Below are 72,089 nucleotides of genomic sequence, written 5' to 3' on the forward strand. Positions count from 1 at the left end.
ATTGTATTGGCAAAACATCTCTCTACAGAAGCCATGCACCTTGAGCCAGAATTTCTCAAACTTAAAGAAGGTAGTATTTGATGCTGATGTGTCTCCTTGGAGGAACATGGGGCAGTGGTCGGAGCACATAGTGGGACGGGCTTGAAGGTACGCTGCCGGGAACAACATCTGCCAATCGTTAGAACAAAAGACATGATCAATCTTCGTTTGGGTATTCAAGGTGAAGGATTTTGCTGCTCGTTTGACCATGTGAAATAATGCATGAAAGTTAAGAAAGAAAGAAAGAAAGAGATAATGCATTGTTAGTTCCTATTTCATGGACATGTGCATATATATATATATATATATATATATATATATATATATATATATATATATATATATATATATATATATATATATATATACATACTTCGCAGAAAAAAGTGGGTATTCAATTGAATAAACATGACTTAAAGTGGGGTTGCCCCTGTCCCGACCCTTGCATGCGTGTGATCAGAAGTGGGGGTTTGGAGAGACGCGGTTCATATCTGGCCTCGTGCGATCAACCTCTATGATCAGGGCTACACCAGAGGATGGATAAGTGGCTATGCGGTATGCCCGAACCGGGCTGGGACCTGGAGAATGAGATATTGAGCTACTGGACTGTATATTATGAGGAGAGAAAGAACAAGAGGCGGTGGGTGGGCTACTGCTTGTTTTGGGATGCATGGTCGTGTATTAGTTTCATTTTTCCTGAACATGTACTTGTAGACGCTAGGTATACATAGTTTTTGACAAAAAATAATGAATACCTATGACTTGTAGTGGGTTCACTCCTGATTGGACCAATATATCGACCCTGCTAGAGTTGCTCTAACATGGAGGAAAATTTATAACCCGGTATAAGTTTATACTGCCAACTGTTTACACCAACCTGGCTGAGAAGAAATGACTTTTCCTCACCGCCCAACACTAATCTATTTATGCACTTGACGGGCTACTTTGGATCCTACGGATGAGGGTCTAGTGCATGAGCTTATTCTCCTTGTTCGTGAACCTCTGGCCGCCGTAGCCCTGGCCTTGTCGAGCGCAGGCGGTGCCGGTGGCCGGCCGATAGCAGGGCGGCAGCCATATGTACCAGGCTACCAGCAACATGCACGGCGGAAAGTTTGCTGGCGCAAAAGTCTGTACGTGATGTTTCCTACTGCCCCATCCTAAAATATGAGACGTTTTTAGCAGTTTAAATAAACTACAAAAATGTTTTATATATTTGGACGGAGGTAGTAAATAAGGCGACATATGAAGAGATTTGTTAGACCTAACCATGAGTCAACAACAGTTCTGACATAGTCTTTGGTTTCAGAAATATTTGTGACACCACTAAACAAATGGGATTATAATTTCCAATTTAGCCGGATGACCAGAACTTTTGACTTAAATCCAACATCAATTTAAGACAAAACAAAAGTTTGAAACTGGCTCAAATTTTTTGACCAAAATGCAAAATTACCTTTTACAAGATCAAAAATTTGGTATTGAAATTAATGTCAGAAGTGAAACCAATTACCCGCTCAAACATAATGTTTGGAAATAATTTACATCAAAATTAATTGTCACTATTAATAGTCAAATCACCTCTTAAGGGCAACACAACAAAGCTTGACGCTCCAGGCTTCCTCCTTATGGATGAATCAGAAATCAATTTCTCAACCTTGTAGCTAATGTGCTCCCACAACTTCGTGTTTCCGTCTTCGATAAACATCTCTTCTAGCCCATGGCATTCTCGGCAAAGAATTTTATCAGCTTGGCACCAAGACAATTCGCCGCCCCAAGCCGAAACTGCAAGGCCACTCTCGCCAAAGAGCTCCCTAAGCAGTCGAACGAGTGCTGGCTCAAGCCAGGGATCTCGGAGACCTCATCGTAGTTGGCGGCGTCATTTCCTTTGGGTGACATCGTCGTCGGCTTCGAGTTTCGATGGCGGGTTAGAAGATCGATGGACTTTTCACGGTCAGCACTGAACTTCCTTTCTAGGAAGCGGTTTTCATCATCGTGCTCGTGCCAGTAGTGTAGGTAGTGATGGTCCGCGGTGAGGTTGATCCGGAGGTCATGGAGCATGGGGCAGCAGTGGAGCAGGTTTGCGATCGCCACTGCCGCCGTCTTACCTTTGGGCCTGTGCACTCCGTGCAGTTCAAGGCGCTGGAGAATGGAGAAGGTAGGCAGGAGCTCAGCCCTCCTCTCCTCGCTGAGCACAGCCATGTCCTAGGTTTCTCTCGTCGGTTTGCTTGTGGCGGCGCAGAATTTTGTTCACTCTTTCAATGCGGGCGGGCGGCACAAAATGCAGGTCGGCATGTGCCAAGTCCGGCGGCGGCGGGCTCAGTGAGAACGGCCGGAGAACCCCCTTATACCTGAAGCGACGTAGCCTCGGTGCGTCGATCTCTGCCGGGACAACGCCGGCCTTGTCCACTATGTAGTGTCGCAGCGAGCCATCGTTGTTCTTCCAGTTGCACCTCTCTAGGGCGAGCACGGTGGCCGCAGGGAGCCGGAGCAGGGCTTCTGCCGGCGGCAGAAGGGAAGTGTTAACGAAGTCCCACTGGTGGTAGATCGGCGAACCAGAGTCCGGCTCCCTGTCTGTTGGTGGTAAGATGATGACGGACTCAAAGTGGACGGTGGCGAGTGCAGGCGCGGCGTCGATGAGGCTCTGGAGGGCGTCGAGCCGCACGGTGCCATGGTGCAGCCGCAGCGACGAAAGGCGCGGGAACACAACCGCGGAGGCCGGCGGAAGCGGAACGAGGTCGCTGCAGTTGGTGAGGTTGAGCACGCGGAGGTTCTCCGACGGCACGAAGCCTAGGTTGAACACGTAGACGCCGAGTGAGCTGAGGTTGATCTCGTCGTCCGAGTAGGCGTCCCAGCAGGCGCCGTACGTGCGGCGGTCAGACTCAGAGTCGTCGGCTTCGAGCGGAGCTCCTCGACGCGGCTCACCGCACGGTGGGAGAGCAGCTTGGCGAGCGCGCCGTGCTACCGCGACGACGACGACGGAGGCAACTTCACATCCCTGCGGCTGTTCAGGAATACGTCGATAGACTTGCCGGTGACACGAAGGGCGAGCCTCTTGACGGGGACGTCTGCGGCGTCGAGCGCCGCCTCGGCCGCGGCCACAAAGGCGCCGCGCCGGGAGGAGGAGAGGTCGTCGTCCCAGCTACAGTCCTCGACGTCCGTCTCCAGGTTTACGGCGCCTGAGGACCGCCAGAGCGGCGAGCGCCATCGCCGCGAGAGCGCGGTCGTGGCGGCGGCCTGCTTGCCTGGGACGAAGTGGAGGACGCGCAGGAGGAGCTCGTCGGGGAGGTCGGACAGGCGGTCAATGCCGCCGGCCATCGTCTACGTCGGCGGCAACAGCGGCGAGTGCGATCGCGATCGCGGTCACGATGCGTGTTGGGTCTCTTTTTACGGGACGGATTCGTACATGTGTCGGTTTGGGTTTGGAGGCGAGGGGATACACGTGAAACGTTCGCGTCATCCTCTCTCGCGAGCGCTTTTGGGCCGGGCCTATGCGTGCTGCTCTTTTTTTTCTCTAGGACAAAAAATGTTCCGGAATGTAAAAAGTGTTCAGTAATTTTACAAATGCTCTGAATTTAAAACGATCGAGAATTTCCAAATATGTTCATGAATTAAAAATATGTTTTAAATTTAAAAAATCACAAATAGAAAAAATATTCACAGCTTTTAGAAAAATCACAAATTTTAAAAATTCAGTGAATTGAAATATTGTTTGCAAATTTAAAAAAAAAGACACAAATTTCAACAAAAGTTTGTAAATACAAAAGAATCACGGAACTCACAAACCAAAAATTAAAGAAATGTCACGAATTTTAAAAGATGTTCGTGACTTGAAAAAAATGTTCCTGAATTAGAAAAATATTTGTGAATTTTAAGAAAGATTCATGAATTCATAAACTATTCGTGAAATCAAGAAATGTCCAAAAATTGTGAGACTGCAAAAACATTCATGAATTTTAAAAAGTAAAATTAAAATAGAAAAATGAAAAAGGAAAGGAAAGGGAAAAGAAAAAGGAAATAGACAAAAACCGAGAAAACTAAAAAAAAAAGTTGATGAAAAATACTTGTGAATATCTAAAACCTTCCCAAAACCGATGGAAGAAAGGCTCTCTAAACCCCGAATATGGGTCAGCCCATATGTCGCGCGAGCGTTCCCGGGGGGGTCCGTGTTACCTGGCTACTCCCCGACCTATATGGGAAATAGGAACCGTAAAAGGCAAGTGGACGACATCCACACCTATACACACTAAGATGTGTATTAACTAGACCTTAATCGTGTTAGGGCTCACTGCACATGGGCTTCAACACAAGGAAGCTCATAACTTGGCTCGCCGACCACATTCACCAGCATTGCCCTCACCACTATTGGAGCGTCCATGTAGACATCAGTAAACCTCAGCCACTTGAAGTGCGGCACACAAGTGTGCACAAAGACACCAAACTACATCTGCTATTTCAAAGCAGAATGTCCTTATAACTAGTGAAATATCAGGATGCCCAATGCTATACTAACAAGGACAGGTCAAATAGCCGAGTATCTTTCTAATTGGACAAAAACACGACGAAGGGGAGTTTGTTAGTGGGGCAAAGCTTTAGCTTGTGCCCATTGGTCAGGGACCAAACCATACCCTTCATGTTTCTAGAAAACCATTTCACCATAGTCCCGACTAACCCCGGTTTCTCATCCCATTGATGCGTACAATATTATCCCTAAATGTGAAACGTTCGTCGGATATATTTTTGATTGAGGAATATAAAGCCATGTGGTCAGATCTGTCAGCCAGGCATTCAATGTCCCAAGACAGTTGATGAGCGTATGTAGATGAGTTGAGTTCCATATGCCTCGGCAATTGGGTCCATCATGTATGCTATGATATGCACAAGACGCTGGGTGTCGTGAGGTCGATGGGCAGCCGTGCCGTTGCGGAGCCTTCCACGGTGCCATTCGTGTCGGGCGTGAAGGAGATACGGTATTCATGGCTAGCAGTATACTACGGTTAAACTAAATCGGCTGGCTGCGGTGGGCAGAGTCCCCTTTAGTGAAGCCGGACATACTTTAGTGAAACGCTAGAATGGGTTGTCCGACGGCCCAGTTTACCACAGCCGACGTTTTGGCCTATGCAACAGCAGTCCATAGAACAGCAGGGCCAGGATTTGACAGATGGTTGTACACAGAAGATCCAACGGTTAGAAACGTCTGTATTTGTGAACCGATGGCTAGAAACGCAAAACGCTTAGAGGGCTCGCTTTAGGCTAAGTTTTACTGTCCTAAACTAGTAAGATGCCCATGCGTTGCATGGAACACCGAAATACATTTATCTAGGAGTTGTTTATTTGACAAAGTATGTGGGGGTCATCTCATGTGTAACAAATATCTATAGGTTTCTTCGGATATATATTCATTCTTCTGTAGAGTTCACAAGCATCTGGTGTTGGGGAACGTAGTAATTTCAAAAAAATTCCTACGCACACGCAAGATCATGGTGATGCATAGCAACGAGAGGGGAGAGTGTTGTCCACGTACCCTCGTAGACCGACAGCGGAAGCGTTATCACAACGCGGTTGATGTAGTCGTACGTCTTCACGATCCGACCGATCAAGTACCGAACGCACGGCACCTCCGAGTTCTACACACGTTCAGCTCGATGACGTCCCTCGAACTCCGATCCAGCCGAGTGTTGAGGGAGAGTTTCGTCAGCACGACGGCGTGGTGACGATGATGATGTTCCACCGACGCAGGGCTTCGCCTAAGCTCCGCAACGGTATATTATCGAGGTGTAATATGGTGGAGGGGGGCACCGCACACGGCTAAGAGATCTCAAGGATCAATTGTTGTGTCTATGGGGTGCCCCCCTGCCCCCGTATATAAAGGAGCAAGGAGGAGGCAGCCGGCCAAGGGAAGAGGCGCGCCAAAGGGGGGAGTCCTACTCCCACCGGGAGTAGGACTCCTCCTTTCCTTGTGGGAGTAGGAGAAGGGATGGGGGAAGGAGAAAGAAGGAAGGGGGCGCCCCCCTTCCCTAGTCCAATTCGGACCAGACCATGGGGAGGGGTGCGGCCACCTTTTGAGGCCTTTCTCTCCTTTCCCGTATGGCCCATTAAGGCCCAATACGAATTCCCGTAACTCCCCGGTACTCCGAAAAATACCCGAATCACTCGGAACCTTTCCGAAGTCCGAATATAGTCGTCCAATATATCGATCTTTACGTCTCGACCATTTAGAGACTCCTCGTCATATCCCCGATCTCATCCGGGACTCCGAACTCCTTCGGTACATCAAAACTCAATAAAACTGTCATCGTAACGTTAAGCGTGCGGACGCTACGGGTTCGAGAACTATGTAGACATGACCGAGACACGTCTCCGGTCAATAACCAATAGCGGGACCTGGATGCCCATATTGGCTCCCACATATTCTACGAAGATCTTTATCGGTCAGACCGCATAACAACATACGTTGTTCCCTTTGTCACCGGTATGTTACTTGCCCGAGATTTGATCGTCGGTATCTCGATACCTAGTTCAATCTCGTTACCGGCAAGTCTCTTTACTCGTTCCGTAACACATCATCCCGCAACTAACTCATTAGTCACAATGCTTGCAAGGCTTATAGTGATGTGCATTACCGAGTGGGCCCAGAGATACCTCTCCGACAATTGGAGTGACAAATCCTAATCTCGAAATACGCCAACCCAACAAGTACCTTTGGAGACACATGTAGAGCACCTTTATAATCACCCATTTACGTTGTGACGTTTGGTAGCACACAAAGTGTTCCTCCGGTAAACGGGAGTTGCATAATCTCATAGTCATAGGAACATGTATAAGTCATGAAGAAAGCAATAACAACATACTAACCGATCGAGTGCTAAGCTAACGGAATGGGTCAAGTCAATCACGTCATTCTCCTAATGAGGTGATCTCGTTAATCAAATGACAACTCATGTCTATGGCTAGGAAACATAACCATCTTTGATTAACGAGCTAGTCAAGTAGAGGCATACTAGTGACACTCTGTTTATCTATGTATTCACACATGTATTATGTTTCCGGTTAATACAATTCTAGCATGAATAATAAACATTTATCATGATATAAGGAAATAAATAATACTTTATTATTGCCTCTAGGGCATATTTCCTTCAGTCTCCCACTTGCACTAGAGTCAATAATCTAGTTCACATCACCATGTGATTTAACATCAATAATTCACATCACCATGTGATTAACACCCATAGTTCACATCTCTATGTGACCAACACTCAAAGGGTTTACTAGAGTCAATAATCTAGTTCACATCGCTATGCGATTAACACCCGAAGAGTACTTAGGTGTGATCATGTTTTGATTGTGAGATAATTTTAGTCAACGGGTCTGCCACATTTAGATCCATAAGTATTTTGCAAATTTCTATGTCTACAATGCTCTGCACGGAGCTACTCTAGCTAATTGCTCCCACTTTCAATATGTATCTAGTCCGAGACTTAGAGTCATCTAGATTAGTGTCAAAACTTGCATTGACGTAACCCTTTACGACGAACCTTTTGTCACTTCCATAATCGAGAAACATTTCCTTATTCCACTAAGGATAATTTTGACCGCTGTCCAGTGATCTACTCCTAGATCACTATTGTACTCCCTTGCCAAAATCACTGTAGGGTATACAATAGATTTGGTACACAGCATGGCATACTTTATAGAACCTATGGCCAAGGCATAGGGAATGACTTTCATTCTCGTTCTATCTTCTACCGTGGTCGGGCTTTGAGTCTTACTCAATTTCATACCTTGTAACACAGGCAAGAACTCTTTCTTTGACTGTTGTATTTTGAACTACTTCAAAATCTTGTTAAGCTATGTACTCATTGAAAAAACTTATCAAGCGTCTTGATCTATCTCTATAGATCTTGATGCTCAATATGTAAGCAGCTTCACCGAGGTCTTTCTTTGAAAAACTCCTTTCAAACACTCATTTATGCTTTGCAGAATAATTCTACATTATTTCCGATCAACAATATGTCATTCACATATACTTATTAGAAATGTTGTAGTGCTCCCACTCACTTTCTTGTAAATACAGGCTTCACCGCAAGTCTGTATAAAACTATATCCTTTGATCAACTTATCAAAGTGTATATTCCAACTCCGAGATGCTTGCACCAGTCCATAGATGGATCGCTGGAGCTTGCATATTTTGTGAGCACCTTTAGGATTGACAAAACCTTCTGGTTGCATCATATACAACTCTTCTTTAATAAATCCATTAAGGAATGCAGTTTTGTTTATCCATTTGCCAGATTTCATAAAATGCGGCAATTGCTAACATGATTCGGACAGACTTTAAGCATAGATACGAGTGAGAAACTCTCATCGTAGTCAACACCTTGAACTTGTCGAAAACCTTTTTGCGACAATTCTAGCTTTGTAGACAGTAACACTACTATCACTGTCTGTCTTCCTCTTGAAGATCCATTTAATCTCAATGGCTCGCCGATCATTGGGCAAGTCAACCAAAGTCCATACTTTGTTCTCATACATGGATCCCATCTCAGATTTCATGGCCTCAAGCCATTTCCCGGAATCTGGGCTCATCATCGCTTCCTCATAGTTCGTAGGTTCGTCATGGTCAAATAACATGACCTCCTGAACAGGATTACCATACCACTCTGGTGTGGATCTCACTCTGGTTTACCTACAAGGTTTGGTAGTAACTTGATCTGAAGTTACATGATCATCATCATTAACTTCCTCACTAATTGGTGTAGGAGTCACAGGAACAGATTTCTGTGATGAACTACTTTCCAATAAGGGAGCAGGTACAGTTACCTCATCAAGTTCTACTTTCCTCCCACTCACTTCTTTCGAGAGAAACTCCTTCTCTAGAAAGGATCCATACTAAGCAACGAATGTCTTGCCTTCGGATCTGTGATAGAAGGTGTACCCAACTGTCTCCTTTGGGTATCCTATGAAGACACATTTCTCCGATTTGGGTTTGAGCTTATCAGGATGAAACTTTTTCACATAAGCATCACAACCCCAAACTTTAAGAAACGACAACTTTGGTTTCTTGCCAAACCACAGTTCATAAGGCGTCGTCTCAACGGATTTTGATGGTGCCCTATTTAACGTGAATGTAGCTGTCTCTAATGCATAACCCCAAAACGATAGTGGTAAATTGGTAAGAGAGATCATAGATTGCACTATATCCAATATAGTACGGTTATGACATTCGGACACACCATTATGTTGTGGTGTTCCGGGTGGCGTGAGTTGCGAAACTATTCCGCATTGTTTCAAATGTAGTCCAAACTCGTAACTCAAATATTCTCCTCCACGATCAGATCGTAGGAATTTTATTTTCTTGTTACGATGATTTTCAACTTCACTCTGAAATTCTTTGAACTTTTCAAATGTTTCAGACTTATGTTTCATTAAGTAGATATACCCATATCTGCTCAAATTATCTGTGAAGGTGAGAAAATAATGATATCCGCCACGAGCCTCAATATTCATCGGACCACACACATTTGTATGTATGATTTCCAACAAATCTGTTGCTCTCTCCATAGTTCCGGAGAACGGCGTTTTAGTCATCTTGCCCATGAGGCACGGTTCACAAGCATCAAGTGATTCATAATCAAGTGATTCCAAAATCCCATCAGTATGGAGTTTCTTCATGCGCTTTACACCAATATGACCTAAACGGCAGTGCCACAAATAAGTTGCACTATCATTATTAACTTTGCATCTTTTGGCTTCATTATTATGAATATGTGTATCACTACGATCGAGATCCAACAAACCATTTTCGTTGGTGTGTATGACCATAGAAGGTTTTTTTATTCATGTAAACAGAACAACAATTGTTCTCTAACTTAAATGAATAACCGTATTGCAATAAACATGATCAAATCATATTCATGCTCAACGCAAACACCAAATAACACTTATTTAGTTTCAACACTAATCCCGAAAGTATAGGGAGTGTGCGATGATGATCATATCAATCTTGGAACTACTTCCAACACACATCGTCACCTCGCCTTTTACTAGTCTCTGTTTATTCTGCAACTCCCGTTTTCGAGTTACTACTCTTTAGCAACTGAACCAGTATCAAATACTGAGGGGTTGCTATAAACATTAGTAAGTACACATCAATAACATGTATATCCAATATACCTTTGTTCACTTTGCCATCCTTCTTATCCACCAAATACTTGGGGCAGTTCCGCCTCTAGTGACCAGTCCCTTTGCAGTAGAAGCACTTAGTCTCAGGCTTAGGTACAGACTTGGGCTTCTTCACTTGAGTAGCAACTTGCTTGCCATTCTTTTTGAAGTTCCCCTTCTTCCCTTTGCCCTTTTCTTGAAACTAGTGGTCTCGTCAACCATCAACACTTGATGTTTTTCTTGATTTCTACCTTCGTCGATTTCAGCATCACGAAGAGCTCGGGAATTACTTTCGTCATCCCTTGCATACTATAGTTCATCACGAAGTTCTATTAACTTGGTGATGGTGACTAGAGAATTCTGTCAATCACTATTTTATCTGGAAGATAAACTCCCACTTGATTCAAGCGATTGTAGTACCCAGACAATCTGAGTACATGCTCACTAGTTGAGCGATTCTCCTCCATCTTTTTGCTATAGAACTTGTTGGAGATTTCATATCTCTCAACTCGGGTATTTGCTTGAAATATTAACTTCAACTCCTGGAACATCTTATATGTTCCATGACGTTCAAAACGTCTTTGAAGTCCCGATTCTAAGCTGTTAAGCATGGTGCACTAAACTATCAAGTAGTCATCATATTGAGCTAGCCAAACGTTCATAACGTCTGCATCTGCTCCTGCAATAGGTCTGTCACCTAGCGGTGCATCAAGGACATAATTTTTCTGTGCAGCAATGAGGATAATCCTCAGATCACGGATCCAATCCGCATCATTGCTACTAACATCTTTCAACATAATTTTTCTCTAGGAACATATCAAAAATAAACAGGGAAGCAACAACGCGAGCTATTGATCTACAACATAATTTGCAAAATACTATCAGGACTAAGTTCATGATAAATTTAAGTTCAATTAATCATATTACTTAAGAACTCCCACTTAGATAGACATCTCTCTAATCATCTAAGTGATTACGTGATCCAAAGCAACTAAACCATGTCCGATTAACACGTGAGATGGAGTAGTTTCAATGGTGAACATCACTATGTTGATCATATCTACTATATGATTCACGCTCGACCTTTCGGTCTCTGTGTTCCGAGGCCATATCTGTATATGCTAGGCTCGTCAAGTTTAACCTGAGTATTCCGCGTGTGCAACTGTTTTGCACCCGTTGTATTTGAACGTAGAGCCTATCACACCCGATTAACACGTGGTGTCTCAGCACGAAGAACTTTTGCAATGGTGCATACTCAGGGAGAACACTTTTATCTTGAAATTTTAGTGAGAGATCATCTTATAATGCTACCGTCAATCAAAGCAAGATAAGATGCATGAAGGATTAACATCACATGCAATCAATATAAGTGATATGATATGGCCATCATCATCTTGTGCTTGTGATCTCCATCTCCGAAGCACCGTGCTTGTGATCTCCATCTCCGAAGCACCGTCATGATCACCATCGTCACCGGCGCGACACCTTGATCTCCATCGTAGCATCGTTGTCGTCTCGCCAACTTATTGCTTTTACGACTATCGCTACCGCTTAGTGATAAAGTAAAACTATTACATGGCGATTGCATCTCATACAATAAAGCGACAACCATATGGCTCCTGCCAGTTGCCGATAACTCGGTTACAAAACATGATCATCTCATACAACACATTATATCACATCATGTCTTGACCATATCACATCACAACATGCCCTGCAAAAACAAGTTAGACGTCCTCTACTTTGTTGTTGCATATTTTACGTGGCTGCTACGGGCTTAGCAAGAACCGTTCTTACCTACGCATCAAAACTACAACGATAGTTTGTCAAGTTGGTGCTGTTTTAACCTTCGCAAGGACCGGGCGTAGCCACACTCGGTTCAACTAAAGTGAGAGGGACAGACACCCGCCGGTCACCTTTAAGCAACGAGTGCTCGCAACGGTGAAACCAGTCTCACGTAAGCGTACGCGTAATGTCGGTCCGGGCCGCTTCATCTCACAATACCGCTGAACCAAAGTATGACATGCTGGTAAGCAGTATGACTTATATCGCCCACAACTCACTTGTGTTCTACTCGTGCATAGCATTAACGCATAAAACCAGGCTCAGATGCCACTGTTGGGGAACGTAGTAATTTCAAAAAAATTCCTACGCACACGCAAGATCATGGTGATGCATAGCAACGAGAGGGGAGAGTGTTGTCCACGTACCCTCGTAGACCGACAGCGGAAGCGTTATCACAACGCGGTTGATGTAGTCGTACGTCTTCACGATCCGACCGATCAAGTACCGAACGCACGGCACCTCCGAGTTCTACACACGTTCAGCTCGATGACGTCCCTCGAACTCCGATCCAGCCGAGTGTTGAGGGAGAGTTTCGTCAGCACGACGGCGTGGTGACGATGATGATGTTCCACCGACGCAGGGCTTCGCCTAAGCTCCGCAACGGTATATTATCGAGGTGTAATATGGTGGAGGGGGGCACCGCACACGGCTAAGAGATCTCAAGGATCAATTGTTGTGTCTATGGGGTGCCCCCCTGCCCCCGTATATAAAGGAGCAAGGAGGAGGCAGCCGGCCAAGGGAAGAGGCGCGCCAAAGGGGGGAGTCCTACTCCCACCGGGAGTAGGACTCCTCCTTTCCTTGTGGGAGTAGGAGAAGGGATGGGGGAAGGAGAAAGAAGGAAGGGGGCGCCCCCCTTCCCTAGTCCAATTCGGACCAGACCATGGGGAGGGGTGCGGCCACCTTTTGAGGCCTTTCTCTCCTTTCCCGTATGGCCCATTAAGGCCCAATACGAATTCCCGTAACTCCCCGGTACTCCGAAAAATACCCGAATCACTCGGAACCTTTCCGAAGTCCGAATATAGTCGTCCAATATATCGATCTTTACGTCTCGACCATTTAGAGACTCCTCGTCATATCCCCGATCTCATCCGGGACTCCGAACTCCTTCGGTACATCAAAACTCAATAAAACTGTCATCGTAACGTTAAGCGTGCGGACGCTACGGGTTCGAGAACTATGTAGACATGACCGAGACACGTCTCCGGTCAATAACCAATAGCGGGACCTGGATGCCCATATTGGCTCCCACATATTCTACGAAGATCTTTATCGGTCAGACCGCATAACAACATACGTTGTTCCCTTTGTCACCGGTATGTTACTTGCCCGAGATTTGATCGTCGGTATCTCGATACCTAGTTCAATCTCGTTACCGGCAAGTCTCTTTACTCGTTCCGTAACACATTATCCCGCAACTAACTCATTAGTCACAATGCTTGCAAGGCTTATAGTGATGTGCATTACCGAGTGGGCCCAGAGATACCTCTCCGACAATTGGAGTGACAAATCCTAATCTCGAAATACGCCAACCCAACAAGTACCTTTGGAGACACCCGTAGAGCACCTTTATAATCACCCATTTACGTTGTGACGTTTGGTAGCACACAAAGTGTTCCTCCGGTAAACGGGAGTTGCATAATCTCATAGTCATAGGAACATGTATAAGTCATGAAGAAAGCAATAGCAACATACTAAACGATCGAGTGCTAAGCTAACGGAATGGGTCAAGTCAATCACGTCATTCTCCTAATGAGGTGATCTCGTTAATCAAATGACAACTCATGTCTATGGCTAGGAAACATAACCATCTTTGATTAACGAGCTAGTCAAGTAGAGGCATACTAGTGACACTCTGTTTGTCTATGTATTCACACATGTATTATGTTTCCGGTTAATACAATTCTAGCGTGAATAATAAACATTTATCATGATATAAGGAAATATATAATACTTTATTATTGCCTCTAGGGCATATTTCCTTCATCTGGGTGAATAGAAAATACAGGCAAAATAGATAAAAAAATATCTTTTACAAACAAAAGCGTTCAAGTGTTCAACCTGCATCCAAAACTTCATGAAGAAATAACATTTATTGTGCTTTTGCAAAAAATAATCTTTAAAAATTAATTTTTGAGTATCGATTTTTTTATACCATCATGAATGTAACCCGGGATGACTTGGAAGGGGGCGGAGGAGATTGCGAGGAAGAGGGGGTCGTGGTGGTGATCCGCAATGCAACCTGAGAGAAGGCATGAGAGGCGTTGAGGGGAGACGGCGCCGAGAGCAGCGATCTCTCCAGATCATTCTTATTTTTTTCTGAGATGGCTAGATGACGTGAGAGGGAGAGATGGTTGAATATGAGAGGCAAGGGTTATGTACAAACTAGGTGTGGAGTGCGGGGGGGCTTTTTGCAAAACTGACATAATTTATCGCATATGTGTTGAAGTAAATCGAACGGTTGTAAATAAAGAATGACCGGAACACTATCATTACCAACTCAGTTTTTTATAGGAGTATTGAGATTTAAGGAGTTTGTAATCACATGGATAAACATACATTAATCTGTTAATCTCCGATCTAATGTGGGAATTGTTTTAGGAAAGTTTTCAGAAGAAATCGGAATAGTTATCCAACATCCGTATATACTCCCTTTCGAGTACGTACGTGTTTGTGAAGAGAACGTACACGGATACATCTTCCGCATCTCGCAGATCGATCGGCGCCGCGCGCGATGAGTGACTCGCAGATCGCCGCCGACGCCGGAAGCGACCGCCTGAGCAACCTCCGCGACGGCGTAATCGGTCACATCCTCTCCTTCCTCGAAACCAGGGAGGCCGCTCGCGCCGCGACGCTCTCGTCGCGGTGGCGCCACGTCATGGCCAGCGTCCACACCGTCTCCATGTCCATGGAGCTGCCGGAGCGGCCCGCCTTGGGCTACGGCTACGATGGCCGGTACGACCGCAACAAGGTGCGGCCATTCATCGCCGACGTCACCGCCGCCCTCCTCTCCCGCAACCGTCGCCCGTCCCCCGCCGCCGCCGCGGTGCCCCTGCGCGCGCTCCGCGTATCCATGGAAAGATACTGCCCCGACGAGAGGTCCAAGGTGGACCAGTGGGTCTCCTACGCCCTGTGGCATGCCGCCCCAGAGTTCGAGCTCGACCTCCGCCTTGGCCGCGGCCCCATCTGCAGTGGCCCCGGCAGCCTCCACCGCTTCCATGACGATGTCGCCGCCGATAGCCTTGTTGGGGATCAAGCCGTCGCCGGGAATCCTCCGATGTCTGACCCCGAGGTCCCCGACGACAACCGTTCCCTCCGTGCGCACCCTGAAGACGATGTCCCGTCCAGCGACGATGAGGAGACGGCAGCTCGGTCGTGGAATCCTCCGCCGTCTGGAGAGTACACCTACACCGTCCCGAGAGGACTCTTCTCTTGCGCCGCGCTGCGATCGCTCCGTCTAGGCTACTGCAGGCTCTCCCCGCCGGCAGCCGTCAGCCTGCCAGCTCTCGAGGCCCTCCACCTCACCCACATCCACGGAGACGAGGAGGAGCATGTGCAGAGGCTGATCTCCGGCTGTCCGCGCCTGGCCGACCTGACGCTCGAGGCTTGCGGCACGGTGACCGCGCTATCCCTCCTCAACAACCCACACCTCCGCAGGCTCGCCCTCCGGTGCTGCCACAACCTATCCAGCCTTGCCGTCGACACGCCGGAGCTCGACTCCTTCGAGTACCGTGGCGCCGTCCCCGACAGCTCGGTCCTCACCGTGGACGGACCTTCCGTCCGTCACGTCGTGCAAGGTCGACATCTGCACGACGATCCGCCCCCTCGAGGAGGCGGGGGAGCGCGTCAAGCTGGGTTCGTTCCTGCATCAGCTGGCCTCGACCGCGAAACACCTCCAGTTATGCTCCGCTCGCATGGGCTCGTGGTTCGTGGATCTCCCCCTGCTCCCCGCCCTTCGTCATCGCCACGACGAGCACCATCCTCCGGCGAGCCCCGAACCTGGAGCTACTGACCCTTTTCTTTGAAGAAGAAGCGCCACTCGAAGGGTCCCGTGAAACGGAGTGGCAGTGGCACTCAGGGCTCGATCACCACGCCTACGTTCGCCGCCGTAGCGAGGGGGAGCTCCTTGACGCGCACCGTCTCCACTACTGCCGGCACGACACCCTCGACGACGCGCTGGCACCCGCGACGGTCCCGCCATGCCTGGGGAGCTGGGTGAGGAAGATCGAGCTGGTGCATTACCAAGGCGGCAGGGCGCAGAGGACGTTGGCCAGATTCTTGCATTGGATTCAAGTGGAGTTGATGCGCGAGATGGAAGGTTGGGTGGTCAATGAGCTAGCCAACAAAGACTTCTGTTGATGGATGCATATTAATTGCTCGATTCTCGTATGATCTTCTTTGATTATCAGCTCAACAACATGCACTGTATACGTAGCAAACTACTCCCTCCGTTTCTAAATACAAGTCTTTTAGACATTTTAAATGGACTACAGCATACGAATGTATATAAACATATTTTAGAGTGTCGATTCACTCATTTTACTCGTATATAGTCACATGTTGGAATCTCTAAAAATACTTATATTTGGGAACGGAGGGAGTAGTTGATTAATTTATACTACTATGTTATCGACGAACAACGCTCAAGCTGGTCAACTTTGGCGCGCCAACAAAATTAACACACACAAGAAAGAAAGCATATCAGGTAGTAACAATTAAGCAGTATCCATCTTTATGGAGATCGATAAGATATAATCAATAGTCTAGTACTGGTATAAATGCTATCAAAATCATCTTTTTTTTCCTGTTTTCCTGTCTAAGCTAAAGCGACCCGGTGGCTACGGGTCCTGTCCAAAAATGTCCTTGCCTTCCCTATGGCATGCCATGCCGCCTCAAAACTACCTACAGCCCAATCTATGCTACTCCGACTTCCAGCTTCGGATGGATGGGTTTTCACTGCGGTATGCCTCTGTGTTATGACGACATGATCGGAGCAGGCTGGTACTTAAATTCCGGCAAACTCTCGAGCCTGCAAGCAAAAAACAAACAACAATCAAACATGTGCTTGTCTTGCTGCTTAAGAGTGGATTCATTGCCAACAATATACTCCCTCCGTTCCTAAATATAAGTCTTTTTAGACATTTCAAATGGACTACAACATACGGATGTATGTAGACATATTTTAGAGTGTAGATTCACTCATTTTGCTCCGTGTGTAGTCACTTGTTGGAATCTCTAGAAAGACTTATATTTCGGAACGGAGGGAGTACATTGCTATCTCGGAGCACACAGCGAAATTTAAGGTCAGACCGCATGCACGCACGTACCTTTGCCTAACTTTGAGAATGCCGGTGCCAAGTTGCATGGGTATGCCCATGATAATGCACTCACTGACTCCATCTATCTGATCCTCACGCCCGGCGTATGAAGCATTGAAGAGATGCTCCGAAGTTTTCTCGAAAGAGGCCAGCATCAGCACGCTGCTCTTCATCTTCGCAATCCCATATCTCGTGATGCCCAGGACTTCCCCCTGCTCAGAGCATCAACGCGGGCAAGGGCAGCATGCTCGTTAGTCTTCCAAGGAGATGAGGCAGGCCAGAGATGGATTGCAATTGTAAGATCAAAGTTTCATGATTGATGATTACTACTACTGTACCTTGTATGTCATCAGATCTGCCAGAAGCATCATATGTCTCAGATCAATGATCATGTTGTTGCTCTCAAATGTATACTGAATCTCATCGATGATAGATCTCCTTGCGGCCTCGATTCCGAGTGTCTGGTTCACCTCCATGATGTGATTACTTTGTGTTTTCATAGCGTCAACTCCTGGAGCACCCAATACTGCTAACAGGTTTGTTCTGTAATACACAATGAATGTACTTGGTTACCATATATCATCTCACAAAAATACTCACAGCAAGGATTCCCAGAAGCAATTCGCTAAAATATTTCAACACATCATTGAATGGAGGTTGACAAAGAAAGAAATTAGAAAGCTCATGATCTCTCTTTTTTCAAACGGAATGAGAAACAGTCCATGAAGTTTTTTAGAGAGCGCTCTTGCGATTGACACTTTCCAGCAAAGGTAACAACAAGCTCCTCACTGGCAGTAAACTTCATGCCGCCTAAGCTGAATAAATAGTAAAAGTCTTACCCTTCAACCAGCAGGTTATATCTTTCGATGGTTTTGTCACGTCCTTTAACGGGGTTGACAACAGCTCTTTCAACAGTTGGAATACCCTGAATTGATTAAAACTGTCAGCAACATCCTAATAATGGTACCCCAAAAAAAACATAGCGCGTCATGTTTACCTTCACAATCACTTTTGGAAGCATGGATTTGAGATTGTGCAGCTCAAACTGGAGTTTGGATCTATCTGTTCCATCTGGATATATTCTCAACTTGGCTTCATCAATTACACGAACATGCTGCGATCATATACCATGATTACAACCACAGAGAACGTATTGGACGTATCACATCAAACTCAAAGCGTTATTCATACCTGAGATTTTAACTTGAGTTTTGGATAATTTATTATTGATAGCTGCACAGAGTCGGCATTGATTCCTTCGTACCCCTGAGCTTCTATTCGTTGCATATCAAGTTTCACAACCAAATTTGGCTGGCTTGATTTCAAGACAATCTTTATGGCTGCTGCCACCTGTTCAGGCATTACAAGGCTTCTCAGCAAGTTGAGTGCTTCCTTACAAAATATATCTGTTACACTAATAGCTTTTTCTTCATTTCCATGCTCATGTAGAAAAAGAGATGCAAGGACTACAGTACCAGACAAACTAAAACCAAGACAAATCATTGAATAATCTCCACTTCAAGCCAACACATGTTAACAGTGCAATATTTTGCTATTAAAGTAACAGTTATTAACATTATTATAAGAAAACTCATACAAAAAATATAATTATATTTGTTATTTTAGTATCATAAAAACAGCCAAATACAAATAAAAGTTTCGGCATCAATAACGAAAGCCCAAACTTCCTTGATTCTGGGATTGAATTTCTTGCTATAAACTTGTTTTAGACTGTCCTTTTCAGGCCTTTGTAGTACTCTTTGCAAAACCTAGCCCACCCCCCCCCCCCCCCCTAGGTCCTTTGAACATGGTCATCCGCATATTTTGTGAATTGTGTATTTTACAATATATATAATATAACTATCAGGGCCTCCTGTAAAGTTTCTATAATGCATAAATAATTTAATGCCTGGGAAATGACAAATAATCTATATATGCAACATGTTCTTTTAAAAAGAATAACAGGAGGAAAGTGCAAGCAGCCAAACTTTCTTTGTGTGCGCGTAAAATTTTAAAAGAAATTCTGAAAAAATATACCTCACCCAGCACTACTTTCTCGATACAACGTTTCACCTTTACGCCAAATGACTCATCCTGCCCAGACAAAAGTTCTGCAGTTATAATAGGTGTGCTTATCTTTTTAGCAGCATTGATGATTTCCTTGATGCGAGGAACTCCAAGAGTAACATCTTTATTGGTGTTCATTAAGGAAACAAGTACTTAGTGATCTAAACAATCTTATAAAAGTTTACAGAGGGAGTATAAAGGAAATGAATCTAGTGAATTCTACATCATGTGTTTATATTTACGGACTTTGTATGCCACAACATCGTACCATATTAATAGTGACGGCATAAAACCACCTTGTTCGAACTGTTGACAGTATCATGTTATATTTGTTAAACTATAAATGACAAGAGCAGGCCCCTAAATAAAAAGTTTCAGATAAGAAACTGAATATGCCCCACTTCAGCATGTTAAAACACCACAATTTTCCTTAAATACATAGCACAGAAAGGATACTCATGCTGGCTACTCCTGCAAAATGAAAGGTTTTCAGTGTCATCTGGGTCCCAGGCTCCCCAATACTCTGAGCCCCGATTGCACCAATTGATGCTCCTGCTTCGATTATTTTTGAGTGATAACGAGATAAACAAGTATCAAGAAAAACCTGAGCCAGGAAAAGGAAAAAACAAGTCATGTAGCAGACCGACAGAAGAACAAAATGCACGGACAAACTATAAATAACAATCCTTGGAGCGGATCTAAAACCAGTCTTACCTACTGTGGTACTGTGTATTACCAAAGATTCATTTCTCAACAAAACTAGGAAAATGTTGCATCAGGAAGTGTTTGGTGAGCATATCACAGTTGAAGTGCTTGAAAGAGGCTCACAAATTTACATTCAATTAATTTAGGAGTGGTTGCTAGTTTGGTATTGACATCGACAGAAAAAGCAAGGCACATTTTGCGGGGCAAGCAACAAGCATAAACCACCAGCTTGTTTAATATAAGAAATTTAAAAAGCCTACGAACTTGACAAGTAGATCAATACAGCATGCAACTTATGCAGTTGCTTAACTCTAAACACATGAATGAACACCAATAAAGGACCATAACAGTAAACCGTTACCATACTGATCTACTTGCTGGTAGAGAAGTTGATAATCTCATGCATTTAAATGAGAGATCTAAAGTCTGACTGGATTTTTTTTTCTTCTTGGAGAAAAAAAATGGAAGATTTGTGCCTCAGATACATCATGCATAGATAGACAAAAGAAGTTTAGGTACAAGCCTAAGGCTCAGGCTACACCCAGCCAACAACGGCACTTCCTACATTACCCAGCGACATCACATCCTACTCCCAGCAACAGCAAAGTCGACCTTGCTGTACCTACTGTTGACCATGCCTAACTGGATATAAGCGATGTGTCTAAGATTACAGCACTTTGACAAAGCAATTATGAATTAGTAAATGCAAAGTATGATACATACCTGCAGTTGTTTTGCAGCTATGCCAGAAATATTAGCAGCAACGCACTCCTCAATGCTGGAGTCCTTCCTTCCCACATGATCTTCATCTAGGTGAAGTGCCCGCCTTGTGTTTCTCAGCATTTTGATGCGATTCCCGACAAATTTTGTTAACAATTCCTTGAACCTATCGCTACAACCACCAGCTGAGGGGTCTTGTTCGGAGAGCTTATCATTTAACATTTGTGAGATTGCCTCAGGAGATAATGTTTCATGTCCCCTTTGAGGACATGTGGCCTACAATGTCAAGACATCATTGGTCAATGAACAGAGCACAAGGCACACTTTCCTTTATCAATCTAAGAAAGTATTCATGTATGTTAGAACTAACCATGACTTTCATAAACAATTGGTCCAGATTCAAGGGGTTGCCACCTTTTCCTTCCATCTTTACAGGATCCATGCCATCATCTCCATAGACGAATTGAACTATACCACCACTAGCATTGCGGACTGTCTGATCATAGAAAACTGAGAGATCTTCCAAACCCTTCATTAACCTACGGGACATGTATCCAGTTTCTGCTGTTTTGACCTATGATTAGAAGTTCACAAGAAAAAAAAAACAGATATCAGACTCCAACTAAGAAATAAAATGATATATCTACGTTTTTGAAAGAAAAAGGTTATTTGAAGTATCCAGAAGGCGTATTGAGTCAACTGGCAGTGCCCAGTGTATTCCACATCAGTCCAGTGAAAAGTAAGACATGTCGTAGCTCATGTCTATAGGCTATTGGACAATGGATATGCCCCCAAGTTAGTATAGTACTCTCTCCGATCCAAAATAAGTGTCGTGCTTTTAGTTCAAATTTGAACTAAAACCATGACACTTATTTTTGGATCAGAGGGAGTACCAAATAATGTCACATTGCTAGCATATAATAGCTACCAAGTCTGACATAGTTGGTAGGTTGTTGCAGATACCAAAAAATAAAGTTTTGATGTATGCTACTCCAGGTTTTAGAAGTTTGATGATGTCTTCTTACTGTATCTTGCCTTTTGATGAGGCTGGGATTACCCTTTCCCTTTACTGAAATAACTAGTAAGCTGAAATGTTATGATCTGATCTTTAAAAGTTGCACATTCTAAGCTGCCAGGCTGGCCCAATCAGTGAACTAAATTACAGATCAGAAACAGAGGAAACCAATAGAGTCTAGTACAAAGAAGCAATATTTTATGCTCAAATAGACTACAAATTTTTGATATGTAATACTGTAGTATGCAACCAAAATATGATCTAGATTTAGACCTACCGCTGTGTCAACAAGACCTTCTCTTCCACCCATTGTATGGAAGAAAAACTCTGTAGCAGTCAAACCGGTATAGAATGAATTAGCAACAAAACCTTTCGCCTGCAAATAGAAGACAAAGAAAATAACTTAGCTGAAGAGAACATACATATGTGTTGTCACAATAATATGATCCCACACACTGAATACAAATAAAATGGCAGTTGGACTAAGTAGAAAAGAAAAAAAGATTAAAGATCAATTAGTAAATTCTGACTACAAATGTCATTTCATGTAATGCCGTATGCAAATAATACACTACTACTATACGAACAAATGGATTGCTCACTGTCATTGATAAAAACTAGTTGAAAAATATCATCCGGCGTGTCACTGACATGGGCCACATGCGGACATGCCTCACAAGTCATCCTCAGGGTGGATGGAATTTTCAAATCTATACAACTTCGTGATGGTACTTGGCTAATTTTGCCCTAACAGTCTGAATCTTTCTACAGGATATCCTGCAACAGAGTTGACGGGCCCTCAACAAAATAAAGATTCACATAACCATTCAGCCAATTTTCAAGTGTGTGGTGCATGGCATACGAAAAGAAAAAGTGGTTGCACAAATGAGCAAATCATATTTCTTAGTCCTGTTCTTACCGCGGGGGTCTTTGAATTTATAGGGAAGTGAGGAAGCGTTCGATCTATAAAACCATTTGGGGCACGGCGTCCTCCAACTGATTGTTGGCCAACACATACAACCATCTGACTGATATTGATTGGAGAACCTTTAGATCCACACTGAGACATAATCAATGGGCTGTTCCTCCAGTGAAGTGTACTCATACAGTGCTGAAAAAATAAGTTTCAACTCAAGTCATTCAATGCACAAGTATGATTAATTGAAAATGGACACAACAGGTTCGCCAGTGGACTTGAATCATTTATCGATACTTTCACTAAATCCTCACTTTAAAATAAAAATTAGGCTAGTGATAAGAAACTTGTGCATTGAAAAAATCAGGCTAGTCAAAAAGAGATCTGTACAAGGAAAATTTGCTAGGTAAAACTGCAAAGTTGAGATACTGCAAACATAATATCAAATATTAGACTGAAGGAATCTGACGCCGAAGTTTTTCCAACTTGTACAATATAGGGTGTTCAAAAGCAGCTTTCTCCAAGCAGCTGATGTGAACAGTACACCTACGGTTGTACTAGAGTATCAAGCAGCCAGGTTGGTTGGGTTTGCCAACCCGTAATTGAACACCCCTAATATATAGTTGTATAAAAAGAATCAGGCTAGAAAAACAATCAGAAGCTAATTGGTTAAGGAATCGGGATGGACCAAGAAAACCAGTTAGAACTTACATCTCCAGCTGTGTCTCTTAATTTATTTAGTACACCAGATATCCGAGCCTCCAATGTTTGAGCTCTACTGCATCCTGGTTGTGGTTTGAGTGCACCCTTTGAATATTGAGCAATAAGCTCATGGCATTCTTGATATCCTTCTCCTATTGTTTTCCCCTTTTTCTCATTTAGACTTTCTCCTGGTTGGACATCATCCACACCAATTGAAAACCCATGATTCCCTATGAACCTTGCACTGCAGGAGAAAAGGTAAATACCTTGGATCAGGACAAACTTTTCATAAACTAGTTTCGCATAGCAATTTACAATCACAATTGAAATAAGCAACTATACAATTGATAATCTGCAAAATTTCAATGAGAATTGCACTATATGAATTTGGAAAAAATGTGTACTAGGTATGATCTCAGAAAGTAAATAAGAAAAAGAAATATATTTGTATACAAGTTAGAAGAAAGTAAAGATGGTGCCTTTACGTATGATCTCAGAAAGTAAATAAGAAAAAGAAACATATTTGTATACAAGTTAGAAGTAAAGATGGTGCCTTCACATTTTTATTCTCTTGAGCAAATGGATAAGAGAAAATTAGTACTATGGTACAACATTACAAATAATTAAGAAAGGATAATGTTGTACAAATCTTTGAACTAGTCTCACCTAAACTTCGCCAGACGATTCATACAGCTTGCTGCAGCGTGAGAATTATAATCTCTTATAAGAACGGAGAACATGCCCTCATTATTCCCATTACCTGGAAGACAAAACGTCAATCAAATTTTGGTTTGCTTTCAAATCTGTCAAGAAAAGTGAAAATAAAAAATACTAGGCCAAATGAATAATGCTATTTGCTAATGTGAGTGCTGAAATGCACACCATCTGTTATATGTGGTTTATGGCATGATTCATGAGAGTACATCATGACAGAGCTATGACAATGAATAACTAACACTCCTGAAAAAGAAGGAAATATCCCAAGAACACGATACATAATGTCCTGGAATCTAGATTGACATGGATAATTTAGATATGACCATACAATGCACTATTTCATACAGTCAATAAATTGGCATACATCAATAATACCAAGGTCCCATTTCCTCCAAAAAACAATTCCAAGGTCCAATCCTGAGCTTTGCACTTGCATCCTAAACTCTGTAGTATAATTTCTGAATTTTTTCTCCAACATGCATCAAAATGTGTGTCATTTAACATTAAGGAGCATGTCAAAATGACGCAGAGATACAAGTAAATCCCAAAACAGAATGCTCAAAAGCCCAAAAAAAACAAGAATTATCTATCTAACACTGCAAAAGAAATAAAGAATAAGAAGCCATGAAAACCAAAAAGAAACTAGCAAGCAGAAAAAAAAGCTAAATAGAGATTATCATCGCAAATGTTGGGCGCCTCTTAAGTGCAAGATATTTGTTTGGCTAGGGGCAGCCAATTGCTATTGGACTGCACATTGTTTGGAGCATATGGCTTACAACATCCAGATGAATGCCTTCTGTGAAGCCAGGAGGATGAGACGATCTCCCATCTCCTTACAAACTACGTCGTATCCAGGAGATAAGGTGAGGGCCTCCAGATCATTGATCACTCACTCTTTGGAGACTGGTGCAAGAGAAATGCGCCGTCTTCAAGGATGCATGGTCAGACAACCAGCTGAAGTTCTGAAAGTTGGCAGGAGCAAAGGCGCTTTGCCTGCTCCCACTTCACGCTAGGCCTCCAGATGCAGTGGTAGCTTGAGCTGGGGAGTGGGTTTTCCTTGACCACTCTCTGGTTGTCTTTTGGTAGCTCTGTTAGTTTGTTAGCTTAGCTTGCTTTCGATGCTCTTGCATCACTTCTTTTCTCTGTGCTTTTTTCTGTTGTTTAGTTATAATTGTATTTTGCGCCTTCCTGGCGTTCTCCTTCTAATGAAATATGACATGCGCTTTGGGGCGTGTTCAAGAGCGAAATCATTGCAAAGTAAGGTTCGGCTATTGCACAAAAGTGAAGCATGGTAGCGTAGACTAATAACAGTTTGCTGCTTGGGTGGAACATACATAGTTTATTTTACAAGACAAGACGAAAAACTACTCTTCCTACATCAAATAAACAATTTTCAACACTCAGGCATATAAATAAAATAGTCTGAAGCATTACAATGAAAAGAAAAATTATGCAGTAGAAACAGAACATTTTATTAAGACGCATAGAAAACTAGAACAGTAGTTCAACCTTCTAATCCCAAGAAATGGTTCTTTAGATGAATCATCGAACTAGAAATCAAAACAAACTTATAAAATGTTCTCACCTAAAGTTTTCTTCCCAACTTGCCCAGATAAAAGTTCACTGTTTCGGAAGTAGACAAAACCATCATTCGGACACATTGCATCATGTACTGCTTCAGATGTCTTATCTTCGACAGTAAGAGCGCATTTCTTCGTACAGATTTTCTCTCTAACACCAAGATTCAGATAGACCTTTGTAAATGCGTTAGGACGTACTAACACACTGAATAGTTGTTTACCAGTCCAAAGCTCAATAGGCTGCAAAAGAGCAGATATATAGTCATTCCAGAGCAACAAGAAAAAACATGCTCCATTTAAAGTCTCTTGTTAAGCATAAAAATGCTGAAACTTGCTTTCCGAAAAGAAGTACCAACTCAGAGTGAGGGCGCCTCGTTTCCATATTAATACTTTGCAAATATATTAGCTATTTTATGATGTATCTACTTTTAACAAACATTAGAAGAAGCACAAATGGCATAACTGTTTATATAACTACTTTGATGCTTGCAATAAACATTAAAGCATGGAGAACATATAGCCATAAAGAAAAATAATTCAAAGAAAATATTACCTTAATTAATGCTGGTGTTGGCAAATCAATATTTTCCATTGCATCTCCAAGATATGAACATAAGAGAGTAAAGGAAGACCTGTCATAGAAGGAGTCTTTTCTCGTGATCAGAAAAGAAGATGTCAAAAAGTCCTGCGTGGAAGCAACCAGTATTTCCCCATTCTTAGGGGTACATAAATTGTTCTGAACCTGTGAAATTAAATATCAGGTATCAAACTAGTGTTAGTGCATCCAAAGCAAAACAAAAATATTAAACTAAAAAAGAAGAGTTTGCAAGTGCTACCCCCATAAGCATAAGTGCTTCAGTACGAGCTTCCTCTGTCTGTGGGACGTGCAAATTCATCTCATCTCCATCAAAATCAGCATTGTACGGGTTGCATACAGACTCATTAAATCTTAGTGTTCTCCAGGGCATTATCCTTGCCTGAACTCGATAAAAAAGGAACCAAAGGTGAGACAAATCATTTAGTACAACAAGTACAGCCTAATCAGGCGTGTACATAAACTCTCCTTTTCTATCAATGCTTTGAAACGCAAAGCTGTTGTGTTTTCTTGAAGAAAAAAATAGAGCATTATACCCTGTGTGACATGATTGACATTCTATGCAAGCTCGGTTGTCTGTTGAAGAGGACAATGTCGCCATCTTCTAAATGCCTTTCGACTATACAGCCATATTTCAAATCCCGAGCAGCGATCCTTCTATCACAGTACTTTAAGTGCCTAAAATGTAGTCCACAGCAAAGTATGAAAGCTGAACTTGTTAAAAATTAAGTAATTCAGAAAATTACAACTTACAGCTTCGTTCCATCAGGTTGTAATATAAAATTTGCCCCTGGATGTTTGTGTGGTCCATTTCGTATACATTGACGCAGCTTCTCTATGTTATAGTATGAAACTCTTTCAGGATAAGTCAAGACTCGAGCCATCAAAATAGGAATAGCCACCTATAAGTTTGAATTAGTAATGACATACAAAATCAACTGGAGAGTGAACATAAAGAACATCGACCAAATATGGTTACCTCTGTTATCCTCAAATTTCTATAAGTTTGAATTAGTAATGACATACAAAATCAACTGGAGAGTGAACATAAAGAACATTGACCATATATGGACAAGTACCTCTGTTATCCTCAAATTTGGGTCAGGAGATATGACAGTCCTTCCGGTGTACTCCGTACGTTTTCCGGACAAGTTCCCACGAAAACGGCCTGTCTTACCTTTGAGTCGTTGAATAAGGCCACGGTGTTGTGAGTCAATAAGACAAGGGGCGTCACTATTGATATATTCAACAACTTGAAGCTGAAGGTGTTGCCAGCAATCCTTGAAAGAAACAAAGGAGAAAACTGAGCTAGAGTTTCCAAATGAAATTACACTTTAATCAGATTAAAGTAATGCAAGATTGGAAAAGATCATGATGTAAATATTACAGCATAAATATGTCATCAGGTTTCCGCTTCAAACAGCACTTCTGAGTTATTTACTTAGGTACATAATATAGAAGAGAATGTGTAAAATATCTTGCCGTTTTATATGTCTAAATTACAGAATTGTTTGGACTGTGATGTTGATAATGCACCAGCTACCAGCCCATACAGGCAGATAGATGGTAAGTGATCACTAATGATTAAAGTTATTACTAAATATTCAATTACATTAGCAAAAATGTCTATTTATCTCACGCCGCGTATAAATTATATTTCCTGAGCAGCACTTCCATACAACCAACAAATATTTAAAGTGTCTCTTGAGCAGACCTCATCATCGTATCCAACAATCAGCTCTCAGGTTGGGCATTTCATAAACAAATAGAGGAAGACTAGCTTTCTAGAATGCAATGAAAATTTCAGATAACACATGTGTAGCACTCCGTAGAGGCAAAGAAAACAGTGGTAAATATAAGAGAAATGAAAGAAAAACGAGTGAAGGACTCTGGGTAATCTTACAAAGCACTTCGCAAGCGGTTCACCACTTTGAAGGGTCCCCTTAAGGATGGAATTTGTATTAACAATATTCTTCAATATGCAAGTAATACTATCTTCATTGCTGCGAGAAGCAAGACAGTTCATGACATTCATGTGGTTATGATGAAACGCCGTTATATAAGTTCAAGATGCCAAAGAACAAACCTCATTCTACCACCACCGCCACCAACAAAAACGGAAGGACGGATAGGCACAGGTGGCACTGCGATCTCTGTAATGATAAGTTTCTCAGGCCTATCACCAAGGTTTAGCAATTCACAGTCCTGCAGAATATTGAAGTGCGACAGTAAAAAACACAGGAAATAAACCTATGTCCTATGTACTGCGGTAATCGGCTGAAAGTAATAAATACTCTTGTAAGACGAAAACAGAGTGGCATCCACCTCATCAATCATTCTTCTGAAAAGAGATAGAACAGTTGCAGGGTCCAATGTGTGAATTGAAGTAATGGCTAGTTTTTCTTTCTTGTGTGATAACGCAGACCGGAGCTCTTCTGTACTTCCGTCCAAAGTTTTGCTACAATCATGAACAATTACCAAGCCCATTCTGCCCTTCTTAGCTACACCTGTACATCCAACCAGTTCGTTACTAGGAACTCCCAAGGGAAATTTTACATGCAACAAGTAACATAGGAGGAAAACGAGTATTAGAAGGAAGCTTGCCATTTATGAATCCACACCAGGGGCAACGGGATAGCTTGCATTTGTCCCTCACTTTCTTCATGAGGGCAAATTTGACCAGTGGCTCTGCTCTAGGTTGTCGCATCTTCTTCAGAAACTCTCGGCGATCTTTCTCCACAAGAAGGACCCTGCTACAGCCCTGCAAAGGCACGGGGTAACAAGTATAAGAATCACAGCATATCTGATCGCAGACCCCAAGGCATGCAAGCTTCTCCTCAGTGTTACCTTGCAGATACACTTGACTACATCCAGGATATTGTTGAAGAACCCAATATTGAAAACCGGCAGCGCGAGCTTCAGGTAACCGAAATGGCCTGGGCACTCAGTGTACGAACCGTGGCAGGTGCCGCACTCCCCCTGCTTGTTCGCAGCTCCCTGGAATTTGCCACGGTAAACCGATAATACAAAACAATGCATTGCGCAAACAGAGCGGCATGCCTGGCTAGCTAGTACACTCAGTTGTTCAGGCACACATGAATCCCTGAATTGATCAATGAGGATGGGGCGAGAGATTACCATCCGCGTGTCTAGCAGTCCGTTGGGCGCCGGCTTCATGTTGGGCTCGTAGATCCGGTTGTTCCAGACCTGCGCCTCCGCGGACTGGCGTATCTCCTTGCCGGAGAACATGCTGAACCGCATGCTCTTTCTGCAGCGAAACAGGGCGAGGGGTCAGTGAGCGGGCAGCCGCCGCAGCAGCAGCGAACACGACGACGAGCACGCGACAAGGGGGTGGGAAGCAGTATCCTTACATCCTTCGGGTGCCGACATCCTCGATGAAGGGCTCCTTGGTGCAGCGCAGCTTCTCCTCCTGCCGCAGCATCTCGCCCCGACGGCCCCGCCCGACGCCGCGGCCGTGGATTTGTGGCGGATGAGTTTACGGGGAGGCGGTGGCTGCCCGGGGGCGGGGGCGGGGGCACCGGCCGCTCCTCCTCGTTGCTGGAGGAGGGGGAGCGAGCGGGAGGAGGGGACGCGGCGAGGTCGGGGGCGGGGGCGGAGGCGACGGCTGGGAGGGGCGGCGGCGGCTCCTGGGGAGGGAGGCGGCGCGGAACCGATCACTTTCACTTGCGGAAGGAAACATATTAAATAGGTAAGCGAAATATGAACTTACTATATGTACCTGTATTTCTAGGGTTTCGCTGTGTCGCCACTCAGGTCGATTGGTTGGATTCGCTTGTCATATTCACCAGGTCTTGAGTTCGATCCATGCTCCCGCCTTTTTTACTTCCTTGTTTTTACAAACGCAAATTGGGAACCAACATATTTATCACTTGCATTTTCTGAGATTTTGCAAAAAAACGACCAACATACACCCATCTTGTTCTTTTTTCTCCTCGCCGCATCCCTCATACATCCTCGCCCTCGAGCAGAAAATCCACTTTACAAACTTTTACAACCTCAAAGCCAGACATTTATGATGAAATGCAAGTCATAATATGCAATAATTGTGAATTCTTCAACCATCTTTGATCAACGAGCTTGTCCGGTAGAGACTCGTTACGGACATGTTAATCCTCGCCCTCGAGCAGAAAATCCACTTTACAAACTTTTACAGCCTCAAAGCCATCCACTTATGATGAAAATGCAAGTCACAATATGCAATAATTGTGATTCTTCAGCCATCTTTGATCAACGAGCTTGTCCGGTAGAGACTCGCTACGGACATGTTGTTGTCTATGTATCCACACATGTATTTGAGTTTTCAATCAATACAATTAATCAATTATAGCATGGATAATAAACGACTATCATGAACAAGAAAATATAATAATAACCACTTTATTATTGCCTCTAGGGCATATTTTCAACAGTTCAAAGAACCCCCTCCGACAGACACAAAAGACATAATACTGCCAGCTTCCGCTACATATTTTAAAACGGAATTACTGGAACTTTTGTGTTCCTGAGGTGTTCTATAACATACTGATAATGTGAATCCAAAAAGAATCAGTAGGCGTGTCATGCGTATGTTTTTGGGACGCGGCTCCCCTGATGTGTTGTCAGCTCACTGACATGTGGACCAGGCCCCACGTGTCAGTGGGACAACGTCAGTTACAGTACGTCGAAGGATCCGGCTCCGTGTTTTGTGACTCCGGGCATGACAGAGTGTTTGTGGGATCACATTATGGCAGAATAAAATATACACTCCATTTCCCAGTTTCATCACATGTTACGAATTCATGACCTCCCATGTCACTGTACAATTTTTTTTAAAAAAAACCCTATATTAATTAATTAATAATGTTATTACAATCATTCATTACAAAATTCGCCACACAGGGCGGAACACTATTAAGAAGAATCCCATCAGATTTATTTATAAAGCTAAACTTCGCAATTTCGTGCGCCACCTTATTGGCCTGCCGATTAATTTTTGCAATTTTAAAATTCTTGAGCATCGTCAATATACTCAAGGCTTCTTTCTTCAGATCAACGAGCGGAGACCTGTCAAGATTCTCATTTGCAAGGAAAGAACGGACAAAAGCACAATCAGTCTCCAAAATAATGGATTGGTGAAGAGTAATACCTATATAAAGGCCTGCCAGACAAGCACGTAGCTCGGCTTCGTTCATGCTGCAACACTGACCCAGAAAGTCCCACGAAGAAATAATAACTTCACCAGATGAGTTCCTAACAACCACCCCCACACTGGCCGCACCAATACTCTCCACATAGCTGGCATCAACATTGATCTTGATATAATCATCTGGAGGAGGCTTCCATCCCACCTGTTCTTGAGCTAAGCCAAGGACGTGAGGAGCATTACCTGCCTGGTCAACTTCATGTTCCATTTTCTTCTGTCTGCAACAAAAATAATATCAGTAGAACCACGTGAACGTAATGCACATACTTGAAGATGCCCATGTATTATTTTCGTCTATTGCTAGTAAAAATCAGATAACCATCTTTTTTCTTTGGCATCTCACTAGAGTAGAAAACAATGAATCGTGACTGATAGTTCAGAATGAGCTATAGTATCAAACAATTGGTAATCTCTACTACCTAAAAGAAACATAAGGATCCGTCTCCCCTCTTACGTCCTCCACTTCGTCCGACCTCCCCCTCCCGCACGTCCTTCCCTCCTCCCGCACTTGCCATGATTTTTAGCCCCAATTAATGGCATTTACTTCCTCCCCAAAAAATAGGGACTGGGATTCTCCTTTCCAGATCGGAGGCTCGGAGCAGCCGATCCCCTCGTCCACGCCCCGTTTTCCTTCCCGCGCCGCCGCACTGATTTGCATCCGTACTCATCCTTCGCCGCCACTGTTGAAGTCGCCTCGGACCCCTCTCTCTCTCTCGTCCAACCTCCATCCTGACTTTTCCTGCCATGAGCCGCGAGCTCCCTGGTCCTGTCGCGACGGCAGATGACAGACAACGTCTCGGAACATCCTGCTCGAGCACGGCAATGACGGCCTAGAAGCAGCCGTGGGACGAGGGCGGCCTCGAGCAAGCGGTTTGCAGAGGCACTGGAGTGTGCGGCGCGTTTCTTGTACTTCCATGTTGGTGGTGGCTTTGGTCACGTGAAGGTATTTTGTCCATCGATGGTGTATGTGTGTCAAGATTTCCAGATGCATGTCTGACTTTCTGCTCTGTTTATCTGTAAAACTACAACCCAGCATCAGCATTCTTGGACGTCGGCCCATGTTCCACTTGATCTATGTTCCACTGTGCAGAAAGTCTGAGCCCAAGAAAACTCTACTGCTGCTTCACTGCTTCTGCTAATTAGTCGTATAAAAAAGAGTCCTGAGCAGACAAGTATCCTTTTATTATGTTTATAGTAGATTGCTACCAGTTTTACTTCTCTTTTCTGAACATATTGTTGCGTGTGTGTGTTTACAATATGCTATCATGGGATATTTTATTGTTCCAGTCACATTCATATTATAGTTCATTCTTAGCAAATAGTAGTGTCTACTTAATTAATCAGTACTAAGATCTGGTGGCTTTTTTGGTAATTTAATAAGTATCTTGCACGTCTTATAAGGACTCTTTAGGAAATCCTAAATTTTTATTTTCTCCTTAGTTGATGTGTGTTGTGTCTGGTTAAAATTGTATGACTAATAGCTTTCTTTTCTGTTTTCTCTTCAATTACAGCTTGTGGACACATAGGTCCTGAAAAAGGCAGTCTTGCTGTCTATTGTTGTTTTACAGTTTGTCTAATTCACATCTAGATATTTTCTGAGAATGTCACATCTAAGCTCCCACAAATAATCTAGCAACAAGGAACAAAAAAAAGCTGAGACAAAAAATAAATAAACCACAAGCATAGTGGACATCAGGTTAGATGTGACACAACTATGTCACATCTAGATGTGTCCTAGATAGACCCGTTGTTTTAACTGTGTAAATTGGATGGTTAATGAGTAATAAAAATAATAATAAGTATATAATTGTGCATGTTGTCATCTTCAAATTAAATTTTGTACTCCGTTACTTTACTTATCTTGACATTTAGCATAGTTCACACTGCGTGTTTCAATTTCTATAGCTAATTTATAGAGTCCAAAGAAAGAAGAAAAGTTCTACTTATAGAACATCCAAATCGGGAAGCTGCCGGGAAGAATGCTCATTCTGCTAGGAGCATATGTACAATAATAGCAGACCATTATCTGCAGATGATATCCAAAAAGCAGAGATGTGTGCCATGTTTATGCGGAGAAGTATGGCAAGGTTGACATAAGTAAAGTTTGTGATAAACCTGAGACGACACAAATTAAAAAATCATCTGTCTTCATGAACTCAAATGTGCCTCATGTGCCCAGAAGTTCCCTCGCATCAACTGCTAGAAACAACCTGTTGGCCCAAGCCAATCAACTTCTATAAAGAATGTTGTACCTCTGCCTGATAATCCAGAAATCATGGTCAGTCCAAAGCTAAACAAAGCTCCCAGAGAGCCCCCCATAGAGAAATTGGATTCCAAGTGGATTCGTTGACACATAGCACAAGGTATACCTTTGCTTTGTGCTTCCTCACTTGCCCAATTTCTTAGAATGTTGGATCTTTTCGAGTTCAATAAACTTCTTTGGACAACAAGAACCAGTGAACTTGTAGTTAATGGAGTGTTTGGCGACTTAAGAACTTGAGACAACACCCCAAATTTTGTGAATTGCGTAAACCATAGCTTATATCAAGTTTGATCTCCAAAATAAATAGATGCAGTATAGTATATGAATGGTTATATAGTATATGTAAGATAGCTGACAACTATTGGATTATGGCAATAACTGTAGGATTAGCCAAGTAGAAGCTCAAGTGGGCTGGTTATTTGACTGGGTTTTCTTATACACATCTGCAGGTTGCAGAACAACCATGCCTAAGATCATGTGTTGCCGCAATTAACGGGATGTTGAGCATTCTTTATATTTTCTTATTATTTTGTGCGGATGTAGGTCATGGAAGGACGTCTCATGAGAGCAGAGTTTTGGCTCCCACATCCCAGGCTCATCTAAATGCGTTTAAAATATCAAACAAATTCAAAACAGTTATGGTGAAAGATGCTTAGGCGCATGATATTCGTGCAAATTTTCGTGACATTTGGAAAGTCGAGGAGCTCGTGGCAAAAAAAAACCGGTTTGAGAGAAACATCTCAGAAACAGTACAGATTTATCTTTTTTGCCGCGCACGTTTCGAATGTCCAAATATCACCAAAAATTGCACGAACATCACGCACATGCGCATCTCGCTTGCAATTTTTTGGGTTGGATTTTTTGATTTATTTTTGTATTTTTTGCGATTTTACTTCACCGGGCTCATCTGAACCCGGGCTCCGAAGTGGATTATTGTTTTCGGGTTCTCTTTCTACTTCCCCCTTTATTGTTCCCCTATGTTGCTCTCTAACGGTCTATTCTGTTTTTTTGTGTTGTAGGAAGCGCATCAACCTTCGCTATGATTTTGTTGCCGCTGGCTGCAATCTAATTTTACAACCAGTTCATGCAAGTTATCATTTGCCCTTACTTCATAGAGACATTACAAAGTATCCATTGAATCCAACGTTTTTCCATTTTTGTGTCACAATAGCTTTTCCATTGCGGATATTGCGGTGCTCGTCGAAGCATATCCTTTTTCTTTGTTATTTCATTGTACAATTATTTTCTTTAATCTGGGGTCACCGATCCAGCTTTATTCAAGATCCCCCAGATCCAACTTCTCATTTGATTATTATAGTTCATATCCAAGGAATTCGTGTTTATTTTAGATCACGTTATTTATCATGTCAGTAGTACCAATTCCCTTATTAGTGCATTTGATTAGTAGTGTGGGGCTACTTCCAAGAGGGTCTGTTTGGAGATGTCAATGAAAAGGAAGGAACGGGGCGTATAGTGGTCCCAGTAGATGAATGGAGCCAGTCCTATGCTAGAAAATAGGATGGCATTTGCTTGATGCATTCACATGATTATATGTACCCTGTGGAAACAAACAGGCTGCAATACTTTTCAAGTGCACATTGGTCATAGTGGAGGTGGAAGTTAAATGTAATACCCATGAAGTTGAATTATGACCTTGATTATCATTTCTTAATACTCCATATTTTGTATCCCGTTGCAACGTACGGGCATTCACCTAGTCAAACTACAATGATTGTTTCCAACCTCTATAGTGCTGGCAAACTAATACATGGAAAAGACCGGAGTGAACTGCCTACATAATCGCACCATTATACGCAGGAACACACGAGGTTTACCCAGGTTCGGGCCGCTGTGAAGCGTAAAACCCTACTCCCGCTTCGTGTATTGGATGTGTATGAGCCCACTTACAAGGAGCGCAAGTCCGGCAAGGTGCCTAGAAAGTGCTGCTACGTGTGCAAATGGACAGGGTTTCGACCTTTGTTAAGGTAACCATGGGCCTCCTTTTATAGACTAAGGGGCCACCACAATGGCAAAATGATAAATACCTAACTCTGATGGGTTAGGACAAATGCATTTAATGCACTATGAGGTGTCTTTGTGGATGGAGCTCTTCGGCAAGGTTGGTCTCTCCTTCTGTGTCGTTCGCCCATCTACCTTTTATTCATTTGACACATCATTTGGACAGGTGTCATTAAAGTTGTATATTCAGTGATGAGATGTCACGTGCTCAGATAAGTCTCACTTAACTACCTACCCCGCTCGACAGCTAATCGACAAGTGACGACCTGACCGATGAGGTGGAGCAGTGGCATGGTAGTGGGATTCTTGCCGGGCTCGGAGCTTGTCGGGCTGGAATCTTGGCGAGCTCTCCCCGGCAAGGATCTTGCCAGGTCTTCGAGTTGTATCTTCAATATTTCTGATCTCTGTCTTGGAGATCTCCTTTCTAGTTATTGTAATCTAGTCTTGAGTTCGGCTTTTGTTATCCTTCGACAAGCCTTGCCATCGGGAAGGCTACTATTCCCTGTGCATAAGTTTGGGGAATTAAGGACCCCATTCTTGATACACCGACATACAGGCATAACGAAAACTGCTGCCACGACAAAAAAAATCCTAAAAAACACCGCCATGATAGGATTTCACGAAGAAGGTTTCGATGACGATCCAAACTTCTTCAACATAAGGGGCTATACCATGTCACTAAATAACAAATTGCTTGTGATGTTAATCCATTTTTATGCAGCTTGTTTAATGTGCGATAGACGTGTTTTATATGGTGATCCTTTAGAAAAAATATCAAGTAATTAGTTTTCATCAAAGTGCAGCGCCGTCTTGCACAACAAACCACTTGGTTGTCTTGACAAGTTCAAGGTCGTCTTGAAGTTCGGAACATACCCATCGAAAGGAGAGCAAGAATCATGCGAGATATAATCAGTATGCTGACATACTGATCTCTTTATTCTGTCATCAGTGATGTCACATTAATGCCGGAGTAAGTGAGTCGTGGATCTTGAATCGCCAATAATCAATAATGAGGGATATGATTTTAGTGAGAGCATACTCTAACTAATTATTATTTTGAGATGCATAAATTATGAACAAGTCTCTAAGTGTGTTTGCATTTTCGTTGTAGATAAAATGGCATGCAATCCCACCTTTGCACAACTCCCTTTTCTTCGAAAAAAAATAGTTGCAACTAGCAACAACTTTACATGTTGGCACCGTAATCCGAGGATTGTCCTCGAAGGTGCTAAGAAAAAACATGTTCTAGAGCAGATTCTCGTTGACGCTCCACTAGATGACTCCACTCAGGATGATCAAATGCTTATCATCCCAACAGTAACGACTACAAAGCAGTACAATGTATCATCCTTGCACCCATGGAGCCAGAACTTCAAAAACATTTTGAAAACTATAATGCTTATGAGATAATTGCGTAGCTGACTTTGTTTGGGCGGCAGGCAAGAGCTGAAAGATATGAGATATCCAAGGCATTGTCCAAGTGTAAGATGAAAAAGGGAAATTTTCAGTGAGTCGGCACTTACTCAAGTTAACTAGGTACTGGAATCATTTGGTGTCGTGTGTGCGAGCACTACACATGGGAGCGAGGGACGCCCCCCTTTTTGCTTGGAGAGGGGCTGCCACACTCACAGTCTAACCCTAACTCATGATGATGAGCAAAAGGTGACACAGTGCTTTTTACCCATGTTCGGCCGCTCAGAAGCGTAACACCCTACATTCTGTTGCTTGTATTAACTAGAGGACGATGGTGATTACATTGGATGAGCTAGAGTCCTTCTCTCTGAAGTGCTTGAGGAGGAAGAAGAGAGTGCTGCTATTGTCGGGAACAACAAATGCCCTAGCTCTGTGGTGTGCCATGGTATGAAATGTTTCAACTCTTTTAGGTGGTTAGGGTCCTCCTTTTATAGTCACAAAGGGGTTACCACATTAGCCGAGTACAATTGTGTTCCTACCACATTAAATGCAGGTATATGTGTTGCCGGACCCTTGTCGGGTAGGTGAGGCACCTATCTTTTCACATTGCATGCTGGTGAAGCCCTTTTTACCGTGACACGTCGATGGTGAGGTGTCATGCGCCTGGTAAAAAGGGGGTGATGATTCACCCTGGTCTTCATCTAACCGCCGTGCGGTGGTGCTCTTCGCGCGACAGCTCACCCACTCCGTTGTAGGTTGTGGTAGGCCTGTGAACTAGCCTCGCCACCGTAGGTTGTGATAGGTGTAGCTGTCACGCCCGTCGGGCATGCTGGGTGGCGTTGACGGGTCATTGTTGGGGCAGGAGCCGTTTAAGGGGGTACTGATGCCGAAGAAGTTGTTGGTGCGAGGAAGCCACACAGTCCTTGGGTGCTCTCGTGAAGTAATATTGGCCTTGGCGTTGTCAGTGGTGTGAGAGTACTCCCCTAGGGTGATGTTCCTGTTAGTGATTGTCTTCACAAAGATCTGTATCTTGAGGACACGTCTTGACGAAGATCTGCATTTCACCACGTTGCTGGGAGGCAATGTGAATGATAGCCTCCTTCTGGATGTTGTCGTCAGCAAGGGTGCGCCCCTCCTCAAGCTACTTGCCAGCAGAGAGGAGACGCTTGTTGCAAGGAGGAAATCCCCTCAGTCTTGGATCCTGATGAAGATCTGCATGCCACCTCAAAGGCGGTCTAGCCTTGTGTTACCGGGAGGTAACCGATGCTGATGTGCCAAGTGGGACTGTCATGGCCCTGGTTGATGGACATGTGAGACCCTAGTTCTCACGGGATCGACATTTGGAGGCTTTGAGCCCCAAATTTTCAACCGAGCCAACTGTTGATCTTGTCTTCGCGTCCCTCCCACTTTTGCTATAATGGCTTTATCATGAATTGGATGAACAAGAGTGTGAATGAGTTGTTCAACATGCTCAAAACTGCATAATATATGGAATACATAAGGACGTCAATCATGTGATGATGGTGAACAAAACGACCAATTTTAAGAAGGGCAAGGTCATGAAAAGGGGCAAATCCAAGACTGCCGGTAAGACCGACGCAAGTGGAAAGCCTAAGGGTGGCACTCTTCCGACACTGAGTGTTTCTTCTATAATGAGAAGGGCTATTGGAAGAGAAACTGCAAGAAATATTTGACAGATAAGAAGACACTCCAGCTCAGATATGAGTGTCATATGGTAGGCCGGAACGAACGCAATAGGTGGCGAGGGCCTCTCATCGTCACCTCGCTCAACAACATCTCTGCCATCGCAATGAGAGAGAGAGAGAAAGGGAGAGGGAGAGGGACGAGGAGGAAGGGAAGATGTGGGAAAAAAGGATTTTATGTGTGAAAGTGCAAATGGGTGAAATAGGTGGAACATGTGAAGACATGAATTTTTTTGGACCAGTCTGTTACATGTGCGTGCAAAGCATATCACACGAATGAAATTCAATATTCCGCAGTTGCAACAATAAAAATTAAAAGAATACAAATCATACCAAATACCCCCTCCGGTCGTAAATATAAGTCTTTTTTAGAGATTCCAATATAAACTATATACGGAGCAAAATGAGTGAATCTACACTCTAAAGTACTTCCTCCGTCTCATAATGTAAGACGCTTTTTTACTCTATTATGGGACGGAGGTAGTATGTCTATATACATCCGTATGTAGTTCATATCGAAATCTCAAAAAAAAACTTATATTCAGAAAACGGAGGGAGTATTTAATACTTTGTTGTAGCTATGCAAAAGTGAAGTCAAGGATAATGTAAGTGTGCAAAATAAAATTTACAGAAAATCACAATGAATGTAAACTGAAAAAAAAGAGGGCGTTTTCATACACGGCCAAAGCGACACTGAAAATAAACACCAATTTCTCCCACGCTGCAGCAACCCCCCCACCGCGGCCAGATCCCGCACATCTGATCTCACTGAGATCCACCCTGCCCCCCGGCGGCCATGGCCGTGCCGTCCGCCGCGCCCACCCCGCGCTCCCCTCGCCCGGACTCATCGGCGGCCGCCGACGCGCCCGCCGACGCCGCCCCGTCCCTGGACTTCGGCGACCCGGCCTCCCTCGCCGCCCTCCGCGGCCTCACCGACGCCGGCGCCGCCACCCGCCTGCTCCACGAGTGCGTCGCCTACCAGCGCGCCCTCGACGCCCGCCTCGACGCGCTCCTCGCCCGCCGCCCCGACCTCGACCGCGCCGCCGCCTCCCTGCTCCGCTCCGCCCCGCCGCTCCTCTCGCTCGCCGCCTCCGACGCCGCCGCGCTCAGGGAGTCCTCCTCCTCCACCGCGGCCCTCGCCGAGGCGCTCTCCTCCCGCGTCCGCCACCTCGACGCCGCGCACTCGCGCGCCGAGTCCGCCCTGGCCCGCGCCGAGGCGGCCCTCGACCGCTCCCGCGCGCTCGACGCCGCGCGCCGCGCCCTGGCTGCCGACGACCTCGCGGCCGCCGCCACCGCCGCGCACGAGTTCCTGGCCATCGACGCGCGGTTCCCCACCGATGACGACCTCCGCCGCGACCTGCTCGACATCAAGCGCCGCCTGGAGGGCCTCGCGCGCCGGAGGCTCTCCGCCGCGGTCGACGCCCAGGACCACCCCGCCGTGCTGCGCCTCGTGCGCCTCTTCCCCCTCCTCGACCTCGCGCCCGAGGGCCTCCAGGTCTATGTCGCCTACCTCAAGAAGGTCGTCGCCCTCCGCGCCCGCGCAGACTTCGAGCATCTCACCGACCTAATCTCTGCAACCCAGCCTACCCCGGAGCGCCCTGATTTCGTTGGCTGCCTCACCCGTCTGTTCAAGGATATTGTGCTCGCTGTTGAGGAGAATGACGCGGTGCTTCGTGAGCTACGGGGCGAGGATGGTGTTGCGTATGCCATCATCGAGCTGCAGGAGGAATGCGACTCAAGGGGCACCCAGATCCTTCGTCGTTATGCCGATTACCGGAAGCTTGCCCGTCTTTCGTCAGATATAAACTCCTATACCAAGAACCTTCTCTCGGTCATGGGTTCTGTGGCCAATGCCGCAGGTGGTAGTGAAGGGCCTGACCCCAGGGAGGTTGAGATTTATCTAGAGGAGATTCTTGCATTGACACAACTGGGTGAAGACTATACCGAGTTTATGGTGAACAAGATCCGTGGACTGAGGGATGTCAAGCCTGAACTCGGGCCGCAAGCTATGAAAGCCTTCCGTAATGGTAGCTTTAATAAAATGGAGAAGGATTTGACTGGGTATTATGTGATCTTGGAGGAGTTCTTCATGGTGGAGAACATAAGGAAGGCCATCCAGATTGATGAGCCAGTGCCTGATGGTCTCACGACCTCAATGGTCGACGATGTGTTCTTTCTACTGCAGAGCTGCTGCCGGCGGGCAGCATTCACTGCAAGCATCAACTCGCTACTTGCTGTGCTTGGTGGGGCAACGAGCCTACTAAGCAATGAGTTCCAGGAGGCACTACAGTGGAGAATGAGGGAGCCAAACTTGGGCGCAAAGCTCTTCTTAGGTGGTGTTGGAGTTCAGAAGACCGGGGAGGAGATTGCAACTGCGCTGAACAACATGGATGTGAGCTCAGAATATGTCCTGAAGCTCCGCCATGAGGTCGAGGAGCTCTGTGCAGAGGTGAGTTTATTTTTGTCTCCTTCTACCTGTTTGTGTATGTCAACACTGGCACGGATTTGGCAGTTAAGCTTTGTACACATTTAATTAAGATGAACTCAATTCGATAGTATGCTTCTTCTGTGTGTTCTAGGTTGCCATTTTTTAAAGTAGAAGCCCACAATATGGTGACATTCTCTAGAAAGTACTCCCTCCGTCCCATAATATAAGAGCGTTTTTTGACACTTTTAGTGTCAAAAAACGCTCTTATATTATGGGAAGGAGGGAGTAGTTGTTAGTAGTATCATTCTGTCTGAACAGACACAGACTGTTTCAAATGTTAAGGGTTGCATGCACCTTCTTTGAACTGCAAGCTTAGTTGGCTCCAACTAGTTGCTGTGTTGATAAATCCTTAGGCACTTCTCATATTTTTGTGGTTGTAAACTTGTTTACTCGACGCTAATCGAAGTTGTGGGCCAGTGGCTATGATAATGTGATGACTGCTGCCATATCGATAGAAGAACAAGAAGCTATGAGCTCACTAACTTCTTATCCTGTTCCTAATACATTTATAGCCAGAAAATGATCTCAACCATTCACTTTATTCCATGTACTTGATCAATATGCCAAGTAAACTGAAATAGTTCCCTCACATCTGTATCAGATTAAATACCAGTTTTATAAATTCTTATACTGTTACTGTCTCTTAAGGACCTTTCTATATACTTAAGGGTTTCAATAGTTCCAATGCAATTTCTGTGTCATGTGCTTATGGTTACTATCAATTTATGACCAATTTGATGAACCAGTAAATTTGTGTAATAACATAACATCGCAGTTACGAAACACGTTTACTGGTATCCACAGTGCCATTATATTCATTCTTGCAAAGGATACACCACAAATCCTCTTATGAACTTTAATATCTTTGGACATGATGATCAACATGATTGGCATGGATAGAAACTTCGATTGTTGTCCTCAACTCAAAGAGACCCAGCACATGTGTTGTGCTGTCTCCTGCAAAGTGCAAAGTAACAACACATGGTTCTGGAAAATGCATGTCTGCATAGTTGTAACATAAATGATAGTAGTAGGCACAATTTCTCAGTCTTGTTAATTGGACGATTACACACATCAGTTTGCATGTAACCCACGATTTTTTATTTTGCAATCTTCGTTAGTGGAATGAAGGTTCCTGATGACTCACGAGCATTTCCTTCTGTTACTTCTGATTATTGAACTACATTTAAATGAAAAGTAATAATATCACGTATTATCTGGAACTCACTGCAAGCAACAACAAACGAAAAAGGTGTAACTATTTGCTCATAAATCTCAACTTCAATAGAAGATAATAGTACCAAAGAGTATTGTATATTTGTATTATGCTTTATACATGCCTAAAAGATATAGTACATCCATGGCGTCGACAAGTTTTCATTACTCTCCCAGCTGTGCAGCCTGACCTAATGTTGTGTCAGGGGTTGTTCCACCTAACATTACTAGTGCTTCAGTGTCAGCTAAACTGTTCTAGTAGGGTAAATTAATATTCGTAAACATAGGTATACTATTACAGGTGACAACCCTGAACCCTTGCTCTGCACCATGCAGCCTAGGAGCCCTCCGTTGAAACTAAAGCAGCCTGCCTACAACAAAACAGCTTAAATGATTCAGTACTGAACAAATATATCTACATCAAATAAGCTTAAGTGAATCATCTTTGCATTTGTCAGAAAAATCTTGCAACGGAAATAGCATTGTCAATTAAATATTCATTGCGAATGCCTGTCTCACAATCATCTCTTGTTTTCATGATCAAGATAAACAAGTGTCATGCAGATAACACTACTGCCACCATGCATTATTACATTATAATAATATATACAGGTACAACAATGGAGGTCCCTAGATCTTTTAACCCTATAGGTGGCTTGAAATGTAGGACCTAAAATCGATATCTTGATGATTCAAACAAATTCATGTTATTAATGTTGATTCCTTTAGGTTTTTGCATACTGCAAAACAAAAACAAAAAGATTTACAAACTGCAAGGAGATTGCAGTTGAAATATAGTCCTCTCCTCAGCACTTCAAGTTGACAAATAACATAATTTACACAAATCGCTGGTTAGAAAGAAGGAATTAAGAAACAGAGATAATTGAAGAACAATATTACACGAATAAAATAGGATACCCCAGTAAAGCACATTGCCATATATACTCCATTCTGGCAAATTGAAAACCTTGTGCCTTGGCTGAATCTTTTGACGAGCTATCTTTAAATTGAATTTCTATATGTATGAAATAAGACTAGGAGCATTGATCACGAGATGTTTGATTGTCAGGTTTATAGTGTTTTCCCCTAGGCGACATCTTATATTTGGGTGTTAGCTATTGTGGTTGCGGTCAACTGGCCACTTCTGAAACATAGTGTGTTATTTCAAACAACTTTAGAACATGTGGTTTACCCATCAATGTGATTACAGAAGTATATAGATGTTTAAAATCTGTTCACATTGCAAACACACATTAATGGAATATCTTGTTTGCGAAATCTTACGTGGTACTCCTATGTTTGCAAGCGGATTTCATCCTTTTATGCATGCAATCAATTTTTAAAACTTTGACCACCAATATACATAAGTATTTTTAGATTGGTCACATGGAAATGATCTTATCATATTATACTATTTACTAGATTGGTCATTAGAAATTCTTACACATGATTAAAGTTTCCCTTCCAATTTTTTTACAGTTTAATATATTTAATTTTTGGTAATAATAAGAGGTAGTTTCTCTTCCAAAAAAACACTACAGTTTAAATTTTTGTTTGGTAATAAGAAGAGGAACTAATGGTCAAGTTATCTGTTGTACTGTATCCATGTCCAAAGTGACAAGTAAAGAGATTGGATGAAAAATATTCTCTTTTGAAATTATTAGGAATTAACTCACTTACAAATGGTATGGCTCTTATGTGTTGTTCCTCGATTCCTCGATCTTGTGTGAAGCAGCTAATGGTTTGATTGAGCTATGGTAACTTAATCTCAATGGTCTTTTAGTCATCTCTGACAACTGAATTGCTCTGCTGCTTTTCATCACAGATTTTCCATGCTCCTGCTGACCGAGAGAAGATCAAGTCCTGTTTATCGGAGCTAGGTGAAATCAATGCTTCCTACAAGAAGATCCTTTATTCTGGGCTGGAGCACTTAGTGGCATCTATTGCGCCTCGCATTCGTCCTGTCCTTGACACGGTTACCACTGTTAGCTATGAGCTGGATGATGCCGAATACGGGGAAAATGAGGTGAATGACCCATGGGTGCAGAAGCTTCTCCTTGCAGTTGACACTAATGTTACATGGCTCCAGCCAATGATGACATCGAACAACTACGATTCTTTTGTGCACCTGGTCATCGACTTCATTGTCAAGAGGCTTGAGGTTATCATGATGCAGAAGAGGTTCAGCCAGCTCGGTGGCCTGCAGCTCGACAAGGAGGTTCGCTCCCTAATCAACCATTTCTCGGAGATGTCACAGAGGCCAGTGCGAGACAAGTTCTCGAGGCTTTCCCAGATGTCGACCATCCTGAACTTCGAGCGCGTGTCTGAGATACTGGACTTCTGGGGTGACAATGCTGGGCATCTGACATGGCTGTTGACACCTGCGGAGGTGAGGAGGGTCTTAGGGCTTAGGATCGACTTCAGGCCCGAAGCGATTTCTGCTTTGAGACTCTAACTTGTGCATTTAAAATACACACTTGTCACACTATTGTTCATTTGTATGTGATATATCATGAAATGTTTTCCCTGTTTTTGTCCTCTTGCTATCGTGGATAATTCCACTTCTTTAATCCTTGTTGAAATAGTGATTATATATGTTAGTGAATTTGCCGCGTTAACTTTGGAGATGTGTGTATGAATTTGTAGATACTATATGTGAAACCTATGTGCGTGGTAATGCTGGGTGTAACATTTTTAAAGATAATGTAATAATTAGTTAATTTTTTGAGATAATTTATCTGAACTTATAGCACTTGATTGATTTTTTTTTAAATTTAAGAAGTTGAAATTTGACGAGGCCCTTTCTTGATGAAAATGATAATTTTGGCTGCTTGGAGTATTTGGGTCATCAATGATACAGGTGTGTAGCAAAATGGAAAGGGTTGGAAGTGAGATACATTTTTACAGCTAGCCAACCCGCGTTTTTTTCTTCGTAAGCCTTTGTGCGTATTATCAGATTTCTGTAAAATGTGTTCATTTGCTTGCCCTAGGATGTGCGACTTGATTCAAACTCTCCAACTCTTTATTCAGTTACCGTGGTGACCGAGGGAAGGAGATGGTGGCGGGAGGAATTAGGAAAAAAAAAGGTGGAGTCAATAGGAAAATAGAATAAACAATACTCCTTGCGATCCAAAATAATTGACGCAGCTCTAGTATACAAGATAGTGCAACTATATATTGCACTCTTACTTTCCTAGATCCTCACGGATACATCCTACATACGGGAGACATGAATAAAAGGTACTATGTGAAATAATGACTTGTGGGTTTATAAGGGTAGAAATATACTCCCTTCGGTTAACAAATTTCGTAGGATGCAAAACTGTCCAATCAATGGAACACACTTGTTTTCCTCAAAAAATCATAATAGTCAGTGCTTTAATATGCATTAACTACAACACATACACACGTGACCACTAAAGCATGGTTAATAATACTCTTTCCGTTCCATAATATAAAACTCTGAGGGAGTAGTTTTTTTACGTATGAGAGAACTCATATGGGCACTTCTTTGGCTCGGTTGATGTGGTTGTATTTCTTCTCTAGCACGTGATAAATATTGAAAACTGTATATCTTATTGTTGTACGTAACGCTTGAATTCTTTAAAAAAATTTGACCATCATGATCCAAATCAATGGACAATATAATTTTAATATATGTGGATGAATGTCGTGGCTTATTTGATTTCTGTCTTAATTATATAATAGATAGATGTCATAGTAGGTATAATCTAGAATACTAAGGGCCAGTTCTTTTGGACGGCTTAATAAATAAGCTGCCTCTCCCCAGCTTTAAAAATAAGCTGCTCTCAAAATTTGTTGAGACTTTTATATTAGTTATCCCACAACTAATTCAAAAGCCCCAACGAATGAGCGAGGCGGGAGGAGGCAGCTTATTTTTTAAGCCGCCAAAAGAACTGACCCTAATTGGTGGTAGCAGAAGTCATACACCGCGTCAACTTAATTTTACGCTTAGCTTATGCAAAAAACAAATACAAAAGAGAGAACTTTGTTGCCCTTTTCTTCTATGTCATAATTAGTAATAAAGTAATAATTAGTAATAAAGTAATAATTAGTAATAAAGTAAGCTTTCTGGCTTTCTTCATTTTTGCATCCAGAATATGGTTTTTGATTAAATGGTTTATTTCACTTTTTCTTGGGTGTTCTATTTCAGAGAAAGAACGATTGGTTAAAGAGAATTGTTCCCCGTGGTCATATTTTGTATCCTTGGTCTTCCAGTCTCCAACGTACAATAGGATATTATTTTGCTTTCCTCGTCATATAAAACTTGAACTTCTTGAAGTAACTTGTGGAGACATGATCCTATAAAAAAAAACTCCAGGAAACAGGAGATCCAAAGTAAGTATTACTTCTCTAATAGTCATTGTTCGCCTTTTTTCGTGGCTAGGATGTTATCTGTTATTTGTTCTAATTTCACAATAGGAATATTTCCAGAATTTTATTGGTGTTAACATAAGTCAAACACCACGTAAACTAAACTTTCCACTTGGCTTATTCGAAAACAAAAAAAATAAGAAGTTACAAAAGAGAGAACTTCGTTGCACTTTTCTTCTGTGTCATAATAGTAATAAGCTAAGCTTTCTATGTTTTTTTCATTTTTGCGTTCAGAATATGTTTTTTTGTTTAATTGATTGATCTACTATCGTATTTGGGGTTCTATTTCTGTGAAAAAATGATTAGTTAACGAGAATTGAACTCTGTGGTCATAGCTGCATTATGTACATTGGTGTTCTAGTCTCCAATGGAATATAACGAGATTATGTTGTTTTCCTCGTGGTTAAACTTGATCTTCTTGAAGTGACTTTTGGAAAGGGGATCTAGATTTTGCAATAAACCCTGATCTTCTTGAGATACTGTTGGAAATAGCAGTTCCACGGTCAGTCAGTATTTCTCTAGCAATCTTTTTTTCCATCCTTGCATTCAGAACATGATTTTTGTTGAAGGTTTGATTTACTGTCATCTTCTTCATTCTATTTCAGACGGAGCAAGAATAGTTAAAGGGAATTCCCTATTTTCCTCGTGATAAATCTTGATCTTCTTAAAGTAACTTCTGGAAAGGGAAATTAGCTTTTGCAATAAACCCTAACCATAAAGCAACCACTGGAAACAACAAATCTGTTGTAAGTACTTCATCTTGTTTCCCCGTCCCTTTGGTTATAACACAATCTTTTGTTTGGTGTAATTTATAAATGGCCAAATTTCCAGAATAGTAATTCAATCTAGCTGAAGTTGTACAATGTGTCTTTCACCTTAAGCTCTGACTCTATTTAATTTCATTTCTTTCCTACTAAGATTTTCTGTTAATCCTATTTTTTGGCAAGATTATTAATAGTTTGAAATAGTGAATTATAGATATCGCTGTTGATACCTAATTAAAGCCCACTCCCCTTACTTTTTCATGTCTGTCTTCTCCACATAGATAAAATCGCCATGTAAGCGGGCTATAAGCCTGCCATTGTACTTGCTCTAACCCACTTCTCTTCTCTCTCCTCCAACTCAACATATATATAATATTTAAATCCATATAGCTTGCATATATCACCTTATTGTAACTGCTCTAAATGATCATGAACTCTTGTACTGGTCAATTTTCTTTTAATGCACTAAATTTAAAATGGTGATGAAGAGGAATGAAAACGGGACTAACAAAGTGGAAAAAACTGGAAAAGTGAGATAGACCCAACAAACCAAAAATGAGGGAGTAACGAACATATATACATATGTAGGGTCATCTCTTAAGAGTCAACACCGCAAAGCTTGGTACTTCTAGATTTCTCCTTTTGAATGAATGCATGATACATGTTTCAATCTTGTGATTCACGTGCCTGCAAAACCTTCCATTTCCACTATCGATGTGCATTTCTTCCAAAACCATCGCATTCTCAGCGAAAAATTTGATGAGCTTGACACCAAGGCAATTCAACTTCTCAAAACCGGAATCGCAAACCCACTCTACTCAGTAAGCTCTGCAAGCACTGGAACGAGCGTCGACTCAAGGCAGGAATTTCAGAAACTTCATCATATGCAACACTACTGATGGCTTCATCGTCTCCTTCCCCAGAATCGCAGCCGCAATCAAAACGATCGATGGGGTTGTCGCGGCTAGATCGGAATTTCCTTTTCAGGAATTCACGAGTGTGCTCATGGTTTTTGGAGGTGTGGTGGTCCTCTGTGGTGAGGTTGATCCGGAGGTCACGGAGCACGGGGCAGCAACGGAGCAGATTCGCGATCGCCACCCCCGCCTTCTTGACATTCTCCCGGTGCACTCCATGCAACTCGAGGCGCCTGAGGCTGGAGAAGGCGGGCAGGAGCTCGGCCTGCATTGCCTTGCTGACCACGGCTATCGCCTCGAGCTTTATGCTTAGCTTCATGTCTTTGGCGCTGGTGAAGCTCCGGACGAGTCGCCAGAAGGTCGCTAGATCACGGTCTGGATCATTGTTCCTGTAATCGGTGTCCGGGAAAAATTCGAGGTCCACTTGTTCCAACTCCGGCGGCTGTGGACTGAGTGAGAACGGCCGGAGAAGCCCCTTGTACCTGAATCTATGTAGCCTCGGCGCGTGGATCTCCGCGGCGACGAAGGGGGAGGGTTTTCTCATTGTCGGAGCTGGAGTAGCGGTGGAGGATGCGGGCTCTTGTCTCCCACATGCACTTGTCCAGAACGAGCAGGGTGGCGGCCGGGCATCGGAGGCGGAGGAGTGCAGGGGATCGTCCTCCTCCTCGACGTCGATGTCGTAGTCGTCTATCTGTACGGACTCGAGGCAGACGGCAGAGAGCTCCGGCGCGGCGTCGATGATGCACTGTAGGGAGCCAAGGCTCTGAGCACAATGTTGCAGCTGCAGCGACGATAGCCGCGGGAGCGCGGCCGCCACGGCCTCCGGCGGGTTGAAGCCCCTATACAGTGGTGATTTCCAGCACACGGAGGGTCTCCAGCGGCAGCTAGTCGAGGCTTAGGCACCTACCTGACTCCAGAAGATCTCCTTGTCGTCGTAGTACGATTCGCTCTTGTATTCCTGGGCGACCTGCAGCCTGAGCTCCTCCACCCGGCGCGCGGCGAGGTGGGAGAGCACGACGTCGACCACATTTGGGTTTTCCTCGTACTCGTAGTTGTTGTAGCGGTTGCGGTTCAGGAACTCGTCGAGCGAGTTGTCGTCGCCATCAGACTCGACGAGTAAGGTGAGCCTCTTGACGTGGCCACCGTCGGCGGTGGCGTCGAGCGCCGCCAAGGCCGCGGAGACGAAGGCATCGCGGCGTGCCTCGGCTTCTTCGGGGCTACTGTCGTAGTAGCGTCTGTGGTCGTACTTCTGGACGCGCGTCTCGAGATTCACGGCGCCCGAGGAGCGCCAGAGCGCCGTGCGCCAGTGCCGCGAGAGCGCGGTTGTGGACGCGGCCTCCTTGGCTGGGGCGAAGTGGAGGACGCGCCGGAGGAGATCGTCGGGGAGTTCGGACAGGCGGTCCTCGCCGGCCATCGTCCACGTCGGCGGCGCGATCACCGATGCGATCGCGATTGGATATCGTCGTCTTCAGCTCATGGCCGGGTATATGCGGTACGCGCGCAGAGTCGGTTCGAGTCCATAACGACGACAGTACTGAACGTTAACGGGCTGAGCTGCATCTCAGTTGGGCCTAAAGTTTTCCTCTGTTTTCTCCTAAGGCCATTGTACAATGGAAGGTGCTTAATGAGACCTCCTATATTCATCTAATTAACGTTTTTCCTTGAAATATTTTCTATACACATTTTATGAAAGTCACATGTAAGACATCAATATTAAGTTTGTATAATTTTCCACTGTTCTCATGTTTTTTATACTGGTCATTTATTATGCCGTCAACTAAGAAAAATATTACGAACCAACCTGTGGTTGGATGATTAGAGGGACAGTGGTATCATCAGCCCACCAGGGGGTTCAAGTTTCGATGCTCGCATTATTCCTACGGTGACTTCGTAAATCGCAAGATGATATGCTAGCTTAGTGTCTCGAAGGTGCTCATAAGGGTAGGATGTGCATGTGTGCATTCATCTGGGTGAGTGTATGCGCGTATGTATGAGCGCTTGCGTCTGTACTATGTTAAAAAAACCTAAAAAAAATATTAAGACAGGACTGGAGAAAATCTAATACAAAATCAGTGGGAGCCTGTCTCACTATCCTCAAGTTTCAAAAAAATATTATTAAGTCTGTATAATTTTCCTATAATGTACAATAAAAATAGACCCAGAAGAATGTGTGTTGTTAAATTTTACAAAATTAGCATCTTATATATTAATAATATTTAGATTGTCCACTGGAAATAGTATATATTTATCAGTAATCTCCTTTCAATACTGACATTCCATTAGCATATTGGTATGAAAAATATGATCAAACATTTTATATGGACAACCAATCAAAATCAAAAATAGAATGGATATACATCCAAAATCTAGCCGCGCAAATGCGCGGTTCACCCTCCTAGTTATCATCAATTTTGCCACATCAAATAGACGATATCACTAGAATCCTTTTGGTTTTTCGGACTTAAATATGTTTTACTTAAACAAAAAATCTGATAAAAAAATCATTTTCATCATTAAATCCGTCTCGACGAGATCTTCAAAACTAAATCCCATATTGATATGTTTCGATGACTTTATTTTGGCCAAAAGTTGCCATGATGTTACACTGAAGTTGACATAGTGTTTACACTAAAGTTGCCATGATATGTTTCATCTATTTTTTCTTCTAGATTTAAAGCTACCATTGTATTTCAACTACATTTCACAGTAAATTTTACTAATTGACCATAGAATTTTTTAGTAATTAACAATGGCAAATTGAATTCATGGATCATGGCAATTTTTAGTAATTCATCATGACAATTTTAGTTTATAGATCACGGTAATTTTAGTATTTTGACCATAGAATTGTTTTTTGTATGAACCATGGAAAATTTAAGTAATTCACCATAGCAATTTTAGTTTCTGGTTCATGGCAAATTTGAGTTAGTGACCATGCATTTTAAAAGTAATTGACGAAGGATTTTTTTTAATTATGAACCATGTCAAAATTATTTTATGGATCATGGCAAATTTTTTAGTAATTCACCATGACAAGTTTAGTTTCTTAATTTATTTTTTTATAACATGTCAAAATTTACTTTAAACGTAGAAAAAAGTAGTTGAAACTTAAAACATGTCATGGCAACTTTAGTGTAAACACCATGCCAATTTATGTGCAATAGACATGGCAACTTTTGACCGCAAAAATCGTCGAAACATATCGATATGAGATCTAGTTTTGAAGTACTCATCCTGACAGATTTAATGGTGAAAACGAATTTTCATCAAATTTGTATTTAAGAGATAAAACATTTTAAAGTTCAAAAAACCCAAAAGATTCATGCTGACATCATCTGTTTTCGTCCCTGTTTGCATGCATGTGTGAAAAAACAAAAGGTTTGACGTGTCATAATGGGTGGCTAGAAAGGCGTGTGGTCTGACCTCGTTCTGCCCACACATGTGGCACTTACCAGTGTCCAAATGATAAGTGCCACACGTGTGACACGAAGCAACATGGTCCAAACGTCTCTATTGCCATCCATTTTGTCACATCAAACAGATGATATCAGCGGTATCTTTTTCGTTTTTTGGACTTAAAAATATTTTATCTCTTAAATAAAAAATCCGATTAAAATATATTTTCATCATTAAATCCGTCTCGACAAGTTCTTCAAAACTAGATCCTATATTGATATGTTTCGACGACTTTTTTTGTCCAAAAGTTGTCATAATGTTACATTGAAGTTGTAATAGTGTTTACACTAAAGTTGCCACTCCTCTGCCATCTTCTAGATGAACTGTATTGTGAAAAATTGAAAATTGTTGCTTGTTATGTTGATGTGCAGACTACCTAATCGGGAAATTCCGATAATGCTGAAAACTACATTGTAAAAAGTGAATCATATTAGTAATGTATCCCAACCCTCAAATTGTTGCTTGTTATATTGATCCGCAGACTACCAAATTGGAATTTTTTTGATCGCGATATGATTATGAGAATTGATGCATGATTGCAGATGGCTACCAAACTATAAAATTTTCGACCTCCAAAAGATGTATTTTGTATGTACATGTTTGACGCACGACTGCAGCTGTAGGTAGGTTTAGGTTTGTCCAAGAGAAATGATGTATACCAATAATGATTACTCTATTTGCAAATGGCGTCTGTTGTGCGCATGACAAGTGCGTGTGTATAAATTAGTATCATGTTGCCTGCACATTGAACTTATAGTTCTTTTTCTGGATAATGTGTCATATTTTGATTCCTGTCAAAATGACCATTGCTGTTTCCCTTCTAGACATTTTGTATGTTGCTTATGGTGATAATAATTATGGTGATAAACGAGCATGTAATGTTCTCTGATAATCAAAGTGCCACACAGACTACTTTATTCTGGTGTGTACTGTCTTATGTGCATTCATCAGAGATATTCCACAATTTTGTCCCCACTTATTCCTTTTTACACTTTTATATGTGTAGCTTCTTTTTAATTTTTGAAGACATTGATTCTTATTTTTTAAGTCTACATGTGTGCAGAATTACTTCTCTGGTGAGCTGCCATCTGGTGAGCCAGAATGTATGACGTCTTCTCACGTCCTACTGCCATCAATCAAGGTGGCCATCGGTTGATATCAGGCTTGACGAGTACTTCCTAAAGGCTGACGTCCACTCCCGCCGCGTTGCTAACTGAGGCCCCATCTGCGTGGAAATCTGCTATTTTCTGATAGATTGGCAATGAGATGCTTGGATAGGAGAAAAGAAACCGGATGAACATGAGAGATACATGTTGAAATTTGAAAATCTAAATAATGCACACACATTTACATATTTAGTGTGATGGTAGTATGTCGTCGTAGTTTTCATGTTGGTTGCCTTACTGAATGTTGCTTCCAGCCCTAACTCATCACATCGGTCTCAATTTTCAGTCATGCTTGGAGCTTTGATCTGCGCTCTACAAAATCAGACAGCATGTCTAAGGCTCAAGGTAATGTTGAAACTTTGGAGACGATCAAATCATATGATTTTTGGGCTGTAAGAGCTTAAAACTAACTATTGCAGACATCCTGGCTCTAAATTTTCAGTTTGTTTTTGTCTGTGATGAAGACAAAGGGCGCATAGAGCTTGGTTTGTTAAGCTTCTTTCTATTCTCAAGGAGGTCAGGAGTTCCTCTTGAGAAGGAAGATGACAATGTTGAATTCAAGCTCCCCCTTCACAGAGAAGTGCTTGAACTCGCAAGATGCTCCTCCCAGTCATTTGATGGATACGGAAGTAACTTTTTATCAGAGTGACCTAAATGTCAGATGTTTTGTATTAAACATACCTCTTTTGTATTTTTTTCCTTTGGGTATGGAAGTATACTGTTTGAGAAGGTCTTTTTTTTTTCACATATTAAGTTTGGCCTTTTGTTTCAATACTCATGGGAGTTCATGCAATTAGTTTTGAGGTACTTCTTAAGTTTCCATTCAACTATTGACCATCAAAAAATAGATCAAAATAATATTTTGAATCGATAACATTGTAAATAAAAATAAAAGATTTTGAAGAGGGCTTGCCCACGGCAGCGTGAAAAAAGGTGAAGGGAAAGGAAGGGTGAAGAAAAGAAATGATGCAAGGGGGAGTGTTTAAAGAGATATGGCGATTGCTAGGAAGAAAGAAGTGGGAGACTATCTTAATGTGCACAGATGTAAATTAATTACCACGTGTAGTCATATTCGATGATTTTTTTAACTAGAACAACTGTTTGATCATTATGTGTTTTTGTTGATCCGTGGCAACGCACGGGCATCCAACTAGTAAATATAATATTTAAATTCATATGGTTTGCTTACATCACCTTATTTTATTTGCTCTAAAATGATAATGAAATGTTAGTTAATTTTCTTTTAACACACCAATTTAAAATGGTGATGAAGAGGAATGAAAACGGGACTAACAAAGCGGAAAATAAACTGAAAAAATGAGATAGACCCAATAAACCAGAACTGAGGGAGTAACGAACATATACATCTGCAGGGTCATCTCTTAAGGGTTAACACCGCAAAGCTTGGTACTTCTTGATTTCTCCTTTTGGATGAATGCGTTATACATGTTTCAATCTTGCGATGCACGTGCCGGCAAAACCTTCCATTTCCACTATCGATGTGAATTTCTTCCAAAACCATGGCATTCTCAGCGAAAAATTTGATGAGCTTGACACCAAGGCAGTTCAACTTCTCAAACCGGAATTGCAAACCCACTCTGCTCAGTGAGCTCTGCAAGCACTCGAACGAGCGTCGACTCAAGGCAGGAATTTCAGAAACTTCATCATATGCAACACTACTGATGGCCTCATCATGTCCTTCCTCGGAATTGCAGCCGCAATCAAAACGATCGACGGGGTTGTCGCGGCTAGATCGGAATTTCCTTTTCAGGAATTCACGAGTCTGCTCATGGTTTTTGGAGGTGTGGTGGCCCTCTGTGGTGAGGTTGATCCGGAGGTCACGGAGCGCGGAGCAGCAACGGAGCAGATTCGCGATCCCCAGGGCCGCCTTCTTGACATTCTCCCCGTGCACTCCATGCAACTCGAGACGCTTGAGGCTGGAGAAGGCGGGCAGGAGCTCGGCCTGCCTCGCCTTGCTGACCACAGCTATCGCCTCGAGCTTTATGCTTAGCTTCATGTCTTTGGCGCTGGTGAAGCTCCCAACGAGTTGCCAGAAGGTTGCTAGATCACGGTCTGGATCATTGTCCCTGTGGTTGGTGTCCGGGAAAAATTCGAGGTCCACTTGTTGCAACTCTGGCGGCTGTGGACTGAATGAGAAGGGCCGGAGAAGCCCCTTGTACCTGAATCTATGCAGCCTCGGCGCGTGGATCTCCGCAGCGACGAGGGCGACGGGTTTCTCATTGTCGGAGCAGTTGCGGTGAGGCATGTAGTGTTTTTTCTTCCACATGCACCTCTCCAGAACGAGCAGGGTGGCGGCGGGGCAACTGAGGCCGAGGAGTGCATCTTCTTCTTTGGGCAGCGGGGGATCGTCCTCCTCCTCGTCATCATCGATGTAGTAGTAGTCGTTGATGTCGTGGTCGTCTATCTGTACGGACTCGAGGCAGACGGCAGAGAGCACCGGCGCGGCGTCGATGATCCACTGTAGGGAGCCAAGGCTCTGAACACAGTACCGCAGCCGCAGCGACGACAGCCGCGGGAGCGCGACCGCGGCGGCGGCCTTGGGCAGGCCGAGGCCCTTGCAGTTGGTGATTTCCAGCACACGGAGAGTCTCCAACGGCAGGACGTCGACGGTGAGCCTATAGACACCTACCCGACTCCAGCAGATCTCCCTGTCCTCATGAGCTTCGCTGCTATGTCCTTCGGCGACCAGCCTGAACTCCTCCGCCCGGCGCGCCGCGGGGTGGCAGAGCAGGGCGTCGACCACCTTGTGTTCCGCATCCTCGTACTAGCTGTGGCGGCTGCGGTTCAGGAAATCGTCGAGCGCTGTGTCGTCGCGGTCAGACAGGCGTAAGGTGAGCCTCTTGACGTGGCCGCCGTCGGCGGCGTCGAGCGCCGCCAAGGCCGCGGAGACGAAGGCATCACGGCCGGAGTAGAAGGCTTCATCGCGCGTACTACTGTAGAGTCCGTGCCTGTGGTTCTGGACGCACGTCTCGAGGTTCACGGCGCCCGAGGAGCGCCAGAGCGCCGTGCGCCAACGCCGCGAGAGCGCGGTCGTGGACGAGGCCTCCTTGGCTGGGACGAAGTGGAGGACGCGCCGGAGGAGATTGTCATGGAGTCCGGACAGGCGGTCCTCGCCGGCCATCGTCTACGTCGGCGGCGTGATCAGCGATGCGATCGCGATGGGATCTCTTCAGGTCATGGGTATATACGGTACGTACATGAGTTTTTTTTTTTGAGTGTAGGTACGTACATGAGTCGGTTAGTGAGCAATGAACGGGCTGAGCTGCATCTCAATTAGGCCGAAAGTTGTCCTCCGTTTTCTCCCAGGGCCATAAAATGCAAGGTGCTGCCTAAAAAAATGCTCAAAGACAAAACAATGCAAGGTGTTTATCCTCCCCTCTCGTTAGGTTTTTTCTTCCTCCCGGCGGCGCTCGCTCGACGTGGAGATCGCGATCCCCCACCCCGCTTCCCTACCACCGATTGCTGACGCCCCCCCCCCCCGGCGGCTGGCATCGTGGCTGATTGGAGGCCGGACTAGGGAACATCCCGCCCGCGGAAATCGCTGTTTTCTCGGGCAAGAGATCTGATGAAGGGCTCAACGTTGGCGTCTGCCTCGGCGATGAACGACATGGAAGCGATGATGAAGGAGTTAGGCCTGAAAGAGGATGATCTGGTGGACATAGTGGTGGAAGACGGTGATATACCGGAGGATGCTGCTCGCTGGATGGCAATCGCCCGTGTGCACATTGAGAAGCCATATAAGTCAATACTGGATTTTCCGCAACATGAGGGTCGCCTGGGATCTAGCACAGGAGGTCAAATTTCGTCCATTAGAGGATAACCTATACACACTACAATTCTCTTGCCTCGGTGATTGGGAGCGTGTAATGGAGGATGGGCCATGGACTTTCAAGGGCAAGGCGGTTGTTATCGAGCCATATGATGGAATTACCAGACCATCAGCGATTAGTTTGAACAAGATTGAGATGTGGATTCAAATTCATGACCTCTGGAGCTGTTCTTTCCCCTGATAAAGTCCCTGGCTGCTACCATGGGAGACTTTATCTATGCTGAACCCAAATCCCAGGATTTTGAGGGTAATTTTTTTAGGGTGCGAGTGAAGGTGGACGTCACAAAGCCTCTCAGGAACGCAGTCTCGTTGGTGGTGAAGAAGAAAAGGGAGATCTTTAGGGTCAAGTACGAGAGATTGCCGACTGGTGCGCTGTCTGTGGTATGCTGGGTAATCTGTTTAAAGAATGTGGCGATGGCATTCATCCCCCATCGGCCCTTGTTTTCAAAAACCTTCGGGCAAATTGGTTCAAGGGACCAGGCCGTGGCCCGGGAGCAGAGAATGAACCGGGTGGAGGTAGGGGAAGAGGCAGAGGCAGAGCTGGCCGCGGAGCAGGCCGTGGAGCAAACTAGCGGGGAGCAGGTCAACGTGATAGCACGGAGTGGATGGGCCGGTGAAAGGATCGATATAGTTGACTAGAGGGGGGTGGGGGGTGAATAGGCAACTAACAATTTTTAGCTTTTCTTTACCAATTTAAACTTTGCATCAAAGTAGGTTGTCTAGATATGTAACTAAGTGAGCAACCTATATGATGCAATGACAACAAGCACACAAGCAAGCAAGGGATTTAACACAAGTACGCTTGCGAAAGTAAAGGGACGAGATGACCAAGAGTGGAGCCGGTGAAGACGAGGATGTGTTACCGAAGTTCCTTCCTTTTGAGGGGAAGTACGTCTCCGTTGGAGCGGTGTGGAGGCACAATGCTCCCCAAGAAGCCACTAGGGCCACCGTATTCTCCTCACGCCCTCACACAATGTGAGATGCCGTGATTCCACTATTGGTGCCCTTGAAGGCGGTGACCAGACCTTTACAAACAAGGTTGGGGCAATCTCCACAACTTAATTGGAGGCTCCCAACGACACCACAAAGCTTCACCACAATGGACTATGGCTCCGTGGTGACCTCAACCGTCTAGGGTGCTCATGTTGGAGATCGTTGCAGAAATTAAAAATTTTCTACGCATCACCAAGAACAATCTATGGAGTCTTCTAGCAACGAGAGGGAAAAGAGTGCATCTACACACCCTTGTAGATCGCGAGCGGAAGCGTTCAAGTGAACGGGGTTGATGGAGTCGTACTCGTCGTGATCCAAATCACCGATGACCGAGCGCCGAACGGACGGCACCTCCGCGTTCAACACACGTACGGTTGGGGAAGACGTCTCCTCCTTCTTGATCCAGCAAAGGGGAGGGAGAGGTTGATGGAGATCCAGCAGCACGACGGCGTGGTGGTGGAAGCAGCGGGGATCTCGGCAAGGCTTCGCCAAGCTCAGCGAGAGGGAGAGGTGTCACGGGAGGGAGAGGGAGGCGCCAGGGGCTTGGGTGCGGCTGCCCTCCCTCCCCCCTCTTTATATAGGGCCCCGGGGGGGGGGGGGGGGGGCGCCGGCCCTAGGAGATCCAATCTCCAAGGGGGGGCGGCGGCCAAGGGGGTGGCTTGCCCCCCAAGCCAAGTGGGGCGCCCCCCACCCCTAGGGTTTCCAACCCTAGGCGCAGGGGGAGGCCCAAGGGGGGCGCACCAGCCCACTAGGGGCTGGTTCCCTCCCACTTCAGCCCATGGGGCCCTCCGGGATAGGTGGCCCCACCCGGTGGACCCCCCGGGACCCTTCCGGTGGTCCCGGTACAATACCGGTGACCCTCGAAACTTTCCCGGTGGCCGAAACTGGACTTCCTATATACAATTCTTCACCTCCGGACCATTCCGGAACTCCTCGTGACGTCCGGGATCTCATCCGGGACTCCGAACAACTTTCGGATTTCCGCATACTAATATCTCTACAACCCTAGCGTCACCGAACCTTAAGTGTAGACCCTACGGGTTCGGGAGACATGCAGACATGACCGAGACGACTCTCCGGTCAATAACCAACAGCGGGATCTGGATACCCATGTTGGCTCCCACATGTTCCACGATGATCTCATCGGATGAACCACGATGTCGAGGATTCAATCAATCCCGTATACAATTCCCTTTGTCAATCGGTACGTTACTTGCCCGAGATTCGATCGTCGGTATCCCAATACCTTGTTCAATCTTGTTACCGGCAAGTCACTTTACTCGTATCGTAATGCATGATCCCGTGACCAAACACTTGGTCACATTGAGCTCATTATGATGATGCATTACCGAGTGGGCCCAGAGATACCTCTCCGTCATACGGAGTGACAAATCCCAGTCTCGATTCGTGCCAACCCAACAGACACTTTCGGAGATACCCGTAGTGCACCTTTATAGCCACCCAGTTACGTTGTGACGTTTGGCACACCCAAAGCACTCCTATGGTATCTGGGAGTTGCACAATATCATGGTCTAAGGAAATGATACTTGACATTTGGAAAAGCTCTAGCAAACGAACTACACGATCTTGTGCTATGCTTAGGATTGGGTCTTGTCCATCACATCATTCTCCTAATGATGTGATCCCGTTATCAATGACATCCAATGTCCATAGTCAGGAAACCATGACTATCTGTTGATCAACGAGCTAGTCAACTAGAGGCTCACTAGGGACATGTTGTGGTCTATGTATTCACACATGTATTACGATTTCCGGATAACACAATTATAGCATGAACAATAGACAATTATCATGAACAAGGAAATATAATAATAACCATTTTATTATTGCCTCTAGGGCATATTTCCAACAGTCTCCCACTTGCACTAGAGTCAATAATTTAGTTACATTGTGATGAATCGAACACCCATAGAGTTCTGGTGTTGATCATGTTTTGCTCTAGGGAGAGGTTTAGTCAACTGAAAGATCGTGGATGTCGCCTAGAGGGGGGTGAATAGGCGCTTTAAAATAATTACGGTTTAGGCTTGAACAAATGCGGAATAAACCTAGCGGTTAATTTGACAAGCACAAAACCTACAACAACTAGGCTCACCTATGTGCACCAACAACTTATGCTAAGCAAGATAAACAACTAAGTGATAGCAAGATATATGACAAGAAACAATATGGCTATCACAAAGTAAAGTGCATAAGTAAAGGGTTCGGGTAAGAGATAACCGAGGCACGCGGAGACGACGATGTATCCCGAAGTTCACACCCTTGTGGATGCTAATCTCCGTTTGGAGCGGTGTGGAGGCACAATGCTCCCCAAGAAGCCACTAGGGCCACCGTAATCTCCTCACGCCCTCGCACAATGCAAGATGCCGTGATTCCACTAAGGGACCCTTGAGGGCGGTCACCGAACCCGTACAAATGGCAACCCTTGGGGGCGGTCACCGAACCCGTACACTTTGGCAACCCTTGGGGGCGGTCACCGGTACCCGTCAAATTGCTCGGGGCGATCTCCACAACCTAATTGGAGACCCCGACGCTTGCCCGGAGCTTTACACCACAATGATTGAGCTCCGAACACCACCAACCGTCTAGGGCGCCCAAGCACCCAAGAGGAACAAGCTCAAGGGCACCAAGCACCCAAGAGTAATAAGCTTCTCAACTTGTAACTTCCACGTATCACCGTGGAGAACTCAAACCGATGCACCAAATGCAATGGCAAGGGCACACGGAGTGCCCAAGTCCTTCTCTCTCAAATCCCACCGAAGCAACTAATGCTAGGGAAGAAAATGAGAGGAAGAACAAGAAGGAGAACACCAAGAACTCCAAGATCTAGATCCAAGGGGTTCCCCTCACAAAGAGGAGAAAGTGATTGGTGGAAATGTGGATCTAGATCTCCTCTCTCTTTTCCCTCAAAAACTAGCAAGAATCCATGGAGGGATTGAGAGTTAGCAAGCTCGAAGAAGGTCAACAATGGGGGAAGAACACGAGCTCAAAGGATAAGGTTCAATGGGGAAGAAGACCCCCTTTTATAGAAGGGGAAAAATCCAACCGTTATGTGCTCAGCCCGCACACGAGCGGTACTACCGCTCCACGAGCGGTACTACCGCTCTGGCGGAAGAAGCAGGGAAAAGGAGCAACCAAACATGAACCTTGGGGCGGTAGTACCGCTTATAAGCGGTACTACCGCGCACCCCAGCGGTACTACCGCTGGAGGAGCAGAACACGGGACCAAAAAACAGTAGCGGTACTACCGCCCGACCGGAGCGGTACTACCGCTTATAGGCGGTACTACCGCCCATCAGGGCGGTACTACCGCTTATAGGTGGAACTGCCGTGCCTTACTGCCGTGCAACTACTGCAAAACTCGACACGAAAAATGCAAGACCCAAAATCGAGGCGGTACCAGCGCGGAACCGTAGCCGTACTACCGCTTATGGCCATAGGCGGTACTACCGCTTTGGACAGCGGTACTACCGCTTGGGGTGATAAGCGGTACTGCCGCTCTGGCCGCGGTACTACCGCTAGGAAACCAAAACTGCCATAACTTCTGCATATGAGCTCCGAATTGAGCAAACTCAAGCTTGTTGGATTGAGAAAGACGAGTAGCATCAAAACAGCGAGTGGTTATAGTAAGAAGAGGCAGGGGAGGTATGCCAAAAAATAGAGGAGTGAAACCTCCAACCGAGAAGAACCGGCATAACCTCCAACATCGAAAACATCATAGAAGATGCGAGTGAACTCCGTTTTCGATGAACTCGAGCTTGTCATCAAGATGACCATAAGCTCCAAAACTCACAAAGAGAAGAACCAAACAAGAACCAACAAAGATGATGCAAGGATGCAATGGTTTGAGCTCTCTATGAATGATACGATCAAGCTACTCATCGAGAGCCCCCCTTGATAGTACGGCAATCGATCCTATAACCCGGTCTCCCAACTACCATCATGAGACCGGTAAAATAGAAAACCTATCAAGAGCAAACCTTTGCCTTGCACATGGTCCACTTGAGCCAGAAGATGACGATCTTGACTCCCTCAAGATGGACCACCTTTCTTGGTTGTGTTGGCTCGATGAAGACTAGTTGATTGCTCCCCCATACTCCACTATGGGTGAGCCACTCTTCCGCACATCTTCACAAGTCCATTGTCACCACAATGGACGGCAAGCTTCAAGCATTTGATCTCTTCATGATGCTTCACTTGAACTTGCACACCGCAACATCTTCACAAGTCCATTGTCGCCACAATGGACGGCAAGCTTCAAGCATTTGATCTCTTCATGATGCTTCACTTGAACTTGCACACCGCAACCTAACCCCACAAAGAACTCTCACGAAGATCATGGGTTAGTACACAAAGCGTAATCGACAATGCTTACCACACCATGGGATCGCTTGATCCCTCTTGGTACATCTTGTGCGCTTTGTGTGTTGATCAACTTGATAGTCTTGATCAACCTTGACTCTTTCCAACTCTCTTCATTTGGATGATGTCTTGAAGGTAAACATGAATGATCACACAATCTTCTTCTTCAAGACATGCTTGCAATAAGCTCTACTCTCACATGACCAATCTTTGGATAATTCCTTAATAACACCTTGGTCACCACATAAACTCCTTGAAACCAACACATGGACTTCAAGAAATGCCTATGGACAAATCCTTCAAATATAACTCAAGGCAACCATTAGTCCATAGAGATTGTCATCAATTACCAAAACCAAACATGGGGGCACCGCATGTTCTTTCAATCGGATCTGCTACATTCAGGTCCGTATGTACTTTACAAATATCTATGTCTCCATTTTGAACATTTTCACGAATGGAGTTGAAGCGACCCTTCATATGCCTGGTCTTCCTGTGAAACCTGGGCTCCTTGGCAAGGGCAATAGCTCCAGTGTTGTCACAGAAGAGAGTCATCGGGCCCGACGCATTGGGAATAACTCCTAGGTCGGTGATGAACTCCTTCACCCAGATTGCTTCTTGTGCTGCCTCTGAGGCCGCCATGTATTCCGCTTCACATGTAGATCCCGCCACAACGCTTTGCTTGCAACTGCACCAGCTTACTGCCCCACCATTCAAAATATACACGTATCCGGTTTGTGACTTAGAGTCATCCAGATCTGTGTCGAAACTAGCATCGACGTAACCCTTTACGACGAGCTCTTCGTCACCTCCATAAACGAGAAACATATCCTTAGTCCTCTTCAGGTACTTCAGGATATTCTTGACCGCTGTCCAGTGTTCCATGCCGGGATTACTTTGGTACCTTCCTACCAAACTTATGGCAAGGTTTACATCAGGTCTGGTACACAGCATGGCATACATAATAGACCCTATGGCCGAGGCATAGGGGACGACACTCATCTTTTCTCTATCTTCTGCCGTGGTCGGGCATTGAGCCGTGCTCAATTGCACACCTTGCAATACAGGCAAGAACCCCTTCTTGGACTGATCCATATTGAACTTCTTCTATATCTTGTCAAGGTACATACTTTGTGAAAGACCAATGAGGCGTCTTGATCTACCTCTATAGATCTTGATGCCTAATATATAAGCAGCTTCTCCAAGGTCCTTCATTGAAAAACACTTGTTCAAGTAGGCCTTTATGCTTCCCAAGAACTCTATATCATTTCCCTTCAACAGTATGTCATCCACATATAATATGAGAAATGCTACAGAGCTCCCACTCACTTTCTTGTAAACACATGCTTCTCCATAAGTCTGTGTAAACCCAAACGCTTTGATCATCTCATCAAATTGAATGATCCAACTCCGAGATGCTTGCACCAGCCCATAGATGGAGCGCTGGAGCTTGCATACCTTGTTAGCATTCTTAGGATCGACAAAACCTTCCGGCTGCATCATATACAATTCTTCCTTAAGAAAGCCGTTAAGGAATGCCGTTTTGACGTCCATTTGCCATATCTCATAATCATAGAATGCGGCAATTGCTAACATGATTCGGACGGACTTCAGCTTCGCTACGGGTGAGAAAGTCTCATCGTAGTCAACCCCTTGAACTTGTCGATAACCCTTAGTGACAAGTCGAGCCTTATAGATGGTCACATTACCATCTACGTCTGTCTTCTTCTTAAAGATCCATTTATTTTCTATGGCTCGCCGATCATCGGGCAAGTCAGTCAAAGTCCATACTTCGTTTTCATACATGGATCCTATCTCGGATTTCATGGCTTCTAGCCATTGTCGGAATCTGGGCCCGCCATTGCTTCTTCATAGTTTGAAGGTTCACCGTTGTCTAACAACATGATTTCCAAGACAGGGTTGCCGTACCACTCTGGCGCGGAACGTGTCCTTGTGGACCTACGAAGTTCAGTAGGAGCTTGATCTGAACTACCTTGATCATCATCATCATTAACTTCCTCTCTAGTCGGTGCATGCACCACAGGAACATTTTCCTGAGCTGCGCTACTTTCCACTTCAAGAGGCAGTACTTCATCAAGCTCTACCTTCCTCCCACTTCTTTCGAGAGAAACTCTTTCTCCAGAAAGGATCCGTTCTTAGCAACAAAGATCTTGCCTTCGGATCTGAGGTAGAAGGTATACCCAATGGTTTCCTTAGGGTATCCTATGAAGACGCATTTCTCCGACTTGGGTTCGAGCTTTTCAGGTTGAAGTTTCTTGACATAAGCATCGCATCCCCAAACTTTTAGAAATGACAGCTTAGGTTTCTTCCCAAACCATAATTCATACGGTGTCGTCTCAACGGATTTCGACGGAGCCCTATTTAAAGTGAATGCGGCAGTCTCTAAAGCATAGCCCCAAAATGAGAGCGGTAGATCGGTAAGAGACATCATAGATCGCACCATATCCAATAGAGTGCGATTACGATGTTCGGACACACCATTTCTGTAACGCCCACGATGCGGCTATATCTCCCACGTGTCGAGGCACGACTTAGAGGCATAACCGCATTGTGGTTTTGTCGCAAGAAGGGTCATCTTCACACAATCCCATGTAATGAACAAGAATGGGATAAAGAGTTGGCTTACAATCGCCACTTCACACAATACATAAATATAATTCATACATCATCCAAAATACACACATAGACCGACTACGGTCAAGATCCAAATGAAAATAAGATAACCCCAAATGCTAGATCCCCGATCGTCCCAACTGGGCTCCACTACTGATCATCAGGAAAAGACACATAGTAACGACCACGTTCCTCATCGAACTCCCACTTGAGGTCGATCCCATCATCTGCACTGGCATTGTCGGCACCTGCAACTGTTTTGGTAGAATCTGTGAGTCACGAGGACTCAGCAATCTCACACCCGCGAGATCAAGACTATTTAAGCTTATAGGAAAGGATGGTGTAATGAGGTGGAGCTGCAGCAGGCAACAATCATATATGGTGGCTAACATACGCAAATGAGAGCGAGGAGAGAAGCAATGGAACGGTCGTCATCTAGCAATGACCAAGAAGTGATCCTGAACTCCTACTTACGTCATTCAAAACTCAAACCGTGTTCACTTCCCGGACTCCGCCGAGAAGAGACCATCACGGCTACACACACAATTGATGTATTTTAACTGGGTCAAGTGACAAGTTCTCTACAACCGGACATTAACACATTCCCATCTGCCTCATAACCGCGGGCACGGCTTTCGAAAGATAGTACCCTGCAGGGGTGTCCCAACTTAGCCCATCATAAGCTCTCACGGTCAACGAAGGATAAACCTTCTCCCGGAAAGACCCGATCAGTCTCGGAATCCCGGTTTACAAGACATTTCGACAATGGTAAAACAAGACCAGCAAAGCCACCCGAATGTGCCGACAAATCCCGATAGGAGCTGCACATATCTCGTTCTCAGGGCACACCGGATGGGCAAGACGTCGGGTTGGCATAGACCCTGGTTGCCCAGGGGGCGCCGGACATCGCCCAGTTTGGGCCAGCACTCGAAGGAGCACTAGTCCGGGGGTTTAAAATAAAGATGACCCTCGGGCTCGCGAAAACCCAGGGGAAAGGCTTAGGTGGCAAATGGTAAAACCAAGGTTGGGCCTTGCTGGAGGAGTTTTATTCAAGGCGAACTGTCAAGGGGGTCCCATAAATCACCCAACCGCGTAAGGAACGCAAACTCAAGGAACATAATACCGGTATGACGGAAACTAGGGCGGCAAGAGTGGAACAAAACACCAGGCATAAGGCCGAGCCTTCCACCCTTTACCAAATATATAGATGCATTAATTAAATAAGAGATACTGTGATATCCCAACAAATCCATGTTCCAACATGGAACCAACTTCAACTTCACCTGCAACTAGCAACGCTATAAGAGGGGCTGAGCAAAAGCGGTAACTTAGCCAAACAACGGTTTGCTAGGAAAGGATGGTTAGAGGATGACATGGCAATATGGGAGGCATGATATAGCAAGTGGTAGGTAGTGCAACATGGCAATAGAACGAACAACTAGCAAAGCAAAGATAGAAGTGATTTCGAGGGGTGGTCATCTTGCCTGCAATGTTCTTAGAGTTGTCGAAAGCTTGATCCTCGTAAGCGTACTCAACAGGTTCCTCGTTCACGAACTCGTCTCCCGGCTCTACCCAAGACAAGAACACAAGCAATGGAACCACAATAAATCACGGGAAATGCACAAGCAACATGATGCAAAACATGTATGATATGCGAGATATGATATGCGATGCATATGCGTGCTCCGGAAGGAAAATGATGAACAAGGCAGTAACTTGGCAAACCAAGCATGCCACTGGATAGATGAGATGATTTCGGTCGAAATCGATATAAAGATCACCGGAAACGGATGCACGGTTTGCAAATGGCAAGCAAAACAAGAATGACACGAATCTGCGATTAACAGCATGATAGCACTTAAAATGCAACAAGTAACAATGCTACAGCACTCCAACGTAGCAACAAAGCATATGGCAGTAATCTACAGGAGATGCTTGACAAAAGATGAACACTGAGCTACGGCTAGATCACAACATAACAGGCTCAAACAAGCATGACAAAAGTGAAAAAGATAACAGGTTCACAGACGTGAAATTACTGGACATGGCAGAAAACAGCATCAGGTAGCAATGTTCAGAGCACGAAATCAACACCTTACAGGAACTTAACATGGCAAAACAAGGCATGAAAGTATTCTACTAAATGCATATGACAAAAGTCCCTTACTGACCATAAGCCAAAAAGGACCAGAAGATATGATGGCAACCTTGTAAACATAGCAAGTTTCGTTAACAGATCTCAGACTTGGCAGAAAACAGAGCATGGCAGAAACAATAATATGAAGGCATCTTGGGAGCTTGATGCACTCACCACAAAGAAATGCATGACAAAAAAAGCATACCTACAGCAAGATGGCATGTTTATGAAGCTATCCATGGCAAGAGCAAGTACATAGCATGCATGGAACAAGTACAACAAGCTTGGCAAAATTGAATAACACGTAAACAATCTGCCAGAAATATTTTATAGCCAAAGTAGAGCAATATTGAGTCATGCTATGGCACTCCATAATTGCAAACAAGGGAAGGAATGGATCAGTTACAACAATATCTACAAAACATCCTTACTGAACATCTCCAGAATATGCATGGATCTCTCTGTAGCATCAAGTTTACATGGCAACAAAATAACAGCAGACAAGGACTTGGAGAAATTACTAAGTCCCTGAAATCAGAAACATTACGAGGCCTAGTTTGCATGCTTGTGCTAGTCACCACGGAGATCACAAAAATACATGGCATATACCACTGGAAAGATAGCATGGCATACAACAAAACACATGTAGAGCTCATGCCCATTAGATGCACAGGTTAAATGATACAAAAATAACAAATCCTCAAGTTCTGCTAAGTAACAGCAGATAACAGCAACTAGCACTCTTGCACCAGAGATTTTGGCATCAATATGGACTCTAATGAACATGATGCAATGGAACAAAATGTAGAGCATCACGAGATGAACATTTTGACATATTACACGCGCGAAACGAAGCTATATGCAGAGAGTTATGATGCGATGAACAGGTGCATGTATTGTAAAATTCCTAGGGACGGAAAAAATAACAACCTCCGGATCTAGGGTTGACCACGACACGGATTACGATGCGGTGACGGATCTCGCCGGATCCGCGCCGGAGGGATAGCTGGAGCTCGCGGAGCTCGCCGGAGGGGGCGTGGACGACGGCGGCCGGCGACGGGAGGCGCGGAGGACGGCGGGGAAGCACGGCGGCGCGGCGCGCGGGGCGAGCACGGCGCGGGGCGGCGGCGATGCGGGAGGGCGGCGGCCGGCGACGGCGAGGCGGCAGGGGCGGCGGCGGAGTGCAGCGGCGAGGCGGGTGGAGGCGAGGTGGCGGCGGCGACTGGGCTCGAGCGGGCCTGGCGGGCAGGCGGGTGGCGCGACGAAGTGGGGCGCCCGGGGGTGACGTGGCGCGCCCCGATTGGACGAGGGCGGCGGCGCTGGTTCGTCCGGCCGGAGCGGACGCGTCCGACGGCGACGGAAGGAGATTTTGAGGGTTTGGACTGCGAATGTTTCCGGAGGGATGCATATATATAGCTAGAGGGAGCTAGGAGAGTCCAAATGAGGTGCGGTTTTCGCCCACACGATCGTGATCGAACGACCTAGAGTATGGAAGAGAGTTTGGTGGGTTTTGGGCTGGTTTTGAGGGGGTTTTTGCTGCAACACACAGACGGACATTGCGGTTGCCCGGTTAACCGTTGGAGTACCAAACGACCTCCAAATGGAACGAAACTTGACCGGTGGTATACCAAGGCCATTTGACAAGCCTCGGTCCATTCCGAGAACGTTAGACACCCGCTCACGAAAGAAAAACAAGAGGGGTGCGCCGGAGGAGGTGGGAGCGCCGGATTGCAAAACGGACAACGGGGAAAATGCTCGGATGCATGAGACGAACACGTATGCAAATGCAATGCACATGATGACATGATATGAGATGCATGACATGAACAAAATGCAAAACGAAAGACAAAACCCGACCACGAAGGGAATATCATAACACATAGCCGAAAATGGCAAGAGTTGGAGTTACAAATATGGAAAGTTACATCCGGGGTGTTACAATTTCGCTGAGGTGTTCCAGGCGGCGTGAGTTGTGAAACTATTCCACATTTCCTTAAGTGTGTGCCAAATTCGTGACTCAAATATTCCCCTCCATGATCTGATCGTAAGAACTTTATTTTTCTGTCACGTTGATTCTCAACCTCACTCTGAAATTCCTTGAACTTTTCAAAGGTCTCAGACTTGTGTTTCATTAGGTAGACATACCCATATCTACTCAAGTCATCAGTGAGAGTGAGAACATAACGATAGCCACCGCGAGCCTCAACACTCATTGGACCGCACACATCAGTATGTATGATTTCCAATAAGTTGGTTGCTCGCTCCATTGTTCCGAAGAACGGAGTCTTGGTCATCTTACCCATGAGGCATGGTTCGCACGTGTCAAATGATTCGTAATCAAGAGACTTCAAAAGTCCATCTGCATGGAGCTTCTTCATGCGTTTGACACCAATGTGACCAAGACGGCAGTGCCACAAGTATGTGGGACTATCATTATCAACCTTACATCTTTTGGTATTCACACTATGAATATGTGTAACACTACGTTCGAGATTCATTAAGAATAAACCATTAACCAGCGGGGCATGACCATAAAACATATCTCTCATATAAATAGAACAACCATTATTCTCGGATTTAAATGAGTAGCCATCTCGAATTAAACGAGATCCTGATACAATGTTCATGCTCAAAGCTGGCACTAAATAACAATTATTGAGGTTTAAAACTAATCCCGTAGGTAAATGTAGAGGTAGCGTGCCGACGGCGATCACATCGACCTTGGAACCATTCCCGACGCGCATCGTCACCTCGTCCTTTGCCAGTCTCCGTTTATTCCGCAGCTCCTGCTTTGAGTTACAAATATGAGCAACCGCACCGGTATCAAATACCCAGGAGCTACTACGAGTGCTGGTAAGGTACACATCAATAACATGTATATCACATATACCTTTGGTGTTGCCGGCCTTCTTGTCCGCCAAGTACTTGGGGCAGTTCCGCTTCCAGTGACCACTTCCCTTGCAATAAAAGACTCAGTCTCAGGCTTGGGTCCATTCTTTGGCTTCTTCCCGGCAACTGGCTTACCGGGCGCGGCAACTCCCTTGCCGTCCTTCTTGAAGTTCTTCTTACCCTTGCCTTTCTTGAACTTAGTGGTTTTATTCACCATCAACACTTGATGTTCCTTTTTGATCTCCACCTCCGCTGATTTCAGCATTGAATATACCTCAGGAATGGTCTTTTCCATCCCCTGCATATTGAAGTTCATCACAAAGCTCTTGTAGCTCGGTGGAAGCGACTGAAGGATTCTGTTAATGACCGCGTCATCCGAGAGATTAACTCCCAGCTGAGTCAAGCGGTTGTGTAACCCAGACATTTTGAGTATGTGCTCACTGACAGAACTATTTTCCTCCATCTTACAACTGAAGAACTTGTCGGAGACTTCATATCTCTCGACCCGGGCATGAGCTTGGAAAACCATTTTCAGCTCTTCGAACATCTCATATGCTCCGTGTTGCTCAAAATGCTTTTGGAGCCCCGGTTCTAAGCTGTAAAGCATGCCGCACTGAATGAGGGAGTAATCATGAGCACGCTGCTGCCAAGCGTTCATAACGTCTTGGTTCTCTGGGATGGGTGCGTCACCTAGCGGTGCTTCTAGGACATAATCTTTCTTGGCAGCTATGAGGATGATCCTCAGGTTCCGGACCCAGTCCATATAGTTGCTGCCATCATCTTTCAGTTTGGTTTTCTCTAGGAACGCGTTGAAGTTGAGGGCAACATTAGCGTGGGCCATTTGATCTACAAGACATATTGTAAAGATTTTAGACTAAGTTCATGATAATTAAGTTCATCTAATCAAATTATTCAATGAACTCCCACTCAGATAGACATCCCTCTAGTCACCTAAGTGAAACATGATCCGAGTCAACTAGGCCGTGTCTGATCATCATGTGAGATGGACTAGTCAACATCGGTGAACATCTTCATGTTGATCGTATCTTCTATACGACTCATGTTCGACCTTTCGGTCTCTTGTGTTCCGAGGCCATATCTGTACATGCTAGGCTCGTCAAGTCAACCTAAGTGTTTTGCATGTGTAAATCTGTCTTACACCCGTTGTATGTGAACGTTAGAATCTATCACACCCGATCATCACGTGGTGCTTCGAAACAACGGACTTTCGCAACGGCGCGCAGTTTGGGGGAACACTTTCTTGAAATTATTATAAGGGATCATCTTACTTACTACCGTCGTACTAAGCAAATAAGAAGCAAAATATGATAAACATCACATGCAATCAAATAGTGACATGATATGGCCAGTATCATATTGCTCCTTTGATCTCCATCTTCGGGGCGCCATGATCATCTTCGTCACTGGCATGACACCATGATCTCCATCATCGTGTCTTCATGAAGTTGTCACGCCAATGATTACTTCTACTTCTATGGCTAATGTGTTTAGCAATAAAGTAAAGTAATTTACATGGCGTTATTCAATGACACGCAGGTCATACAAAAATAAAGACAACTCCTATGGCTCTTGCCGGTTGTCATACTCATCGACATGCAAGTCGTGATTCCTATTACAAGAACATGATCAATCTCATACATCACATATATTTCATTCATCACATCCTTTTGGCCATATCACATCACAAGGCATATGCTGCAAAAACAAGTTAGACGTCCTCTAATTGTTGTTGCATGTTTTTACGTGGCTTCTATAGGTTTCTAGCAAGAACGTTTCTTACCTACGTAAAACCACAACGTGATATGCCAA

General features: G+C 44.3%; 2 protein-coding genes and 1 pseudogene across 2 annotated transcripts; 1 reads left to right on the top strand and 2 right to left on the bottom strand.

The window, feature by feature from the left end:
- Positions 1-1,554: 1,554 nt before the first annotated feature.
- LOC123076496 (uncharacterized) lies at positions 1,555-3,354 on the bottom strand (annotated as a pseudogene).
- Positions 3,355-16,748: 13,394 nt separating this feature from the next.
- Positions 16,749-30,055, bottom strand: LOC123080466 (DNA-directed RNA polymerase III subunit 1). Its single transcript, XM_044503393.1, has 27 exons — positions 29,749-30,055; positions 29,516-29,645; positions 29,225-29,374; positions 28,982-29,138; positions 28,703-28,884; positions 28,464-28,582; positions 28,281-28,380; positions 27,457-27,657; positions 27,131-27,279; positions 26,914-27,055; positions 26,619-26,759; positions 26,336-26,524; positions 25,788-26,022; positions 24,152-24,245; positions 23,495-23,729; positions 22,787-22,978; positions 22,145-22,243; positions 21,223-21,426; positions 20,856-21,128; positions 19,884-20,031; positions 19,398-19,549; positions 18,552-18,710; positions 18,358-18,474; positions 18,200-18,285; positions 17,699-17,903; positions 17,370-17,572; positions 16,749-17,071 (listed from the first exon to the last, which is right to left on the bottom strand). The coding sequence occupies exons 1-27, from the start codon at positions 29,817-29,819 to the stop codon at positions 17,017-17,019; spliced, it is 4,188 nt and encodes a 1,395-aa protein (XP_044359328.1). The 5' UTR covers positions 29,820-30,055; the 3' UTR covers positions 16,749-17,016.
- Positions 30,056-39,709: 9,654 nt separating this feature from the next.
- Positions 39,710-45,428, top strand: LOC123080467 (conserved oligomeric Golgi complex subunit 4). The gene is made up of 2 exons (XM_044503394.1): positions 39,710-41,427; positions 44,507-45,428. The coding sequence occupies exons 1-2, from the start codon at positions 39,775-39,777 to the stop codon at positions 45,134-45,136; spliced, it is 2,283 nt and encodes a 760-aa protein (XP_044359329.1). The 5' UTR covers positions 39,710-39,774; the 3' UTR covers positions 45,137-45,428.
- The last annotated feature ends 26,661 nt before the right edge of the window (positions 45,429-72,089 follow it).

This window comes from Triticum aestivum, chromosome 3D (genome assembly GCF_018294505.1).
Source record: "Triticum aestivum cultivar Chinese Spring chromosome 3D, IWGSC CS RefSeq v2.1, whole genome shotgun sequence".
Lineage (NCBI taxonomy): Eukaryota > Viridiplantae > Streptophyta > Magnoliopsida > Poales > Poaceae > Triticum > Triticum aestivum.

What these genes read in the sequence shown, in the direction of transcription:
- LOC123080466 (XM_044503393.1), bottom strand. Translation starts at nt 29,819, where the DNA reads ATGCTGCGGCAGGAGGAGAAGCTGCGCTGCACCAAGGAGCCCTTCATC. An exon ending in AACCGCTTGCGAAGTGCTTT is followed by an intron (nt 27,658 to 28,280) that starts GTAAGATTACCC and finishes GTTTCTTTCAAG; the next exon opens with GATTGCTGGCAACACCTTCA. An exon ending in AATTGTTTATGAAAGTCATG is followed by an intron (nt 21,129 to 21,222) that starts GTTAGTTCTAAC and finishes TTGACATTGTAG; the next exon opens with GCCACATGTCCTCAAAGGGG.
- LOC123080467 (XM_044503394.1), top strand. Translation starts at nt 39,775, where the DNA reads ATGGCCGTGCCGTCCGCCGCGCCCACCCCGCGCTCCCCTCGCCCGGAC. An exon ending in TCGAGGAGCTCTGTGCAGAG is followed by an intron (nt 41,428 to 44,506) that starts GTGAGTTTATTT and finishes TTTTCATCACAG; the next exon opens with ATTTTCCATGCTCCTGCTGA.